The sequence below is a fragment of the Stomoxys calcitrans genome, chromosome 1, assembly GCF_963082655.1.
Source record: "Stomoxys calcitrans chromosome 1, idStoCalc2.1, whole genome shotgun sequence".
NCBI lineage: Eukaryota > Metazoa > Arthropoda > Insecta > Diptera > Muscidae > Stomoxys > Stomoxys calcitrans.
This window is the reverse complement of record NC_081552.1, coordinates 160491120-160546329: the sequence shown is the minus strand read 5'-3', so window position 1 is coordinate 160546329 and position 55210 is coordinate 160491120. Positions and strand designations below refer to the sequence as shown.

At 38.1% G+C, this 55210-nt stretch overlaps 2 protein-coding genes across 2 annotated transcripts in view; both read left to right on the top strand.

Annotated features, from left to right (window-relative positions):
* The window catches only part of LOC106092220 (carbonic anhydrase-like), an 18501-nt gene extending 5109 nt beyond the window's left edge, over positions 1 to 13392 (top strand). Inside the window, exons 2-3 of the mRNA XM_013259010.2 lie at positions 12751 to 12984; positions 13051 to 13392. Coding sequence (XP_013114464.2) covers positions 12751 to 12984; positions 13051 to 13296 — 480 coding nt within the window. The 3' untranslated portion in view covers positions 13297 to 13392. The remainder of the gene's footprint in view (positions 1 to 12750; positions 12985 to 13050) is intronic.
* A 14007-nt stretch (positions 13393 to 27399) lies between these two features.
* Positions 27400 to 54808, top strand: LOC106092219 (dynein axonemal intermediate chain 4). The gene is made up of 4 exons (XM_013259009.2): positions 27400 to 27582; positions 27646 to 29042; positions 54162 to 54377; positions 54610 to 54808. Exons 1-4 carry the CDS (start codon positions 27400 to 27402, stop codon positions 54806 to 54808), a joined length of 1995 nt encoding a protein of 664 aa, XP_013114463.2.
* The last annotated feature ends 402 nt before the right edge of the window (positions 54809 to 55210 follow it).

Below are 55210 nucleotides of genomic sequence, written 5' to 3'. Positions count from 1 at the left end.
TGAGAACGGAAAGAAATAACTCTTTCAAAACTAAATGGTCACCTCAGCATTTCGAAAAATTGTTCGGGCTGCCAATTCTTCATTTGTAGTTTGGATTGGTCACAAAAAACGAATATAGATATTTATTCTCTTTGAATTTTGAATATAAAAGTATCTTAAAAAACTGAAAATAAATTCTGTCCGAATTTTGTTACAAAAATTTCCAAAATACTCATTTCGGCTAAAGATGTCTTAAAATCGGTGCTTTTTAGTAAATATGTTGTGAAGACAAATATATTGTTGCAGGTGTATAGGCGACATATGAAGTAAAACAAGTAAAATCGTATTATATTACAACTCCACTTCCATATTCATACCTATATCCAAATATAAGCTGGTCTGCATCATATTTGATTCAGGTGCCGAGAATTTTTATACAAGTCATAGTTTCAGCTAAATCGGGCAATACATCCGTTTTTATGGGATAAGGTTAGGTTAGGTAAAGTTGAAAGAGGGCGCGGATATTAATCCGGCCCATGCCACTATGGGCATAGTACACCTAAGCTAGTCATCGGCTTGTTGTGCGCTATATGGGATTAAGACCTTAAATTGGATGAACGGTCTATATGGAAGTTATATATATAGGGTCCGATCTGGACAATAATCAGGTCGGATGATTGGAGCCTGAAAACAATTCACTGTTTCTAATTTCAGCGAAATCGGATAATAAATGCGGCTTTTACGGATTTTAGACCCAAAGTCGGCAGATCAGTCTATATGGCAGCTTAATCGAAATATGGTCCGATGTGAGCCATTTCCGATTCAAGCAACGCACAGTTCTACATTTCAGCGAAATAGGGCAATAAATGAGGCTTTTAGAGGTTAAACACCCTATATCAGCAGATAGGTCTTTATGACAGCCTAAAGGAACTCATTTCAATGAAATCGGATAATCGGATCGGATCGGATTGAGCTTAAAACCATTAATCGGCAAATCGGTCTATATGGCAGCTATATCCAAATATGATCATATTTGACCAGTTCCAGAACTTTTCCTGCGTATTGAAGAATTACGTATCTGTACGACATTTTAGATCGATATTTAAATTTTTATACCCTCCACCATAGGATGGGGGGTATACTAATTTCGTCATTCTGTTTGTAACTACTCGAAATATTCGTCTGAGACCCCATAAAGTATATATTCTTGATCGTCGCGAAATTTTATGTCGATCTAGCCATGTCCGTCCGTCCGTCCGGCTGTCTGTCGAAAGCACGCTAACTTCCGAAGGAGTACAGCTTGCCGCTTGAAATTTTGCACAAATACTTCTTATTAGTGTAGGTCGGTTGGTATTGTAAATGGGCCATATCGGTCCATGTTTTTATATAGCTGCCATATAAACCGATCTTGGGTCTTGACTTCTTGAGCCTCTAGAGTGCGCAATTCTTATCCGATTTGAATGAAATTTGCACGACGTATTTTGTTATGATATCCAACAATTGTGCTAAGTATGGTTCAAATCGGTTCATAATCTGGTATAGCTGTCATGTAAACCAATCTTGGGTCTTGACTTCTTGAGCCTCTAGAAGGCGCAATTATCGTCCGATTTAACTAAAATTTTGCACGTAGTGTTTTGGTATTACTTTCAACAACTGTGCTAAGTATGATTCAAATCGGTTCATAATCTGGTATAGCTGTCATATAAACCGATCTAGGATCTTGACTTCTTGAGCCAATTGAGGGCGCAATTCTCATCCGATTTGGCTGAAATTTTGCATGAGGTGTTTTGTTATGACTTCCAATAACTGTGCTAGGTATGGTGTAAATCGAAACAGAACCTGATATAGCTGCCATATAAACCGATCTGGGATCTTGACTTCTTGAACCTCTAGAGGGCGCAATTCTCATCCGATTTGGCTGAAATTTTGTACAAGGGCTTCTCTCATGACCTTCAACATACGTGTCTTGATACAGCTTCCATATAAACCTATCTCCCGATTTTGCTTCTTGAGCCCCTACAAGGCGCAATTCTTATCCGAATGAACTGAAATATTACACAATGACTTCTACAATGTCAATCAGCATTCAATTATGGTCCGAATCGGACTATAACTTGATATAGCTCCAATAGGATAACAGTTCTTATTCAATATTCTATGTTTGTCTAAAAAGAGATACCGCGCATAGAACTCGACAAATGCGACCAATGGTGGAGGGTATATAAGATTCGGCCCGGCCGAACTTAGCACGCTCTTACTTGTTAAGTCTTCTTTTTCAACCACGATTGCATTTTTTGACTGCTGTCAATTGGGCTTCAAACCAAAGTCATTAAAAGAGCAATATGTGCATGTAGATGGAGTGTTAGTAAAGGGATTGTACTGTACGTTGTTCACTTGGGAGTTTCATCGCAGTTACCATCTTTGTAAAGTTCATAACGAAGAAATTATTTTTATATTGAAAAATAAACAAAATGAATACAAACCTTAGAAATTCGTATATGATGTTTTCAAGTATTGATCCACCTGAAGGGATGTATTTGGGAAGTTGTGTTACTGTTGGCCAATATTAAGATGACTAATTAGTGATTCCAACACTTCTTGTTGGAAAATACTTTAGCAGCAAAATTGCCATAGCTGTGAGTACTACAGAGGATGGGACATTGAGGTCCGATCTGTGTGGTGTTCATTGATGTCACGAGAAGCTTAGTTGCGAGCTACCGGCGCGCCCACAGGTTACGGATAGTGGAATGCTCCATATGGAGTAGCTGCAACGGCAACCGCGGACAATCAGCGGTATCGAAGGGAGAGTGTCAGCGAGAGACCGGGCGGCACCGGCTAATAAGAATGCGAGCTTGCGATGGCTTTGCTAAGCTCACAAGCAGACCGAGAAAGCGGTCCGGTGCACGACGAAGGAGACGGAGGAGTATGTACAGGCAGCGTAATCGGGCAAAAGTGCAGGATGCTGGAAGGGGTAGAACTGACATTCCAAACATTTCTACGGAAGCTGGAAAAAAAATCAGATCTCCCGAAGAGCATAACACTGATAAAATACTGAAGACGAAAAAGAGCTCCCCGCTTTCAAGTACATTGGGAAAACCAAGCCAGCCATCCCGCAATGGACACTCCAGACGAAGTAAGCGCGAGATGAGACTAATGGAGGACTGTGACTTCCAAAAGGAGGCCACAGCCATAACGGAAGGGGAAGATGGTCGCTGAGAATGGTCAGGAGCTGCCCTCTTACGCTAGAGTGGCAAGGAAGCACAACAGGGATTAGCTGACTTATGCAGTGCAGTCATCAATATCGGCTGTACATCCGGTAGGATTCCACCAGATCATCGGTCCCAAGTGGAGGATCTGGTTAACGATCGGATTTTCGAACATGTGTTGAACTCTGTAGAGGGTCCACACATACAAATGATGAGCTGCGAGTATAGAGGGGACATATTTATGCTGCGTTCTGCGTCGGCGGAATGTATTGATACCGTCAAACAGCAAAGCTCGACCTGGCGGTAAAGATAGATATCCCCCAGTATACAAAGGCGACGGTCTTCATCAAGGGACGGGGCAGTAAATTTGCGACAAAAACGCATGTTGGAATTCTTGGGCAAGCAAAACCAAGGTTTGGTCGGAGAGAAGTGGGAGGTCTTCCACAGGGAGGAGAAGGAGAAAGGAACTCTCCTTGTGGTTGGCATTGATCAAGTTTCCGTGACAAGTTTGGCTAAGACTAAAGGCATGGCGTACTACGGGAGCAAAGCTGTCTTTTTCAAGATTGGGAAGGCTAGGATAGGCAGAAATTCTCATATTGAGACATCAGGCCGTGCAGTGGCAGGTGACTCAATACCGCCCAACGAACAGGGGACTAGTGGCGAGACAATTACGGCCTCTCTCAATATTGGAAAGACTAGGATAAGCAAAGATCCTAAAACCAAAATATCAGGCAGTGCAGTTGCAAGAGTCCCAAAACAGCCCAACAAACAGGGACCCGATGACGGACCCATCACCGACTTCAAGATTCGGAAGACTAGGATAGGTAAAGATCCTAATATTGAAATATTAGGCAGCGCAACGACTCAATGCAGCCTTACGGACAGGGAGCCGACGATAGTACCATCACCTACTCTCAAAAGTCCCACTTACTTAAGAATTAGAAAACTAAGATAGGCAAAGACCCAAGTATTGAAACATCAGGCAGTACAGGGAATGAAAACTCAATACAGCTTAACGGACAGGGACCCGACGATGTAACCATTACCCACATTATAAAGAGTCGGAAGACTAGTATAGGCAAAGAACTTAATGCGATTACATCAGGCAGTGCAGTGACAGGAAAGTCAATCTATCTTCTATTATAAAAAATGCAATTTTTTGCGCTTTGTTTGTTTATTTGTTTGTTTGTTTATTAGTTTGTGTGTCTATTCCGTATAGACTCAAAAACGGCTGAACCGAATTTCATGAAATTTTCACAGATGGTAGAGTTTGGGCCCCCGGTGAAAATAGGGTACTACATTTTTTGATATTTGAAGGTGGAGAGGACGGATCGTCCCCCTTCTGGGGTACCCCACCCTCAAAAACACCACCCAACAGGACACTTTTGCTGCTTTGGGCAATATGGGTATCAAATGAGAGTTATTTAAGAGTAGAGTACGTACTTGAATTAAAATCTCACCTTTAAAGTCGGGGGTTCCCCACCCCGAAAAACACCATTTAACAGGATTTTTTAACCGCTTTTGGCAATATGAGTATCAAATAAAAGTATTTAAAAGTAGAGTACAAATCTGACGTAAAAATTTATTCCTTGGTGTCTAAGGGGCCTCCCCACCTCCCAAAACACCCCAGCAGGACATCTGAACAGATTGGGACAATATTGATATCAAATAGAAGACATTTAAAAGTATATAGTAAAGCATATAGTAAAGCTAAAACAAAAATTTGTTCCTTGGTTTTTGAGGCACATCCACCCCTCAACAGGGCATATTTACCGATTGGGACAATATGGGTATCAAATGAAAGGTGTTTGGAAGTTGAGTACACATCTGTTATAAGAATTTGGTCCAAGGTGTCTACGGGGCCTCTCCAACCCCAGAAACACCCAAAACGGGCATGAATGTCCAACGTTACAAAATGGGTATAAAATGAAACTTCTTTGAGCGTTGACTACGAATCTGATTACCCACCCACTAAATACCCTTCAATAGGAAGTGTAGTTCGATTGAGATGATATGGGAATTGAACGAATGGTCTATGACATTAGAGTTCGAATCATATGTTGATATAAGGATTCAAGTATCTAGGTTACGTCCTGCCGGTCAGCCGGACATGTAGATCTCGGCATTAAAGGATCCAAATAAATTGTCTTTTGGGTCTTAGCGTCGGGGGGACTGACGCTCTCCTCCCAACAAAAACAGCACCAAACTGGCATCTAGGACGACCGAGAATATATTGTATTCAAATGAAAGGACGTGTCAGAGGGCAATCGCCGCCCCCCCCCCCCATCCTACCCATAAAAAGGATTTAAAAACCAGTAAGGAAAGGCAAAAGTCGGGCGGAGCCGACTATATAATACCCTACACCACCGTGCCTGCGTACTACTTTTAATGCAAGCAACCTATGTTGAAATATATTCAGTTTTAATTTTGCATGCCTATTGATATATGGAATAGAACATTGTAAGATTTTCTTACGATATAACCTAAATTGTGGTGACGAGAACGTTAAAATCAATGTCATGTGAATTATATGTATAGGAGCTACATATATATAAATCCGGACGGACTTTGATAAAATTTAGTACACGAACTAAAACGTCAAATCAAACACCTCACACTAAATTTTATAAAGATCAAACCTGGCTGGAGCGCGCAATTCTCATCCGATTTGGCTGAAATTTTGTACAACGGCTTCTCTCATGCGTCTTGTAGGGGCTCAAGACACAATTCTTATCCGAATGAACTCAAATATTACGCAATGACTTCTACAATGTTCAGCATTCATTTATGGTCCGAATCGGACTATAATTTGATATAGCTCCAATAGCATAACAGTTCTTATTCAATATTCTTTGTTTGTCTAAAAAGAGATACCGCTCATCGGGAGGTTTATATGGGAGCTGTATCAAGCTATTGATCGATTCAGACCATATAAGACACGTATGTTGAAGGTCATGAGAGAAGCCGTTGTACAAAATGTCAGCCAAATCGGATGAGAATTGCGCCCTCTAGAGGTTCAAGAAGTCAAGATCCCAGATCGGTTTATATGGCAGCTATATCAGGTTCTGTATCGATTTACGCCATACCTAGCACAGTTATTGGAAGTCATAACAAAACACCTCATGCTAAATTTCAGCCAAATCGGATGAGAATTGCGCCCTCTAGAGGTTCAAGAAGTCAAGACCCAAGATCGGTTTTAATGGCAGCTATATCAAAACATGGACTTATTTAAACCATACTTAGCGTTGTTGTTGGAAGTGCTACCAAAAAACACTACGTGCATAATTTCAGTTAAATCAGACGAGAATTGCGCCCTCTAGAGGCTCAAAAAGTCATGACCCAATATAGGTTTATATGGCAGCTATATCAAAACATGGATCGATTTAAATCATACTTGGCGTTGTTGTTGGAAGTGCTACCAAAACACTACGTACAAAATTTCAATAAAATCGGATAAGAATTGCGCCCTCTAGAGGCTCAAGAAGTCAAGACCCAAGATCGGATATGGCAGCTATATCAAAACATAGACCGATTTGGCCCATTTACAATACCAAACGACCTACACTAATAAAAAGTATATGTGCAAAATTTTGAGAGGCTAACTTTACTCCTTCGAAAGTTAGCGTGCTTTCGACAGACAGACGGACTGACGGACGAACATGGCTAGATCGACGAGACCCGTATCCCTAAATATCTTGATCGCCGCCTTCAAAATGCTTGACAATATGCGTCTCAAACAAAATCGTACTGTAGCACAATGCTGATATCATTTCAGGGCCCGTCCATCTAAACTTCCCTCGAACCGCCAATGTTCGCCTACTACTAAGCGGCTCAAATGATAGGCATTTGACAGTAGAAGCGAATTTGGTATGCAATTTTGAGGACAAGTGTTTGGGCGTAGTGTCACCCCATAAACTCCCCCTGAACCAATTGCAATTGCGGCTCAAGTAATAGGAATTTAAGAGTAGAGCTCGATGCTGATATTTTTTCAGGGCTAAGTGCGTGGGTGGCGGTCCCACCCTACATTCCCCTTAAAGTGGACATATTTGTGGATTATGGCAAAGAGGGGCTCAAATCTGATATGTTTTATGGCCAAGTGTTTCAGGGCCGACTCATCTCAAAAACCCCTGAACTACACATATATACAGACTAAAGCAATATGTAGCTCAAATATGGTTTTTGGGAGTAGAGTATGAATCTGATATCCACTTTCCACTTTCGAAGTAAATGGTTTGGCTACTCCAACCCACGACCAAAGCCAAAAGAATTATGTAGATCTAACATCCAAACTTTAATGGACGGACTCTCCCCTCACCCTAAATTTAAAAACGCCAGATCTCGAAATGGGTGCACCGATTTGCGCGAAATTTACTTTGTTTAAGTTTGGGATGTTATTGTGGCCGCCCCAGCTCTAAAGCCCGCCAAATGGAAATATAGACTAATAATGACAATATAAGGCTAAAAGTTATTTAAGACTAGATCGCGACTAGATCATATTTGTATTGTAGCCGTTGAGTGGAGCGGATGTGGTTTTATTTCGGTCCTCAAAGAAAAAAATATATATCGCTATCTCGTAATAGGTACTACCAACTACGAAAAAGTTTTAAAGCATTTTGGAGTAGGCTAGAAATGGACTCCAAAGACTCAACATCTGCGGTGGTGGCGTCAGAACGTAGCGTGTTGTCTTCCCCTACTATTTGCTGCGGGTGCCTTGGCACCTGTAGTCGAGAGTAATGCTTCAAGCGCACAACTAGTCGTCAGACTAATTAATGAGGAAGAGACGGATAAACCAGAGGGATGCACAGTTCGACCTCAGCCTTTAAGTAAAGTTGGTGTTTCTGACTCGGATTCAGACAGCGACGGTGTCAACGAAACAGTCATCGCGGCTGAATCGAGAGATGAGGGCATCGGGATGACGGCAGAAGTGAGCGATGGCTTTGCTAAGCTAACAAGCAGACCTAGAAAGCGATCCGGTTTAGACGAAGGAGACAGAGGAGTATGTACCGGCGGCGCAATCGGGCGAAAATGCAGGATCCTGGAAGGGATAGAACTGACGTTCCAAGCACTTCTACGGAAGGTGGAAAGTATTCAAGTAATCTGGGAAAACCAAGCAAGCCATCCCGCAATGGAGACTCCAGACAGTGTCCTGCAGAGGTAGACAAAGTCGAAAGAGGAACAAAGGAATCGCGCACGACCCCTGATTCCTCATGGAGGACTGTGACTTCCAAACTGAGGCCACAGCCATCACGGAAGGGGAAGATGGTCGCTGAGAATGGTAAGGAACCGCCCTCTTACGCCAGAGTGCCGAGGAAGCACAACAGAGATGAGCTGACTTATGCAGTCATCAATATCGGCTGTGCATCCCGTAGGATTCCTCCAGATCATCGGTCCCAAGCAGAGGATCTGGTTAACGATCGGATTTCGAACATGTGTGGAACTCTGTAGAGGGTCCACCCATACAAATGTTGAGCTGCGAGTATAGAGGGGACATCTTTACGCTGCGTTTTGCGTCGGCGGAATGTATTGACACCGTCAATTGAGACATCAGGCCGTGCAGTGGCAGGTGACTTAATACCGCCCAACGAACAGGAGGCCAATAACGGGACAATCACGTCATCTCTCAATATTGGAAATACTAGGATAAGCAAAGATCCTAATACTAAAATATCAGGCAGTGCAGTGGCGAGAGACCCAACGCAGTCTAACAAACAGGAACCCGACGACGGACCCATCACCGACTTCAAGATTCGGAATACTGAGATAGGTAAAGATTCTAATATTGAAACATTAGGCAGCGCAGCGATAGGAGTCTCACCTACTCCCAAAACGAGCATTTACTTAGGATTTGGAAGGCTAAACTAGGCAAAGATCCTAGTATTGAAACATCAGGCAGTACAGGAATGGAAACCCAATGCAACTTAACGAACAGGGACCCGACGATGGAGCCATTACCGACTTTATAAAGAGTCGGAAGACAAGACTAGGCAATGAACCTAAAACGATGACATCAGTCAGTGCAGTGACAGGAAATTCAATGCAGTCTAAAGAACAGGGAGCAGATGTTGAGATCATCACCTACTCCCAAGATGCCCATTTACTGGAAGACCAATGATTGAGGTAATCCAGATAAACCTCCACCGGAGCGAGAATGCTACACACGCTCTGATGGAGAAAATCAGCTTGGGCAAGATTCATATTGCCTTAATTCAGGAGCCATGAACGATCAGGAACAAAGTTTCTGGACTGAACCATATCAACTACAAGTTATTCTATGCTAATACTGGTACTTGGCCGAGGACCTGTGTTATTTGTCATAAAAATTTTAAATATATATTTCCCCAGTGTTGTCAACGTCGAAAGCAACAGTGGGGAGACCGGGAGACGGTGGAGCATACCATCACTTTATCTGCCTTTCGACTCTCCGACACCGCTACCCACGTCGGAGCTGTAACGGCTGGTGAGGAAACTAAAACAGAAAGGAAACGAGGTACTAATAGGGTGCGATGCGAACTTTCACCACATTTCGTGGGGTAGTACCAACACTAATAATCGGGGCCAAGTTAGAGTTCTTGAATACTAACGACCTAATAACACTTAATATTGGTAACACCGCTACCTTTGTTAATAAAACCAGGAAAAAAGTATTATATGTGACGATATGTTCCGAAAATCTAATCGATGAGGTTCAGGATTGGATTGTCTCCATGAAACACTCTTTCTCTGACCATCGCCACATTAGGTTTAGAATAGCACGGCTAGGGCCGAATCCGATAAGCTTCCGGAATAAGTTGAAAACCAACTGGTCACAATTCGGAAGTCTACTCAGAAGAAGACTTGGGCAAGATAATTTAGATTGTCCTTGCATAGAAGACATTGACGAAAATTTCAACAGGATTACGACTGCACTGGTGGGTTCCGTCGAAGATAATTGTCCTCTTCGGGAAAGGAAATCAGCCCAAGAAAACCCCTGGAAGGCCGGGGAGATTCGCAATATTGGGAAAGAGGTCCGCAGACTTTTTAACAAAGCACGTCGAAAAAACGCGGAAGTTTATTGGGATGTGTATTACACACGGCTCAATGAATACAATAAGATTACCAGAGCGGCTAAACGTGCCTCCTGGAAGCTTTTCTGCGAACAGGCCGATAGCGTTAATGACGCCGCCAAGATAAACACGTTTCTCTCAAAAACCCATGTATAAACTGAAACTTTAGTAGACGACATGGGCAGAGAAAACGGAGGACATGTTGAGGCTTTTGATAAAAACCCATTTTCCACATGATATGTCCGGACTCACGGAGGCACCGGAATCTTGGAATAATGACATTGATTGAAGGTTTATAATTACGGAATTTATGGTGAAGGAATCCTTGAGGAGCTTGAAACCATTTAAGTCACCCGTACCTGATGGAATATTTCCGGCGTTATTACAGTAAGAGGCAGACTATCTGGCGCGTCATCTGGCCAAAATTTTCACAGCGTGCCTAGAGCTTGTATATACTCTGAAAGCTTGGCAGGAGGCAAGGGTGGTGTTTATACCCAAGCCCGGCAAGGCAAGTGGAACGTATTGTGGACACCATGATAAAGAATAGGACATCCAGCGAACTGCTCAAAGACTAACAGCATGCCTATGTCAAGGGAAGGTCGGTGGAGACTGCCCTGCACGAGGTTGTGCATAAAATAGGAGAATCCTTCGATGCCAAAACGTACATCCCGGCGGTATGCATTGGCATCGAGGGTTATCCAGTGGGATAAATATAAGGGAGAAAGTGGCACAAGGCACGCCACAGGGGGGCATTTTATTTCCACTCCTATGGGTGACCACTATAAATGACTTATTACGGATGCTGACTGAGGAGGGATTTGAACCCGTCTGCTATGCAGACGACGTTATAATACTTCTTAGGGGTAAGGATTCGAACGATCTATGCAGAAGGGCCGAAAGGGTGTTGCATATGGCATATGACTCGACTAGACCCAGAGGTCTCAATGTTAACCCAAAGAAGTCTAAAATATGCCTGTTCACGAGGAAGATGAAGGTGGGCCAATTTAACGCACCACGTTTCCTCAATAAGACGATTTCGATATCTGACAAGGTCAAATACTTAGGTGTGATCTTGGACAAAAAACTGATTTGGAAGTGTCACATTCAGGAGCGTACTGAGAAGGCTCACAGATGTTGGGCACTATGTAGACGGGCCGTAGGATAGTCCAATGGCTCTACAGGAGCGTGATTAGACCAATACTTACTTACGCCATTGGATACCTGAGATGAACCTTGAAGTCGAGTGCGAGGCACTGCTGCCATCGGCACAGTGTTGGACTGAAGGAACCCTAGAACTGCCATCTGGAAGATCATGTTACACGATGAATCAACGCTAGAGGACAGAGTGGGCCTGGGGTCTACATTGATAATCAGGTAAAGATTCGGGCGATCACGGAATGCGTGAAGTGGTGTGGTGCTAACACGAGGACGTCAAGTGTGAACATCTTTACCGACAGTAAAATTGTCATAAGGGCAAAAACATCCAGGACGGTGAGATCATAGCGGAGTAAGGGGGAATGAAAGGGTAGACGATTTAGCGGTGAAGGCCAGAGGACTGCCGACAATTAACCTAAAGCCTTTCGGGTCGACACAGTCCGAGTTAAGGGAGTGGGCGACGAATGCGCATGCAACATTGTGAAACAGGGAAAGGTCGGTAGGACGGCGAAAATCGTATGAAGGGATCCAGATCGTGAGAAGACGACGCTATTACTGAAAGGAGGTCAGTATAGCTATTGGTATCATAACGGGACACATAGGACTACGAGCTCACTTATGTAAAATCGGTGCGGCAAGTGATAGCAATTGCAGGGCTTGCGGGGAAGATGAAAGACGTTGGAACATTTCCTTTGTCGTTGCCCGGCTTTCGCGTCTAACAGATACCGGCACTTAGTTGGAAACACAATATCAAGCATGAACCAACTTAGCACGGAACTCCTGTGGCGGCTGGAAATAATTTACTTTGAAATTTACAATTTTTTTAATTATTTTAACAACTTAGCTTTGATTTTATTTGTTTTTCATATTTTACTTTGATTTTGTAATTTTCATTCTTTTTAACAAGTCAGCCTTGATTTTGTCACTTTTCTTATTTTGAACAAGGTAGCCTTGAAATTTCTTGTTCTGGATGACAAACGAAAATTTTTAAATATCAAGAGTTGGAAATTGTCTTTCAAACAATAAAAACCTTATCACTTTTTTTGAAAAAACATAGTGGCATGGGGCGGATTAATATCGGCACCCTCTTTTCAACCTAACCTGAAATGTGAATCAGTGAGGTGTTTTAAGCCTCCCGTTTTTACTTGTTTTTGTTATGGTTTTAATTATATCGAAAAAAAACTTTCAGTATAGGTTTAGATGAACTATTGGTCGACCCGTTGGTGCGTTGGTGGTGGGTTCTATTCCCCGCTATAGGCTTGGTACTGTTGCATCAAAATAAAGTCAAAATAGTCCAGTTGAACTCTGCAGAAAAATAAATATATGTATATATATAAAATATAAATATTTTGTGTTTGTTCTTCCAGGCCACTGAGATTAAGTACAAATCCTATTTCTACGAATTCTTAAAAAATGTTAAAAACCCAAAGGAGAAATTTGAATTGCATAAATCGGAGAATCTCCCGTTGTCTATGATAATGTCGACATACCTCGAATATCACACTTATGTAGGTAAGAGTACGATAGCCCAACCGGGATCATGTGGTGGTGATGTTATATGGCTGGATTTTATTGAACCCTTGACAATAATGCCAGAAGAGGTAATTATTTCCAAATAAGTGCGTTTCTCGATTACATTACATTTTCTTGAATTTTTTCATGAACAGGTTCAATACTTTCGTGATCTCTTGTCAAGTGATGGTATTCCTATGATGAACACGATTATAAACACCAATCTACCGAATTCATCAGTATATCTGGCCATCGATAGTTACAATTATGCATCAAATGGCGGGACTGCCGAAAATTTCGAAGGTTTTGGAGTATCAATTGATTCTGCGAAGTCATCAATACAAAAGAAATATTTTTTTATTATTTTTATAGAATGTATTATTCTGCAATTCGTATTTTAAAGTTGTGCCGTAAACGGATCATAAAATAAAATTTGCAATTAGCTTTTGTCATTTTTATACCCTCGACAATAGGACGGGGGTATAATAATTTCGTCATTCTGTTTGTAACTCTTCGAAATATTCGTCTAAGACCCCATGAAGTATATATATATTCTTGATCGTCATGACATTTTAAGTCGATCACGCCATGTCCGTCTGTCAAAAGCACTCTAACTTTCGAACGACTAAAGCTAGCCCCTTGAAATTTTGGAAAAAAAACTTCTTACTAGTGTAGGTCGGTTGGGATTTTAAATGGGCCATATCGGTCCATAACCTGATATAGCTGCCATATAAACCGATCTTTTATCTTGACTTCTAGAGCCACTAGAAGGCGTATTTCCTTTCCGATTTTGATGAAATTCTGCATGACGTGTTTTGTTATTCGGTCTATACCTTGATACAGCAGCCATATAATCCGATCTGCGATCTTGATTCCCTGAGCCTTTAGAGGGCGTAATTCTTATTCGATTTGGCTGAAATTTTGTACAACGGGCTGCTGACCTTTAACATACGTGTCAAATATGGTCTGAATCGGTATATAGCCTGATACACCACCCATATAAATCGGTCTTCCTATTTTACTTTTTGAGTCCCTAAGAGACGTAATTCTTATTCGAATAGGCTGAAATTTTACACAATGACTTCTTGATTTTCTGTAATCAGTTGTTGGCCTAAAAAGAGATACCGGAAAAGAACTCGACAAATGCGATCCATGGGGGAGGGTTTATAAGATTCGGCTCGGCCGAACTTAGCACGCTCGAAATATATGTTTAAATTAGGCACCAGAGACCGCCGTAGAGCAGAGGTTAGCATGTCCACCTATGACGCTGAACGCCTGGGTTCGAATTCTGGCGAGACCATCAGAAAAAATTTTCAACGGTGGTTTTTCCCTCCTAATGTTGCCAACATTTATGAGGTACTATGCCATGTAAAAACTTCCCTCTAAAGAGGAGTCGCACTGCGGCACGCCGTTCGGGCTCGGCTATAAAAAGGAGGTCCCTTATCATTGAGCTTAAACTAGAATCGGACTGCACTCATTGATATGTGAGAAGTTTGCTCCTGTACCTTAGTGGAATGTTCATGGGCAAAATTTGTATTCAACAGAGGAGTGAGTTGAAAAGTGAACAGCGGTTTAACATTTAAAATATGTAGTATTCTTTGAATGTTTTCATTAATGGTCTTCTTAGGTAAACGTGTCACCATAGATATATTTTTTTACTCCGAGTACATGTTTTGTGCGCTCAAGAAGTTCAATCGATAGATCGGTTTATATGGGACTAATATCTAATTATAATCCGATCCATATAATCTGATCCACACTCAATGTTGAGGAAAAAAAAAATTATGCAACTCAACTTTCTTAATTAATTTCGATGAAATCGGGTATATATATGCGCCATTAAAGAGATCAAGAATCTCAATGAGGAAATCGGTCTATTTGGCAGATATTTAGCAAAATCGTCATATCTGAAAAACGCTTTTATGGAAGACTTATCCAAATGTGATCTGTTATGGACCATATTCGGCATGACTGTTGGTAGGACTCATACAAATCATTATTCCACATTTTGCCTAGTCGTGGCAGAAATACTCCTTTACGGTTTCATGACCAAGATCGGTCCATAGGGCTATATCAAGATAAATTCTGAAGAAACCCATATTCAAACTTAACTTGCTTATAAACAAAAACATATGGGCAATTCCCCGTTAAATTTAGAAAAATCTAAATAAATCTATACCTAATGGTAGCCTAAGAAGTAAAAGCAATTATTTCAAAAAAGTATTAAACTCGTTCTAAGAGTCCCAAAAATGGTCGCTTTTCCATGTAAGTAATATCGGCTGAACATCGACCTTATAATAGGTTGGATTGACATAATTGTTTCTCAAAAATGGTGGAATCCTTTTAATGCATGTATCGATTATTACAAAATAATGATGTTAAGCTTTGAAAATATGTGCTTGCATTAAGTTGAGTTTTTCGATACTAGCCAGTGCAAGCTCCTTGAGGTTCAAGTATGAAACGCCCGTTACGAAAAATGAACGAAAAGTTTTTTTTTTTTTAAATCTGATGAGCTATAAAATCGGAACGCATAGAGATATTGCCATGATTTTTCCACAGTTTACAGACTAAATGATGCTTTCAAGAAAACCCAGTTAGGAAAGGCAAAGGTAGGGCGGCGCCGACTTTAGAATACCTACCCTATAAATACAAAGTGGGAGCTATATTTAATTCTGAACCAATTTTGATGGACCTTGGCGGATGTTTTCAGATGGGTTATTAAACAACCCGTATCAAATTTCGAGCAAAGCAAATATGTTCAAAATGTAATAATTACGGTGGACAAATGACAACATTATTGCAAACTACCCAAAATCTGACGAACATATATATGGGAGCTACATCTAAATCTGAATAGATTTTGACCAAACTTCTTAGATATTGTGGTAGGCATCGAGGAAAGCGTTGTGCACAATATTGGCAAGATAAGTCAATAAATGAGCTTGCAGTGAAAATCGGGCGATATACATAAATGCAGCTATATCTAAATCAGAACCAAATTCTATGAAATTCACCACTGGTGAATTTCCTAGGAATTGGTCATAAGAAAATCCTTCCTGCCAAATTTCGAGAGAATCGGTTACCAAGTGAGCACTTTATTGCAATATTTCTCAAAATCGGACGAACATATATATCGGAGCTATATCTAAATCTGACCAGATTTTGACCAAACCTATAGATATTGTGGTAGTCACCGAGGAAAGCGTTGTAGAAAATTTTGGCAAGATTGGTTAATTAATGCGCTTGCGGTGGCTCGAGGAATGAAAATCGGGCGATATACATATATGGCAGCTATATCTAAATCTGAACCGATGAAATTCACCTATAATGTCAAGAGAGCCGGTAATGTCAAGAGAGAAAATCCTTTTCGCCAAATTGTGAGATAATCGGTTAACAAGTGACCATTTTATTGCATAATTATTGCAAATCGGACGAACATCTATATCGGAGCTATACCTAATCTGAACCGATTTCTATGAAGTTCGCTTGCAATATCAAGATTCATAACAAAATCCTTCCTGCCAAATTTCAGGGGAATCGGTTAACAAGTGACCATTTTATTGCAGTATTACTGAAAATCGGACGAACATATATATGGGAGCTATATCACAACCTGAATCGATTATTCCAATTTCAATAGGCTTCGTCTCTAGGCCTTTAAATATGTCTCAACCAAATTTGAAGACGATCGGATGAAAATTGCGACCTGTAGTTTTTACACAAATTAACATGGACAAACAGACGGACATAGCTAAATCGAATCAGAAAGTGATTCTGAGTCGATTTATATACTTATCAATGGGTCTATCTCTCTTCCTTTTGGGTGTTACAAACAAATGCACTAAGTTATCACGGTGGTGGTGTAGGGTATAAAAAATAATAAATGTACCAATATGTTATAGAAAGCGTTCCAACTGGCCAAAATAAGGTACAAAACTCGCTAAAATGAGCCTTTTAAATAAGCTAGCTGTTTCTCGCACTTTTATAGCTAGGATGTAGAAATCCTTTGCAGTTTGTTAGTAGACATGTGGGGCTACTTGAAAGCGTTGGAATTGGTGCTGTGCGATTTAAGAAATTTGAGGGAAAAAAAACTTTTGTCTGCAAATTGCGACCGCCTTACAATATATATTAGTTGATCAAGTCGGGACTTCTGCAGCATTAATCGCATTTACATTTAGTTCTATTTAAAATATATAAAAGAAAAAAGGAAATTATGTTATGTTATGCAAAATTTTGTTTTTCGGATATTTTAGATTCTGAAGCGAATAACATTTAATAAAAAGGGGCAATTTGCAAAAATTTTTTTCAGGGTTCCCAAATTTTGCATACTTATTGGAAAACACCTCAACGTTGATTGTGTGTTTCGTGGACATATCTCTATCCGTTTAAAAGTTCTAGAATTATTTCCAAGATTTTTAGATTTGGCAACAGTGTGCGTCGGTCCGTCTGTACATGTATTCTTGTCATAAAATTTTGTATAAGTCGCATTTTTGGTCCAAGGACGAACGCTATTGACTTTGAAAAAAAAATCAGATTTAGGTATAGTTCCTATATATAGTTTTCTTCCGATATGCACTTTTACTCTTTTTAAATCCGATCGTTTTTTAAGGCTCTAGAAGTCACAATTTTAAACAGGTCGTTACAAAATTAGCTATGAAGTGCTTTTTGACGTCCCAATATGTGTGCGTTAGCGCTTTAAGTCTTCAGTATCTTTAATTTTGGTCCGATCTTTAAAAATCTTTGCATGAGGTATTCTATTTGACTTGCCATTATGTGTGTGATTTCATAAAAATCGGATCATATTTAGATGTAGCTCCCATATATATGTATCTTTTATCCTATATGGCCTTTTAAGGCGGTAGAAGCTACAGTTTTGGTCCGATATTTGCAAAATTTAGCATGAGGTGTTTTGTTTGACATTCGCTGATATTTGTTTTTAAAACTGCTGTAGCCAGAATTTCGGTTCCATTGCCAAAACATCTTGCTGCTCTATTCAATTTTTCACTAAATTAAAGTCTGACAAGATTTAGACATAGGTTCTATTTATTAAAAGTAGTAGATAGACTCGGTGGTATGGGGTATTATATAGTCGGCAGTGTCCACCTCTAGCCTTTCCTTATTGGTTTTGAATAACATTATGCCATACTAACTATAACAAGTACAAGCGGGCTAAGTTCGGGCCGAATCTTGGGAACACACCAAAATTCTGCCAAACCAGCAAAAAAGAAAAACAAGGGTAATCGAGAATCCAGTTTATATGGGAGCTATATGAGGTTAAAGACTGATTTGGACCGTACTTGGCACAGTTGTTGGAAGTCGTAACAGAAAATCGCATGCAAAATTTCAAGAAGTCAAATCGGAAGATCGGTTTATTTGGGAGCTGTATCAGGTTATAGACCGATGAAGAAATGTACTTTCGAAAAAACTACTAACATTGCAAAAATGTAGTTAGTTGTTAACTTGCCAAAGGGCAAGTTAACTGGTGAATTTCATAGCTATCGGTTCAGATTTAGATATAGCTCTAACATGTAAATTATGATTTTGTCTATAGAAAAAACTTAAATTAAATTTTTTCTAAGCACAAAATGTTAGTAAAACTTTCTAAAATGACAAAATTTCATATATCTAATATTTTTTTTCATATATCTAAATTTCATATATCTAATATTTTAAAATTTTAATAAGGCCAGGACCACCACAAAATTAGTTTTATTAAGTTTAAAATTCTAATGAAATTTTTTTGTAACAAATTTTTATGAAATTTTTTCTAAAGACAAAATTTCAGCGTGATATTTTTAAAGATAAAACGTTATCACAGTTTCTCCTAAAGACTAAATTGTTATAATTCAGCGTAACATTCTCATCAGCCCGGGCCCCAAAATTTCATTTCAAATTCAATTTTTCCCAAAGACAGAATTTTAATAAACATAAATAAATATAAATAAATATATAAATTACATTTTAATGATTTTCTTTCTAAAGACTATATTTCAGTCATAAATTTTCTAAAGACAAACTTTTGCCCCGCCCATCTCGAAATTATTTTTTGTTTATTATGCTTTTCTGTTCCAAATGGATACAAAAGCAAAATAAACAATCACAATATAAAATATAAAATTTTAAATGAATTTTTTTCTATGTAAAGATAAAACATGAAAGAAATTATTTCTAAAGGCAAAATGTTGCTCAGGCCCAGGCATCCTCGAAATTATTTTTTCTAAAAGAAAGATTTCGATAAATTTCCTTTGCGTAGTAATTTTTTGTGTTTTAATTTCTTTAAAGAAAATTTTAAAAAAAATGTGTAAACATTTTTAAAAATGTAAAAAAAATTCTTTTTATTTCCTAAGCCACAATGTATTTATAACAAAAAAAATCATGCTTTTAATATTTTATCACCATTTAGCGAAGAAAAATGGATTTAATTACATTGAGATAAAATAGCACCTGCTGACTTATCGCCACAAATTTATTTTTTAAATATAGAAACTATCAAATGTAACAAGGCACTAAAATGGATTCCAGATATCTCACTCCTAAGAATTTTGAGAAAAATTTTTGTTGGATAGGTTTGGATGTAACAAATTGCCAAATAGCCTATTTCCTCCAAAACATGACCTTATATCACTGTATAAATTATTTTTAACTAGTAGCCAATTCCAATTTAATTAAGATACCTCTTTCCTAGCTCGAGCTGGAATTATTCTAAGACAGCTCCATTGTAAGATATTTTTCTACCCTTTCGTGTTTAATGGGTTAATGAAATTTTCTTTAAAGACCAAATCACCCAGATAAATATTTTAAATTATTATTTCAAATGAAACCATTTCTTTTTTTCCTTGGAATTTCAAAATACAGAATTTAAGGCAATTGATACGTTGCTCATATAGAGTTAGTATCGAAATCTATCGGTCATTAGCAAGCAGCATTGATTCTAGAAGAGATTTATTGGTTCTGTAGGCTTTGACCGCAGAGTTGGACACAGTGAAATATTTTTTAAAAAATTTTCAAATTTATATTTTAAAGTATTGATTTTTTTCAAAAAAAATCTTTTTACAATGAAAAGATTACAATGAATGGAACATAATACCCACCTTAAGTAAGGAAATGTGTTAAAATAATATAAGACGGCAGACTTTTATCTATGAGAACAAGTTTTATATTGCACCTACGGTTGTTGCTATTATTTGATTATTTTTTTCATTTACAGAGTAAAAATTAGTGGACAAAGAAAGAAAAAAGTTTGCAACTGCAATAACGTGAAAATCTCTACGTATTTATTATTTCTGATTTCTAGTTATATCACCTTTTCTTATTTTCTTATATTATTTCCAATAAATTATAAAAACTTTAGGACTTATCAAGATTAGATGCAAATTATAGTCATACACGGCAATAGTTGGATCCAATTTTTACCGGACATCTTTTCTTTAAAAATAGGATTTTCGATCGATTTTAATCAAGTTCCAAGGAGAACAGCTGGAAACAGCCGGCCAGTTTGACGGTATAAAAATGTCAGTTCTGTGGTGTGTACATTCTCAGCAAACAACACAATTTTTTTGCACATTCTTCTTGTTTGAGTTTCTCTTTCTTTCATTTAACTGGCACACGTACGCAAACGAGACCAAGTTTCTGTGGTTCTGTTGAGAACAATGCCAATTTTGAAATGACATCTTGATGACGAGGTGGCGGATTGCATCATAAGATTTGTGGTTGTTAAAGAAATGAGACCACTATTAATTGTTTCGCCATGGGAGGAGAAATAAGCAGCATCATTTAAGCAGAACCTAGATGGCTCGTCGTAAAAATTTATTTATGGAAATTAAGGAAAAAAAGTCATTTAAAACCAATTGACTACAACAACCAATAACCTGTTGAAATCACAAAACTAATTTGAGATAAAATTAAAATGTGCGCAAAAGTAAAAATATCATCAAAATAATGAAGCTGTTTCGCCAAAACTATCACTTTAAAACTATGAGATCCGCAAAGACAAGCACACTTGAAGGTTTTGAAAGATTAGTATCGGCCTGAAAATAGTGTGTTAGCAAGCCGTAAAAAATTCAGCTCCGACTTTAACCACGTCACGGCCTATGGACCGAATTCTGCACCCAGTAGCGACGAAAATTTTCAGATTTTGGGTTATTTTCAATAATGTTGTCATTTGTCAACCGTAGTTATTACAGTTTGAACATATTTGCTCGAAATGTGATACAATTGTTTAATAAGCCACCTGAAAACATCCACTGAAGTCCATCCAATTAGTTCACTTTGTACTTATAGTACTCCCACTTTGTACTTATAGACTAGGTGTAGGGTATTATACAGTCGGCACAGTCCGACTTTTGCCTTTCCTTACTGGTTTTGAATATGGAGGAAATTTGCCTAGCACTCTTGGAGATATCGTTTAAAAGCTCTCCGCAGTTTAACTCGGAATGCGTCGACCCGAAAGGCTTCGGGTTAACCAAGTATGTTGACGACAGTCCTCTGGTCTTCACCAACAAATCGTCTGCTCTTTCATTTCCCCTCACCCCGGCATCGAAACGATGCGGAAGAAGACGTTAATCCCTTTCTTACAATCCCAGACTGTTCGCGACCTCGTCATCCTGGTTGTTATTGCTCTGATGACCAGTTTAATGTGGACACTACACCACCTCACGCATTGCGTGATCTCCCGGATCTCTAGCTGCAGGATTGTATTATGGTCAGGCGAATGTATTGGAGAAATACAGGGCAGACATCACTGCCATACAGGAAGTGCGAAGGCTCGGGAAGGGCTCCACAACAATACCGAGAGGTAACGCCCTATATTATAGCTCCTATGAAAAGAGGCATGAATTTAATTTGTGGAGACTGAAACACCTTGTCTCCAGGTTTACTAAGGTGGATGAAAGGCTAGCCACAATTCGCACCACTTTTCACTTCTACAACCTTCTAAAACCATAACTATTGATCAACTGAACTGATTTGTTTGATTTAGGACTCTGAAGAAATCTCGGCATAGAAAAAGTATGATGAAGCTACCATATAAGGGTACATTTCCAAAATAGTGATTTTTACGACTAGTTTAGTGAAGACTAGATTGAATTTAGAGTTTATAGAATCCGAATTGAGAAATTAATGGAATGGAAAAAAAAATTACTTTTATGTTGCCGGTCACAAAAAATCGGAGCGAATAAAGGTATTTTCATGATTTTTTTTGTAGAAGAAGTGATACCAAATAAAAGTTTTTTACACATGTGTGCAATAAAAAGTGAGATAATATTTGGTTTTTAACAGTAAATATTGCACTACTTGAAAATAGACTTTTTTAGTATTTTGGTTGCCACGATCTCATTTATGGCTAGGATATGGCAAGATATACCTTAAATTGCTGCTGGGAACATTTCAAGCCTAAACCAGTAAGGAAAGGCAAAAGTCGAGCGGTGCCGACTGTCTAATACCCTATAAGTACAATGTGGGACTTATATCTAATTCTGTACCAATTTTCATGCACCTCGGCGGATGTTTTCAGATGGGTTATTACACAATCCGTATGAAATGTCGAGAAAATATGTTCAAACTGTAATAACGACGGTTGATAAATGACAACATTATTGCAAATTACCCAAAATCTGACGAACATATAAAGTGGCGAGCACATGTGGATACATAATTGTGAAATACAATTTTAAATCGCTGAATACTCCATAAAAATTAATCAAATGCTACGAATTTTTTTATTTAGTTTATTTATTAGCTTAAAAATAAAAAAAAAACAAATTTCTTCAATGTAATAACATAAATTTTAATATTCCAGTAAAATAATGAAAAACTCAATGTATCCACTTTTGCACGTTTTAAATATCTGTGGTTTGTGAAGGCTTGTTAGTATTTTGTCCACAGTCCTTTGGCTTTAATAACGCTTCTTACTCTTTTTGGCATGCTTTCAACCAAGCTCTCAATATGGCGTTTCGGAATACTCGCCCACTCTGTTTGAACCCGGGACCATAGTTCATTTAAACTTTGCGGGGGATTGTCATATAATGCTAGCTCTTTCTTTAGCAAAGCCCACAAATTTTCGATTGGGTTTAGATCGGGTCTTTGAGCTGGCCATTTCATCGTTTTAAGCTTTTGGGTTGAAAGCCAATCTTTGACTATCTTAGCCGTATGCTTCGGATCTCCATCCTGTTGGAATATGATTTCTTCCTCTGGATACGCACATTGATCTATAAAATCGGGTATATTGTTCTCTAAAATACGGAGATAATCCTCCAGTGGTCCGAGATGCCATCAAGTGAAACAGCCCCAAACCATAAGGCTCCATGTTTCATTGTTTCTTTGACCTAGTGTTTTTAGAAGGTCTCATATGGACGGTGCCAGTAATATTCTTTACCATCCGACTGAAAACGATTTATTTTTGTTTCATCTGACCGTATTACTCGTTTCCAGTCTTCCACGCTCCAATTTTTATGCTCCTTGCTAAATTTAAGACGAGCTTTTACATTTTTGTCAGATAATGCTGGTTTTTTTTGCTTAATAGCCGATGTCAGGCCAATTTTTCGAAGAGCTCTCCGTGCTGTCCATTCACTTACGGGTTTGTTTATTGCGGCGGCAGCCTGCTTTGGGGTTTTTGCCTGTTTATTAGTCAATAAACGTTCCATGGCTCTTGCATCTCTCTCCGTGAGTAAACTTGGACGCGACTTTTTTACATCAGGCGCATTAACATTTCGTCTTTTTCGCACTTGAAGCACTGTCCGGTGGCAAATTCCTAAATTTCTTGCTATTGCACGCACTGACTCACCATTTTTTGTCATTTCGACAATTTGATTTTCCGTGGCAACCGATATTTTTCTCATTTTTCACGATTGGTATATTTTTAAATAAAAATCCACAAGTCTATGTTTAACCTTGGCAAAAATTATTTGTTTTATTGACCGCACAATAACTCAAATAACGGTTAATAATCCACATGCTTTCGACTCATTTTCCAGTGTTACCAGATTAGAAAAATTAAAACGTGCAAAAGTGGATACATTGACTTTTTCAATATTCTACGTTGTTGTTAAAACTTATGTTGTTGTTTTGAAGAGATTGGATTTGTTTTTAAGTAGTGTGCTTATAAATATACTAAATAAAAAAATCGTAGCATATGGTTTACTTTTATGAAGTATAGTGTGCCGCAAAATTGTATTTGACAATTGTATATCCACATGTGCTCGCCACTGTATATGGGAGCTATATCTAAATCTGAACCAAACTTCTTAGATATTGTGTTAGTCGTCGAGGAAAGCGTTGTACAAAGTTTTGGCAAGATTGGTCAATAAATGCGCCTGCAGTGGTTCTAGAAGTGAAAATCGGGCGTTATATTGGGTTGCCCAAAAAGTAATTGCGGATTTTTCATATAGTCGGCGTGGACAAATTTTTTCACAGCTTGTGACTCTGCAATTGCATTCTTTCTTCTGTCAGTTATTAGCTGTTACTTTTAGCGTGCTTTAGAAAAAAAGTATATTTGATTAAAGTTCATTCTAAGTTTTATTAAAAATGCATTTACTTTCTTTTAAAAAATCCGCAATTACTTTTTGGGCAACCCAATACATATATGGCAGCTATATCCAAATCTGGACCGACTTCTATAAAATTCACCTGTAATAAGAGTCAAGAGAAAATACTTTCTGCCAAATTTCGAGAGAATCGGTTAACAAACAAGCACTTTGTTGCATTTTTTCTCAAAATCGGATGAATATATATATGAGAGGTGTATCTAAACCTGAACCGATTTCGAGCAAACTCATCAAATATGGTCGTCGAGGAAAGCGTTGTACATAATTTTGGGAAGATTGGTCAATAAATGCGCTTGCAGAGGCTCTATAAGTGAAAACGGGCGATATACATATATGGCAGCTACATCTAAATCTGAACCGATTTCACCAGTAGTATCGATAATAAAAGAAAAATTCATCCTGTCAAATTTCGCTAGAATCGGTTAACAAATCACCAAAATATTGCAATATTAGTCCAATTCAGACGAACATATATATAGGAGCTATATATAAATCCGAACCGATTTTTTCCAATTTCAATAGGATTTGTCTCTAGGCCGAAAGACATGCTTGTACAAATTTTAAGGCGATCGCACGTAAATTGCTGCGTGTACTTTGTATACCATACCGAACATGGCTAAATCGAATTAGTAGGGTATTAGTTTATGGGTCTATGTAGGTAAGTTTATGTAGGGCATAAAAAGTGAAAAAATCCCAGTGGAACTTATTTGCGGAGGAGTGAAATTTACTAAAACAAGTAAATGCGTGCTAAGTTCGGCCGGACAGTATTTTATATACCCTCCACCATGTACTGCATTTGTATAGTTCTCTTCCCGGTATCTCTTTTTATGAAAACAAAGGATAAAAGGAAAGAGTTGCTATGGTATTGGAGCTATATCAAGTTATGGTTCGATTCGGATCATAATTGAATTGAATGTTGGAGGCCACAGTAAAAGCCATTGTGTTAAATTTCAGCCAATTCGAATAAGAATTGGGCTCTTTGGTGGCTCAAGAGTGAAATCAGGAGAACGGTTTATATGTGAGCTGTATCAAGCTATAGACCGATTTGGACCATATTTGGCAAGTATATTGAAAGTCATGGGAGAATCTGTTGTACAAAATTTCAGCCAAATCGTATAATAATTTCGGCCTCTAGATGCTCAAAAAGTCAAGATCCCAGATCAGTTTATATGGCAGCTATATCAGGTTATGAACCTATTTGAACCATATTTGGCACAGTTGTTAGAAGTCGAAGCAAAATACTTCATGCTATATGTTATTTTATAAATTTGATAAGAATTGCGCACTATAGTGGCTCAAGAAGTTAAGAACCAAGATCGGTTTATATGACCGAAGTAGAATAGCGTTCCAAGCGCTTCGATCTTCTGCGTTGCTTCTAAAACCTATGACACCATGTTTCGATGGTGTCTCCTACCACCTGATGTTTCCATCGGGCTCTTGGTCGTCCCGCTTTGATTGTACCACCGTGATCGCCTTCAATTGGCTTCTTTGCTGGGGTAATCCATTTTTGGATTATTAAGACACCATTATGTGCAACATTAAAAAAGGATTATTAAGATAGCTATACTCTTTTTTATTCTTAAAATTTTTGAAATTTGAATTTCCTTTTTCAGGACTTTTGTAGAGGAGGACATAGGCTTTCAGGAAAATGCTACTGTAGGTCCATATCTTTAACACAGAGTATCAAAATTTACCACTTTTCACTTCCACAACCTTCTGGGGGCCATTACTTTTGATCTGCTGAACCGATTTGCATGATTTAGGAATCTACAATAGAGAAATACCTTGACAAGAAAACATGTATAATATACCATGTTATCGTGTACCATTAACGATTAATTTTAAATTTTGACTTGGTTTTCTTCAATAACACCGTCAATTTTTGAGCCATAAACTTCACATTTCACACAAATCATTCCAGTATATGTATGTACAAAATAAAATAGAATCATGTCAATGTCTGATACTCAATCAATAAAAAAAATATTTCGAAAAATTACAAAATATTTTTTAGTAAAAAATTTGCAAAGTATTTCAAAAAGACACCCTCATTTCCTTTAAGTTTTCGCAAACTTTGGCCAATAATCCATCCATCAAACTATTATCATTGCCTTCCATTTTCATAAATTGGAAGTATTAAGAAAAGTTATCTTAGGACCAATATAGCCAATTTTTATACCCTCCACGATAGGATGAGGGTATACTAATTTCGTCATTCCGTTTGTAACTCCCCGAAATACTCGTCTAAGACCCCATAATCCCATGATCGTCACGACATTTTAAGTCGATCTAGCCATGTCCGTCCGTCTGTCCGTTCGTCTGTCTGTCGAAAGCACGGTAACTTTCGAAAGAGTTAAGCTAGCCGCTTGACATTTTGCACTAATACTTCTTTTTAGTGTAGGTCGGTTGGGATTGTAAATGGGCCATATCGGCCCATGTTTTCATATAGCTGCCATATAAACTAATCATGGATCTTGATCTCTTGAGCCACCAGAGTGGGCAATTCTTATCCGATTTAGCTGAAAATTTGCATAAAGTGTTTTGTTATGATTTCCAACAACAATTCTAAGTATGGTTCAAAGCGATCCATAACCTGATATAGCTGTCATATATACCTATATATATTTGGGATCTTGACTTTTTGAGCCTCTAGAAGACCCAATTCTAATCCACACGTAGCGTTTTATTATGGCTTCCAACAACTGTGCTAAGTGTGGTTCAAATCGGTTCATTAATGGGGCAAATAATCTGTCAGTCAATTTACGCAAGTAAGGAGCATATGCATTAAAATATACATAACCATGTGTACGCGATATTATTCTGGAATATCGACTCAAAGATCGTTGCTTGGATACCAACGTTGAGGAAACCACGCAACGTATTTCGTTATGCTAATAATAATAATAACTGATATAGGCGGTAGCTCATTTTAATGTACCGGTGTCAGTGCAACGTTTGTATAAAATGTCTCTTAATCCCGAAGACTATTTAAAAGATAAGTTTGAAAAACTAAATATTAAAATAAATAAACACGAAACATTAGAAAGCCAAGAATCGGTGAAAACTGAGGAACTTGATAATTTAGTGGTACCAACACAAAAAGGACTTGGTTCTATAAGAACAACTTTGGATGATATTGAAAATGGGGTAGGAAATCAAACTTTTATTAAGGCTTAGTGGCAAGACAAAAGGACGACAATTCTCTTTCAGGTTAAGCAGAGCCAACTCAATGTGGAAATGCATAAAGTGTCCGGATGTCACCTGCGTAGTGCAACTCGAAAGCCAATTCAACGAATAAATCCTTTTATCAAAATAACTCTGAAAAAAACCTCAGACATTGTTTTGTATGAACAACGTAGTACAACGGTGCTTAAGGACACCGAAGAAGGCCGCCAGGTAGAGGAAGACAATGAGCGCTATACATATTTGACTGAAGGCCAGGGACGAAAACGTACTTATTTTCTTAAAGAGACACAGACGCCAGTGGTGCTCACCAAAACGCGGGCAGTTAACACCGATTCGATTGCCAAGGACAATATTGGCTCGTACGTATCGAATTTTGAAATGTTCGATACGTACAAGGATTTGGAGCAAACTACTCAAAGTGTAGATGTGGACGGGCAGAAGAAAATGCAGGTGACCACCTATAAGGTAGGCGGCGTAGATCAGTTTGTGGATATCAATAAGAAACCGGAGTTTAGCTTGGCCCTTATGTTAACAATGCGTATTTTGGCGGGAAATAATTTCGAGACACCGCAAAGAAGATTTCGTAATATGACACTGCCGGATCCTTTAGCTTTGGAGGTTCGTTACAGCTATCGCGTCGATTTGTTGTGGACGTTTAGTACCATTTTGCAAGATGGCGATAGCAAAGCCATATCCGATCTCAGTTGGTGTCCAAGTCATGGCGATATATTGGCTGTGAGTTATGGGACATTTGGATCGATAAGTTCTATCATACCTCAACGGGGTTGCGTTTGTGTTTGGAATATAAAAAATCCCGTTAATCCCGAAAGAATATATAATTTCAAAGCCCCGGTACAGTCGGTGGAATTTTCACCATTTGCTCCGCAGTTATTGGCCATTGGTCTATACGATGGCTCCGTCCATGTCTATGATATCAGTAACATACAACAACCACAAATTGCAATGTCTGAGCGTTTGATTTCGCCCTGTAGCGAACCGGTGTCTTGTTTGAAATGGATACCTCATAGCGTTAGTGAAACTAAACTCTACGACATTGAACCATTTTTGGCTTTGGCTCGTGATGGTTCCGTCACTCGTTATACTTTGATTAATAGTCCCCATCTTTTGGGATTTCCATTAATGCAACTGGATCGTGTCGATGGCAATGCGGAAGGTTTGCTGTTTGAAATCAAGCCAAGTGTTTTGGAGGCTAATCGGCATCCCCAAGCAGTGCATATGTGCATTGACGCCCAACAAAAGGATGTTTATTTTGTATTAACGGATGAAGGATGCGTGCACAAGTGTTCGACCAATTACCCAAATCAGCAGTTGCAGGTTCTGCAATTGCACGAGGCTGGTATCAACTATATGGAATTTTCACCATGGTCACCAAAATTGTATCTTACATGCGGCAATGATTGGTAAGTATTCGTGCAATCAATTGATGTGATGACAACTCCAAAAGGGTAGAGTATATTTCGAAGTAACTTAATAATTTGCAATGGCCCAAAAGTCGTAAGGATGCTTTTTAGTGAGATCTCCCGATGTGACCACTCCGCCGTTCAATCCCATGGTAGCCAGTTCTATATACCGGATAGACCGCCGGCCAAGGGCTGTCACCTGAATGTACGAGATTTGTCCTTTTTTCATCGTGGAGATGCACATCCCGGAGTGACAGCTCTGTACGCTTCTGCTCCGTGCCAGGATTGAAGAGAACCCCGTTAGCCAGTATAACCGGTACATTGAGTGGGTGGATTTCCGTTCCTGTTCAAGCTTGACGTCATTTCGGGACTACAGTCATATTGACTGCTTTGCAAGGTGTTGTGCTAATTTAATCAGCAGTGGATCGTCGCAAGGGTCGTTTTTGTTGTAGTAGCCTTGACGTCATTTCGGGACTACAGTCATATTGACTGCTTTGCAAGGTGTTGTGCTAATTTAATCAGCAGTGGATCGTCGCAAGGGTCGTTTTTGTTGTAGTAGCCAAGATGTCGTGGCTCCAATGTGTTATGTAAGGATCGCAAACGGAATGGAGCCGGGGAATTGGCCTTCTTGATACACCATTCCGTGCAGTATAGACCAATTTCGACTGAGCCTGACGCTTGTGTTCTCTACATGGGATGTATGCTTATAACAGTCATATCAGACACTATTGAGACGGTAAGCAGTTGTCACCAAGTTTATACTCCCAGTATCAGAAGCCTGTTGCCCGGCCCTAAAAGGCCTAAACAGAATCAGCGCGTTGAGAACCGAAGAAAAATGCAACTCCGCAAACTAATATCAAAAAATCAACTCGCAAAAGTTCAACAATTGTTAACTTTGACGACTAAAAGCTCTAAAAGCGGTAATGAGCCATTTCAAAAAATAGTATGAGAGGCATGTAAAAACTTCTCCCAAAGAGGTGACGCACTGCGGGACGGCTTTCGGAGCCGGACATCTTTTCCATCAAAACCGGATTTTCTATCGATTTTAATAAAGTTCGAAGAAGAAATTACCGACATCATTTAAGCAGAATGTATATGGTTCTTAGTATATGGTAAAAATTTATTTTTTGAAATATGTAACAATTATAGTTGTTTAATGTTTTCAGTTTGTTTGCGTACAATTTTATGGAAATAAAAGTAATTTAAAACATAAAGACCGACACAAACGATAACCTGTTGAAATCATAAAACAAGTTGGAGAGCAAAATTGAGCGCAAATCAAAGTACTAAAGCTATAAAACTAAGACATACGTAATTTAAAGATGGCATATTTACTATGGGATTGCCCAAAAAGTAATTACGGATTTTTTAAAAGAAAGTAAATGCATTTTTAATAAAACTTAGAATGAACTTTAATCAAATATATAATTGCCATTTTGTTCGATAACTTTTTGCCATCTTCCTGGCAAATTTAGTATTCCACGCTCATAGAACTTCTGGCCTTTATCTGCAAAAAACTGAACAAAGTGCGATTTTATAGCCTCATCATTGCCGAAAGTTTTACCATTTAAGAAGTTCTGCAAAGATCGAAATAAATGGTAGTCTGATGGTGCAAGGTCAGAGCTATATGGTGGATGCATCAAAAGTTCCCAGCCAAGCTCACTCAGTTTTTGGCGAGTGACCAAAGATGTGTGCGGTCTAGCGTTGTCCTGGTGGAATATGACATCTTTACGATTGACCAATTCTGGTCGCTTCTCCTTGATGGCTGTATTCAATTTGTCCAATTGTTGACAGTAAACATCCGAATTAATCGTTTGGTTCCTTGGAAGCAGCTCAAAATATACCACACCCTTCCAATCCCACCAAACAGACAGTATAACCTTCTTTTGGTGGATATCAGCCTTTGAAGTGGTTTGAGCTGGTTCACCATGCTTGGACCATGATCGTTTTCGACTAACGCTGTTGTAAACAATCCATTTTTCATCTCCAGTTATGATTCATTTTAAAAACGGATCGAATTCATTGCGTTTAAGGTGCATATCACAAGCGTTGATTCGGTTTGTTAAATGAATTTCTTTCAATACATGTGGTACCCATATTAAAATTGACGCCAAACAAACAAATGTAAACAAGATTTCGCGCACTTTTTTTCTAAAGCAAGCTAAAAGTAACAGCTGATAACTGACAGAAGAAAGAATGCAATTACAGAGTCACAAGCCGTTGAAAAAATTTGTCAACGCCGACTATATTACTACTATATTACCGACAATTACTTTTTGGGCAACCCAATATCTTTAAATTAAATTTCCTATTTACTAACGGATATGATCATCCCTTTCTAATTTTGATCGCTGATTGATTCTATTTACCTTGATAGATGACTGTCCAACTATTATTTTTTGATTTTTTTATACCCACCACCGAAGGATGGGGGTATATTCATTTTGTCATTCCGTTTGCAACACATCGAAATATCCATTTCCGACCTTATAAAGTATATATATTCTTGATTAGCGTAAAAATCTAAGACGATCTAGACATGTCCGTCCGTCTGTCTGTTGAAATCACGCTACAGTCTTTAAAAATAGAGATATTGAGCTGAAATTTAGCACAGGTTCTTTTTTTGTCCATAAGCACGTTAAGTTCGAAGATGGGCAATATCGGACTATATCTTCATATAGCCTCCATATAGACCGGTCCGCCCATTTAGGGTCTTAGGTCCATAAAAGCCACATTTATTATCCGATTTTGATGAAATTTGGGACAGTGAGTTGTGTTAGGCCCCTGGACACCCTTCGTCAATTTGGACCAGATCGATCCAGATTTGGATATAGCTGCCAAATAGACCGATCCTCCGATTTAGGGTCTTAGACCCATAAAAGCCACATTTATTATCCGATTTTGCTGAAATTCGGGACAGTGAGTTTCGTTAGGCCTCTCAACATCCTACGTCAATATGGACCAGATCGGTTCAGATTTGGATATAGCTGCCATATAGACCGATCCTCCGATTTAGGGTCTTAGGCCCATAAAGGCCACATTAATTATCCGATTTTGCTGAAATTTGGGACAGTGAGTTGTGATAGGCCCTTCGACACCCTTTGTCAATTTGGCTCAGATCGTTCCAGATTTGGATATAGCTGCCATATAGACCGATCCTCCGATTTAGGGTCTTAGGTCCATAAAAGCCACATTTATTATCAGATATTGATGAAATTTGGGACAGTGAGTTGTGTTAGGCCCCTGGACATCCTTCGTCAATTTGGACCAGATCGGTCCAGATTTGGATATAGCTGCCATATAGACCGATCCTCCGATTTAGGGTCTTAGACCCATAAAAGCCACATTTATTATCCGATTTTGCTGAAATTCGGGACAGTGAGTTGCGTTAGGCCCCTCAACATCCTATGTCAATATGGACCAGATCGGTTCAGATTTGGATATAGCTGCCATATAGACCGATCCTCCGATTTAGGGTCTTAGGCCCATAAAAGCCACATTTATAATCCGATTTTACTGAAATTTGGGACAGTGAGTTATGTTAGGCCCCTTGACATCCTTCGTCAATTTGGACCAGATCGGTCCAGATTTGGATATAGCTGCCATATAGACCGATCCTCCGATTGAGGGTCTTAGACCCATAAAAGCCACATTTATTATCCGATTTTGCTGAAATTCGGGACAGTGAGTTGCGTTAGGCCCCTCAACATCCTTCGTCAATTTGGTTCAGATCGGTTCAGATTTGGATCTAGCTGCCATATAGACCGATCCTCCGATTTAGGGTCTTAGGCCCATAAAAGCCACATTTAATATCCGATTTTCCTGGAATTTGGGACAGTAAATTGTGTTAGGCCCTTTGATATCGCTCATTAATTTGGTGCCGATCGGTCCAGTTTTGGATATAGCTGCCATATAGACCGATCTCTCGATTTCAGGTTTTGGGCCCATTAAATGCTCATTTATTGTCCGACGTCGCCGAAATTTGGGACAGTGAGTTAAGTTAAGGCCCTCGACATAATCCTGCATAATGGCACAGATCGGTTGAAATTTGGATATAGACCAATCTCTCTATTTAAGGTTTTGTGCCCATAAAAGATGCATTTATTGTCCGGCGTCGCCGAAATTCAGGGCAGTGAGTTAGGTTAAGCCCTTCGACTTCCTTCTGCAATATGGCCCAGATCAGTCCAGATTTGAATATAGCTGTCATATAGACCGATCTCTCGATATAAGGTTTTGGGTTTATAAAAGACGCATTTATTGTCCAATTTCGCCGAAATTTGGGACAGTGAGTTGAGTTAGGCCCTTCGAAATTTTTCTTAAACTTGGGCTAAATCGGTTTAGATTTGGATATAGCTGCCATATAGACCGACATCTCGATTTAAAGTTTTGGCCCCATTAAAGGCGCATTTCTAATCCGATTGAACTGAAATTTGACACAGTGACTAATGTTAGGCTTTTCGAAATCCGTGTCGTATGTAGCTCAAATCGTTTTATTTTTAGATAAAGCTACTAAAAAACCAATTTTGTGTTATACACAATTGAACAATGACTTGTACTTATAAGTATTTGGTCAAAATTGGAACATATTTTGATATAACTGTTATGGGACAAAACGTATACAATTTTCACCGGATTTTAATGAAAAGTGGTTTACGTATATTCCCGAGGTGGTGGGTATCCAAAGTTCGGCCCGGCCGAATTTAACGCCTATTTACTTGTTTAACTTAGCATCATAACTTAAAAAAAAAGTAAACTTTTAAAGCCGCTTTTGTTTGTATGCCTATTTTGCATCTTTATCTACGGTTCACTGTTGTCTTGTCCAAAGGTAAATTTTCTAACTCTCAACAATACTTTGATCCTCATATTAAAATTTTGTCTTTGAAAACAAGACTCAAAATTAAGGATTCCTTAACCTACCATTTAAAATAAAAACTCCTTAATATGAAGGAAATTATCTTTACCAAAGGTAATGTTTTCTTAAAAATTTGAAAAATTTATCATCTTTAAATTAGGTTTGCTAATCCTTGGCTCGAATCTTTAAAGTTACTACAAAACTTTTTTCAGTGTAGGTACAACTAGGGAATATATGATGGGTGACAAATTAATTTTTCTAAAATTCGATAAAACACGATAGAGAAAATCGAACCAGGAGTTGAATAAAACGTACTAATAGTGCCGCAATTGATGATATTTGGTAGTTTATTTACGGATTGAGATAGAACTCTGAAATTTGGGCTACAGGAACACCTTGGCAGCATATGGTGGGCGGCTAGAATATTTTTTTATATTCGTACATTTATGTACAAAAAGGTTAACTTTTTACGAGTAGAGCTAGTTACACTTTGGCAGACTAGAAGATTTTTTTGAAAATTCGTTCCTTTAGGTACTAAGACGAACAAAATGCTACTTTATTTACGGATTGAGTTAGAACTCTAAAATTTGGGAAACAGGTACACCTAGACAATATATATTTGATTGTGTAGGTTGGTGTGGAAGGAAACATAGGCTATATAATTTTTTGATATCGGACGGGGTTGAACCCATCCCTCTTACCCCAAAAGTACTAAAGAAAAATAAAAGTGGACCGATCGGGATAATATGGGACTCAAATGAAAGGTATTTAGGAGTAGAGAAAGAATTTTATATTAAAAATTGGGTCCAAGTAATTGGGGGCCGCCCCAACCTTAAAACCCCCTACAATAGGTTTTTTGGGCGATCATGACAATATGGGACTCAAATGAAAGGTCTTCGGGAGTAGATTGCAAATATGGTCAGTAAAGAGAAATAGGCTTTATAGTTTGTTGATTTCGGAAGGGCCCTCCCCCTTTACTCAAAAACACCACCCAAAATCAAAAGTGGACCGATCGGGCATCAAATGAAAGGTATTGGAAAATAGAATTCGAATATGGTATTAAAATTTGGATCTAAGTACTCATCGGGCCTCCCCAACCCTAAAATTCCCCCTAACAATATGAGCCTCAAATGAAAGGTATTTGGGAGTAGATTACGAATATAACATTAAAATTGGAGTTTAAGTCTGGGTGGAGCTTTTCTTTCCAAAAATAAGTCAAATAGGTTAATTGACCCATTATGACAATATGGGACTCAAATTAAAGACCAAGTGTCTCTCTAAACCGGAAATATTTACTGATACGATAATATAGGACCCAAAAGAAAGGTATTTGGGAGTGGAGTAAACATTTACCCCGGAACCGAGAAGGGGCATACTTCTCACACATCAATGAAAGCTTTTCGATTCAAGTTTAAACTCAATTATAAGGGACTTTTTATAGCCGAGTCCGAATGTGGTGCAGCAGTGCGACATGTCGTTGGGGAGAATTTTTTACATGACTCATGGCAAATTTCGACAGCATTAAGAGGGGATCACCACCGCTTTAAGGCGGTTCAGCGTTATAGGCGGACATAGGCTACAGTGGCACGAATGATATTAGAGAGTTAAAGAAGGCGGAGCGGAGCGGGCCCGTTTCGGCTAGTGTATTATATAAAGCATGGGTTGGTAAATTTGGTTGGTTGATAAATACAATGAGTTTAATAAGTTTTAATACGATTCAAATACAACATACCAACGCACGGCCAAAGACGAAACACGTCCCATAGTGGTTGATGTGTGTTGCTATCTTTGGCTTTCCTTTTCCATCTGCATCTCCGATCATTGAGCTCGTCTCGAAACAGAAACAAACAAAAATTGTAAAACTTAATGATCTTGCCCTAACAGGCAAAAAACTTGAAAAATTCAGGATTCGAACCTGGGCACACGGAGCAACAGCCAGAGACATTGCCGTTGTCTTAGTGTTCGAAGCCATCAATACAACTTCCAACAGAGCCACAAAATCATGTGTAGTACGGAAGAAGTGTAATTTGTCACAGAAAGAATGTCTATCATTACACAAAAACACATGCATTAGGAAAAGTACAGCTAATAGACAGGGTTGTCGAGTGAGGTTAATGTGGTAATTGTATCATAAATGCGTTTTTGCTATTAAAACGATTCAAATACAACATACCAACGCACGGCCCTTGAAGCCATCACACCTAATATGGTTGAAAAGTCTTCTTAACAAAGTGGTTGTGGTAGTGGTTGGTGTGTGTTGCTATCTTTGGCTTTCCTTTTCCATTTGCATCTCCGATCATTGAGCTCGTCTCGAAAGAGAAACAAACAAAAAAGTTTTCATTTAAATAGAACAATAATATTTAAAAAATATTTAACAATTTACATTGCATATAATATTTAACAATTACAATTGCTGATACAATATTTAAATAAAAAAAGGTTAATAAAAATTTTTAAAAAATCAGAAAAAGAAACGTTAAAGTAAATTTAACAATTTAATCAAAGTTACTGATAAAATAAATTAATAAATAGTTATAAAGAGACAAAACCAATAATTAATTAAAACGATTATAAATCGAAGTTTTGAACTGTCGTTCATTACTTATAATTTGAATACTATTGGGAAGATTATTCCAGAGACGTATAGCATTAACAAAGAACTGTTGTTCAGATACACGACATTGATGACGTATTTGTATTACATGTTTACCTCTTGTAGAATTGGCAAAACGCAATACAGATATGACACAATACAGATATGAAAGTCAGATATGACGGTTCATTGGAATACATAATCTTGTGGATCATTTGCAACGAGCGTATCTTAAGAAATGAGTTAAATGAGACACCATATACTTGTCTGGCAAAGTGAGATATCCGGTCTCTTCTACGCAAACCAAAAATGTATCTAACGACATCGTTAAAGGCTACGTGCAATTTATTCTTTTGAGTTACATCACAACCGTAAAAAAACTCGCAAGAGTATAATAGTTCCGGCAGAATAAATGTCCAAGCCAAAAGCATTCTTATTGACAAAGGGGTATACTGTCGACTCATATTTAAGTGTCGTAAAACGCCATAGGTCCTGCCCACTGTCTTACTAACATAATTCTTCCATGAAAGTCTATCATTAAACTCCAACCCAAGGTTTCCAGCAATTCAATATTTGGCGGCATTGTCACCCGATTCCTACCAATCACAAGGCATTTTGATTTTGTTGGATTTAAATGTTGGCGTTTGCCCATGTGTTTATCCTATCCAAGTCACTATTAAGGCGAAGTACGCCATCGATCAGCCTCTCCGGCGAAGAGCTCATACACAACTGTACGTCGTCGGCATACATATGAATACCACAGTTCCGCAACTGTCCAGCAAGGTCATTGCTATATAAGGAAAAAAGGAGTGTGCCCAATACAGACCCCTGTGGAACACCTCTTGAGGCTAGAATATAACTAGAACACCTGCTATCAACACATACCGATTGGCTTCTATTCGAAAGATAGGAAATATAGGATCAGTTGTTTTTTCAGAAAATTTACATAAATGTTTCAGTTTAAGGCAAAGTATATTGGGATCAACGGAATCAGATGCCTTCGAATGATCTAAAAGACCAAGAAAGATAACTTTATCGCTGTCAATATCACTCCTTACAACTTGAACTACTTTCAAAAGTGCAGTAGTGCAACTGTGCTTTGGCCGGAAACAAGATTGAAAATCTGTTAGCAGCGAATTATTCGCAAAATATCCTGATATTTTCCGGTTGATTAGAGTCTCAAATACCTTAGAGATGTATGGAAGTATTGCTATAGGCCTAAATTCCTGGTTATTCTTTGGTATTGGCACTATACTCCTTAAAATAACATTGTTAAAAAGATGGAACATATACAGAAGAATAAATGGTAGATTTATCCTAAAAAATTTCGGGTCAATACCATCAGAACCAATGGCATTTGACTTTATCGATTCTACAGTGCTAACGATATCGCTTTGTTCAAAACGCTCATGATAAAAACGTGGGTCTGGTGAGGTGTTGTCGTACGTTTGGCTCAGGAAAAGATATGTTCAAGAAACTCCTACTTATCTCATCTAAATCAACATGACTACCAATTGAATTAGCCTACTAGAAGAGCTCTTTGCAATCCGTACCTTTATTTACTAAAACGAAGAAAAGAGTTCTTTCTTCACGGATTCTGCTGAAGCTCTAAAAATAAGAACACCATTACACATTGCGGTATATATCGGTGACTAGAAGATTTTTTTGTATTTCGGTCATATAAGTACCGAACTGTACAAAATGGTTCTTTGTTTACAGACTGAAAAGTGGGGTAACAGATACACTTTGACAGTATATATTTCGCGTCAAGAAATTTTTTGATATCCGTAAATTTAGTCACTTTAAGTACAAAATGGTACTTTTTCACCGATTTATCTATAGCTCTCAAAACTGGGATATATTGGGTTGCCCAAAAAGTAATTGCGGATTTTTCATACAGTCGGCGTTGACAAATTTTTTCAACGGCTTGTGACTCTGTAATTGCATTCTTTCTTCTGTCAGTTATCAGCTGTTACTTTTAGCTTGCTTTAGAAAAAAAGTGTAAAAAAAGTATATTTGATTAAAGTTCATTCTAAGTTTTATTAAAGACGCATTTACTTTCTTTTAAAAAATCGGCAATTACTTTTTGGGCAACCCAATAGTTACACCTTTATTTTCTTTACAGATTGAGCAAAAACCGTCGAAATTGGGCATTAAAACATTTGGAAAATAATATAAAAGTGGTAAACAAGTGTTGTTCGTGGTACTATTTGTTACGTTCTTTACGGAAGTAGACATACTTCTAAAATTTCCTACTCAGATGTGAATAGATTTCTTAATTTCATAAACTGTGTGACAACATGGGCCTTCGGAAGTTCAGCACTAAAATGGAGGTAGTACATAAGCGAGGGTAGCGAAGCTGATCGGAGGTATGCAAGTATCGAATGTTGCATTTTCCGTTACATCTCTATGGTAATGGTGATCCATTTGTTGAGTATACTTTAGTTTAGGAACCATATCATGCTCCATAATGATGTATATCGTTTTAAGTATACGGTCAAGTTATTTGTTTGGAGGACGTCGTATATATTTAACAGTCAAAGTCAAACAAGAAACTTGATCCTCAGCATATTTTAAAGTCCGGATGGAGGCAACATAATGGGTATGGAGTGCTTTTTCATGGTATGCTCATAGAAAATGGAAAGGTATGGACTTCAAGGTATGAAAACTCAAAATGTTCATAAAATATCTCAAAAGTTTTCCGTTCCATGTCGCCCAGTTTTCTTACGCACTCACATATGAACGAGCATCCCTACCCCATGTCACAAAAAATGCAAATTTTGTCCATGAACATTCCACTAAGGAACAGGGGCAAACTTCTCTCAGATCAATGAGTGCAGTCCGATTCAAGTTTAAGCTCAATGATAAGGGGCCTTCTTTTTATAGCCGAGTCCGAACTGCGTGCGGCAGTGCGACACCTCTTTGGAGAGAAGTTTTACATGGCATTGTTACAAGACTATCTACAACCAGTAAGGAAGGGCAAAAGTCGGGAGGTGCCGACTGTATAATACACTACACCTACCTATAAGTACGATGTAGGGCTATATCCAATTCTAAACCAGTTTTGATGGACCTCGGCGGATGTTTTCAGATGGGTTATTAAACAATCCGTATCACATTTCGAGCATATGTTCAATCTTTAATAACTACGGTTGACAAATGACAACATTATTGCAAATTAGCTAAAATCTGACGAACATAAATATGGGAGCTATATCTAAATCTGAACCGATTTAGAGAACTTCTCAGATATTGTAGTAGTCGTCGAGGAAGCGTTGTGCAAAATGTTGGCAAGATTGGTCAATAAATGAGCTTGCAGTGGCTCTTGGAGTGAAAATCGGGCGATTTACATATATAACAGCTATATCTAAATCTAAGTCGATTTCTATGAAATTCACCATAAATATCGAGAGTCAAAAAAAAAAAACATCCGTCCCGCATTACTTCTGCAAATCGGACGAACATATATATTGAAGCTTTATGCAAATCTGAACCGATTTCAAGCAAACATCTCAGATATTGTGGTGGTCATCGCGGAAGGCGTTGTACAAAATTTTGGGAAAATTGGTCAATAAATGCGCTTGCAATGGCTCTAGGAGTGAGAATCAGGCTATATGTATATATGAGAGCTATATCTAAATCTGAACCGACCTCTATGAAATTCACCAATAATGTCGAGAGTCATAAGAAAATTCTTTCTGCCAAATTTCGAGAGAATCGGTTAACAAATTACCTTTGTATTACATTACTACTGCAAATCGGACGAACATATATATGGGAGCTTCAAATTTTAATGGGCTTCGTCTCTAGGCCGAAAAACATGCCTGTACCAAATTTGAAGATGATCAGATGAAAATTGCGACTTGTAGTTTGTACACAAATGAACATGGGCAGATGGACGGACAGACAGACAGACGGGCATAGCTAAATCGAATCAGAAAGTGATTTTGAGTCGATCGGTATACTTATCAATGTGTCTATCTCTCTTCCTTTTGGGTGTAACAAACAAATGCACTAGGTTATAATACGCTGTACCACAGAAGTGGTGTAGGGTATAAAAAGCTACTCGGGTGAATGATTACTCGCTAAGCACCGAGAAGTGGACATGCATTTTGACGGCAATCTTCTTGAGAACAGAATTGCAGAAGGGCACCAGAGTGTGCTAGATGAGTTCAACCTGTGGGCATCAATAGTGATGATTGTTGCCTATTCAACAAGCGATAATACCGGCAAAAATACAGGCGTTGTATTGTAGTTCGGCTGCAGCAAATGTTCGATGAGAATGGTCAACCCACATCCAACTTCATCAGTTGCCAGCACCATGTGTTGGGTTGTGGTCTTCGCGTTATCATGGACGATGAGCTCCATGGGTCGGCTAATCACCAAGCACAGTGTAATTCTTTGGGCAGGATTTGAAGAGCAATAAAGATCTATTTACGTTAATTTCGTACCCATTTATACCCAAAAGCTGTATATTAATAATTTTGCAGATATATTGGGTATAAAAACATTTTCCAAACATTTTTTGACGATTTCATATTCTTTGTATATAAACCCGATCTTCTGATCTCATAAAATCGGATTTTTGTTATATATAGCCGTTATATAAACCGATTTCCAGACTTAAAATTTTGAGGCAGTAATTTGGTAATTTTTCATCCGATTTCGATGAAATTTGGCACAGTGAGTTCAAGTAGACCCCTACCCTTTTCTGTGAAGTGTGGTGCAGAACGGACTATATTTGGATATAGCTGCGCTATAGAACGACCAGCCGATTTCCCGATACAGGGTATTGAAGCCATAAAATATCCATTTATTACCCGAATTCGATGAAGTGTGGCACAGTGTGTTCTGGTTGACCTGTCAAATGTGGTCCAGATTGGACCATATTTGGATAAAGCTGCCATATAGACCGATCTCCCGATATAGTGTAATGAGGCTATAAAAGGAGCATTTCTCATCTTATTTCGATGAAATTTGGCACAGCTTTTTTGTTGGATATCGTTCAGATCGGACCATATTTGGGTATAGCTGCCATATAGACAGATCTCCCGATATAGTGTAATGAGACTATAAAAGGGGCATTTTTCATCTTATTTCGATGAGCACAGCGAGTTCTGGTACCCTTCTAAACTTTTTTGTTGGATATCGTCCAGATCGGACCATATTTGGATATAGCTGCCATATAAACCAATCTCCCGATATAGAGTATTAAGCCCATAAAAGGAGCATTTTTGATCCGATTTGGATGAAATTTGAAATAGTGAGTTTTGATAGACCTCTACCTTTGCGTCGAATATCATCCCGATCGGACCATATTTGGATATAGCTGCCATATAGACCGATCTCCCGATATAGAGTATTGAGCCCATAAAAGAAGGATTTTTTTATCCGATTTGTATGAAATTTTAAACAGTGCGTTTTTATAGGCCTCTACACCTGTTTATTGAATATCGTCCAGTTCGGACCATATTTGGATATAGCTGCCATATAGACCGATCTCCCTTTTTTTTGATAATTTCCTATAGCTCTTAAAAAAATCAACCTTTATATATGTTAGAACTATATCTAGATCTGAACCGATATCTATGAAATTCACCAAAATATCGAGAGTAAAAATAAAATCCTTCTTGCCAGATTGCGATAGAATCGGTAAACAAATAACTACATTATTGCAATATTAGTCCAAATCCCAAATTTGGGAGCTATATCCAAATCTAAACTGATTATCTCTAATTTCAATATGCTTCGCTTCAATATATGTTTCAATAGGTCGAAAAACATACCTGTACCAAATTAAAGACGATCGGACGAAAATTGCGACCTGTAATTTGTACAAAAATTAATATGGACTGACGGACATAGCTAAATCGAATCAGAAAGTGATTATGAGTCGATCGGTATGCCTATCAATGGGCCTATCTCTCTTCCTTTTGGGTGTTATAAACAAATGCACTAAGTTATATTACCCTGTGCGCGTTTCAGAACCGAGTCAGAAACACCACCTTTACTTAAAGGCTGGAGACGATGATTTATCCGTCGCTTCCTCATTAATTAGTCTGACGACTAGTTGTGCGCTTGAAGCATTTCTTTCGACTACAGGTGCCAAGGCACCCACACCTATAGGAGGGGAGGACAACACGCTACGGTCTGACGCCACCATCGTAGATGTTGAGTCTTTGGAGTCCATTTCTAGCCTACTCCAAAAGGCTTTAACATTTTTTTCGTAATAGGTAGTAGCTATTCCGAGGTAAGGATATATATATTTTTTTCTTTGAGGAGCAAAATAAAAACACGTCCGCTTCACTTAATGGCTACAATACAAATTTTGTCTTTAGAAAAATATATTAGAGGGGCCCGGGTCTGAGCAAAATTTTGTCTCTAGAGAATATTTTATTGAAATTGTCCCTTTTGAATATATTTTATTGAAATTTTGCTTTTGAAAAAAGACCTCGAGCTTTAATTTGAAAATAGTAAAATTAAATACAACAGTCTAGTATAAAAATATCAACATTTTAATTTTTATTTTAAAAAGCTTTAAAAATTATTTTTTTTTTGTTGAAACATTTTTTCTACTTTTTTCGGAGTCGGAGTTGAAATAATTTTCTCGACTCCAATTCCGGGCAAAATTGGTCGACTCCAGGCCTCTAACTGTAGTGAAATGTCAGATTCTAACGATTCTCTACACGCAAAAAAATAATTCGTTTGATATGAAAGAAATTTTCGCCAAGCAAACTTACGATACGATACAAATACATGTTTTTCGCCGTACATTCTTGCAAGAATTTGTAATAAATATAAAGTTTTCATTCACTGACAATACCTTTCATTCTTGACATATAGAATATGTTATTTGGGGTTTCAATTAGATTTTCTTTATTTATAAATTAATTTGACGTCGTGCTTATTGAAACGGATGCCAAGTTCAATTTTATATTGTAACATAATTCAAATTAAAGTTTTTACGAATTATAAGCAAATCTCAGTTGGTAATACAAACTCTTTCAGAGTATATTTGAATTTATTTCGATGTTATGATACACAGTTATATTAAAAAGCCTTCCATTTTCGCACAGCTCCATTATGGTTTTGTATTATGATCTGTTGTATTTGTTATGCTCTATGCCTTAGCATTTTTGTACCGAAAGTTTAAAAATTGTCACTTTCCGAGTTTGCTCGTCGGAGCTGTTCAAAACAAATAAAAAGCAAAAATGTTGTGTGTGAGAATGTGTCTATACTAGCGATGAGCACACAATTGCAATTATTTGCTAGTCTATGGGTCTGCTTGGGATTATTCTTATTATAATGAGCAATAGAGTGTGTATTTTCGCCAACCATTGGTCTATATGTTTAAATACTCGCCCTTTCTTTCTAGTAGGAGAGTCACAAGAGAATAATTTTTGGTCCAGCACACGAATAATCGTTTGCGGCTGTGGAAACACTTTTGCAATTAAAGAATTTATGGTTTTACAACAAAAGGAAGATTCGTTTATAGTAGACGAATTTTCTAAGGAGTAAAGATAAAAAAGTTATCTTTACTCATAGAAAAAAGTTTGCTGAAACTAGCAAACACTGAATATTCGTAGTTAATTTTGCTGCTATTGTAGCTGTAGTTCTGCTATTATAGCAGTAGTACTGCGATTTCAGAGTATCAGGCTCACTGCTGAAAAGTCTGTTGTTTGCTGGAAATGACTACTGCTTAATTATGAAGGGGATGTTAAAAGAAAAAATATTACACATATGTATGTAAATATGTGTCTCAGTGGATGTTTATAATCATTACTGAATGTATACTTTCCATAACCATTTTTCTTTAAATTAAGATACAAATGGCCATGCCAGTCATGTTCACATTAGTAGAGCAATAACGAAAAATGCGAGCTACCTCAGCCACATTTCTAAATGTATATCAATGGATGGATCAGGTAGCTTCTTTACAGTAATATTTCACAAATTGAAATCATATCCTCCAATAAAATTTATAAAATTTCTAAAAAAATGCCTATCAATCAAGACAAGTAACAGGCAACCATAAATAGTAGCATACAAAATTTTTTTTCAGCAGACTTGTGTACTCAAGACAGCAGATTTTTTTAAGTTGAAAAATCAGTAAGTAATATTTGCTAATACACAGCCCTCTGTTTGCTGAAATAGCAGTAATGTCTGCTTTCCCATTTTCAGCAGACAAAAACTGCTGTTTTAACAAAAATTTTTGCTACTTTGAATAACAAATTTGGTTGATTATACGTTGAATAAGCAAACATTACACGGTTACATTAAAAGCAAAACTTCGTGATAAATGCATTTTCTTTGTAGTAAAAATTGCCCAAAGGTTTTTTTTTGCTTGTAGTTGTTTCTACTGCCCAATGCAAATAAAACCTTACTATTATTTATTCTCATTATACCTGATATTTTGAAATTAATTGTCATAAAACAGGAAAAACAGGATATTTGTTAAGAAAAACCTTACTATTTCCATATTTATATGTAATAAAATAAGGCGTTATCATACGACCAATTTGTATGCAAATGGTATTAATACGCATAAGAATTTTCCTTATAATTATATTATAATTATATTACGTTAGGTTAGGTTAGGTTGAAAAGAGGGTGCAGATATTAATCCGCCCCATGCCACTATGGACATACACATAAGCCAGTAATCGGCTTGTTGTGCGCTCTAAAACCTATAAAGTAACCTCTAAAAAGAAAATTTTAAGTTAGGAATTCCGTGCTACTTGCAAAATCCTTAATTGTTTTCCATGCCACGCCCCTAAGTTGGTTCATGTCTGGTATTGTGTCCCCACCAAAGTGCCGGTATCTGTTAGACGCGAAAGACGGGCAATGGCAAAAGAAATGTTCCAACGACTCGTCAACGTCTCTCCGCATGCCCTACACATCCTATCACTTGCCGCACCGATTTTACATAAGTGAGCTCGTAGTCCTATGTGTCCCGTTTGATACCAATAGCTATACTGACCTCCTTCTTGTTTCCTTTTAGTAATAGCCTCGTCTTCTCACGACCCCCCCATAGGATTTTCGCCGACCTACCGACCGTTTCGCTGTTCCACAACCAAGTTTATAGACGGCAGTCCTCTGTTCTTCACCGCCAAATCGTCTGCCCTTTCATTTCCCCTTACTCCGTTATGACCCGGCACCCAAACGATGCACATTTTGCCATCCTCAGAGAAGGAGGATGGCAAAATCCGCATCCGCATCCCTCTTAAACTCCAAGACTGTTCGTGACCTTACCGTCCTGGTTGTTATTGCCCAATTTTACTGTCTGTAAAGATGTTCACACTCGACGTCCTCGCGTTAGCACCACACCACTTCACGCATTCCGTGATAGCCCGGATCTCCGCCTGCAGGACCGCATTATAGTCAGGCATTCTAAAACATACCTAAGTCCAAGGGTTCTCCCCCAGGCCCACTCTGTCCTCTAGCTTTGATCCATCCGTGTAACATGATCTTCCATATGGCAATACTAGGGTTCCGTCAATCCAAGAATGTGCCGATGGCAGCAGTGCCTCGCACTCGACTTCAAGGTTAATCTCAGGTATCCGATCGGAAACCTCTTCCATTCCTTCCAGGTTTCCTATCTTCGATGGTATGAGCTGCTCCCATCCTAAATCCATTCTCTCATCGTCTCATAGCCTCAGTGGCTGCCTCACACTTAATCAGTAAGTCAATGAGTCGGATATCTAGAATAGTCTCCAGTGCCCTAGTGGATGTGGTCCTCATCGTTCCGCCTATGCCAAGACAACATGTTCTCTGAACCTGTATGGTCCTTATGTTGCACTTTTTCTCCATAGCACTTCACCAAACTACTGAGGTGTAAGTTAGTATTGGTCTAATCACGCTCCTATAGAGCCAGTGGACTATCCTAGGATTCAGGGCCCATTTCGAGCCTACGGCCCGTCTACATAGCGCCCAACATCTGTGAGCCTTTTCAGTACGCTCCTTCAGTTTCCTGTCCAAGATCACACCTAAGTATTTGACCTTGTTAGATATTGAAATCGTGTTATTGAGGAAACGTGGTGCGTTAAATTGGCCCACCTTCGTCTTCCTCGTGAACAGCCATATTTCAGCCTTATCTGGGTTACCATTGAGACCTCTAGGTTTAGCCCAGTCATATGCCATATGCAAGACCTTTTAGGCCCTTCTGCATAGATCGTTCGGATCCTTACCCCTTAGAAGTATTATAACGTCGTCTGCATAGCAAACGGGTTCAAATCCCTCCTCAGTCAGCATCCGTAATAAGTCATTTATGGTGGTCACCCTAGGAGTGGCAATAAAATGCCCCCCTGTGGCGAGCCTTGTGCCACTTTCATCCCTTATATTTATCCCATGGGACACCCAATTTATCCGCCTGTTCCTTAGCGTATGGGTTATCCAGTCTCTAAGAACCGGGTCCACCCGGTAATGGTCTAAGGATTGGATCAGTGTGTCGGTCCGCACATTGTTAAAAGCCCCCCTCGATGTCAATGCATACCGCCAGGATCTACGTTTTGGCATCGAAGGATTCTCCTATTTTATGCATAACCTCGTGCAGTGCAGTCTCCACCGACCTTCCCTTGACATAGGCATGCTGTTTGTATTTGAGCAGTTCGCTGGTTGTCCTATTCTTTATCATGGTGTCCACAATCCGTTCCATGGTTTTGAGTAGAAAGGACGTAAGGCTTATGGGTCTGTAGGCCTTTGGTGTCGCATAACTTGCCTTGCCGGGCTTGGGTATAAACACAACCCTTTCCTCCTGCCAGGCTTCCGGAGTATATGCTAGTCCTAGGCACGCTGTGATGAGGTGGCCAGATGAGGCGCCAGATAGTCTGCCTCCTTCTGTAGTGACGCTGGAAATATTTCATCAGGTACGGGTGACTTAAATGGTTTCAAGCTCCTCAAGGATACCTTCACCATAAATTCCGTAATTATAAACCTTCGATCAACGTCATTATTCCAAGATTCCGGTGCCTCCGTGAGTCCCTTCCTGTCCTGTGGAAAATGGGTTTTCATAAAAAACTCAACATGCCCTCCGTTGTCTCTGCTCTCACTCCCATGTCGTCTACTAAAGTTTAGGTTTGGACATGGGTTTTGAGAGAAACTTTTTTATATTGGCGGCATTATTAACACTATCGACCTGTTAGCAGAAAAGCTTCCAGGAGGCACGTTTTACCGCTCTGGTAATCTTATTGTAGTCCTTGAGCCGTGTGTAATACAAATCCCAATAAACTTCCGCTTTTTTACGACGTGCTCTGTTAAAACGTCTGTGGACCTCTTTCCCAATATTGCGAATCTCCCCGGTCATCCAGGGTTTTTCTTGGGCTGATTTCCTTTCCCGAAGAGGAAAATTATCTTCGAAGCACCCCACCAGTGCAGTCGTAGTCTTGTTGACATTTTCGTCAATGTCTTCTATGCTTGGACAATCTAAATTATATTGCCCAAGTCTTCTTCTGAGTAGCTTTCCCAATTTCGTTCCGTTGGTTTTCAACTTATTCTTGAAACTTATCGGATTCGACGCTAGCCGTGCTATTCTAAACCTAATGTGGCGATGGTCAGAGAAAGAGTGTTCCATGGAGACCCCCCAATCCTGAACCTCATCGATTAGATTTTCCAAACATATCGTCACATCTAATACCTCCTCACTGATTGTATTAACAAAGATAGCGGTGTTACTAATATTAAGTGCTATTAGGTCGTTAGTATTCAAGAACTCGGCCAGGGCTTGCGCCCGCTCATTAGTGTTGGTACTACCCCACGAAATGTGGTAAGAGTTCGCATCGCATCTTATTAGTGCCTCATTTCCTGTCTGTTTTGCTTTCCTCACCAGCCGTTGCAGCTCCGACGTGGGTGGCGGTGTCGGAGAGTCGAAAGGCAGATAAAGTGATGGTATGCTGCACCGTCTCCCTGTCTCCCCACTGTTGCATCCAACGTTGACAACACTGGGGAAAATATATGATTTAAATTTGTATGACAAATGACGCAGGTCCTCGGCCGAGTACCAGTGTTAGCATAGAATAATTGGTAGTTGATATGGTTCAGTCCAGAAACTTTGCTACGGGTCGTCCATGGCTCCTGAATTAAGGCAATATGAATCTTGCCCTAGCTGATTTTCTCCATGAGAGCGTGTGTAGCATTTTCGCTCCGGTGAAGGTTTACCTGGATTACCTCAATCATTGGTCCTCCAGTAAATGGGCATCTTGGGAGTGGGTGATGATCTCATCGTCTGCTCCATATTCTTTAGACTGCATTGAATTTCCTGTCACTGCACTGCCTTATGTCATAATTAAATTAAAATATGCTGAAATTATATTAAAATATGGTGAAATTGAGTTCAGATATCCCAACTTCTTGAAAATTTCAACTCGATTTTATTATACTCGCATATACCTAGAATAAGGAATTGTATATACCAAACGGGACAAAAAAATCTTAAGCGCCCAATCATGATAAATTTTACTCCCATTTAGGTCAATTTTCATTCATTTGGGGTTCACTTTTTTTTGAGTGTATATAATTCGCCAATTTACACCTATAAGGGCGTAGTTACTAAAATGTTCAACCGAATTGGTATGAAGTGTTGTATTACCCATCTGAATTTTATCACAACCGGTTCACTAAATTTTTCAACTTTCAGTCACTACATCCCAATAATTCAACTTCGCCTAAATCTGAACCGATTTGGTATGAAATCTGAATCCCATCTGAATTTTATCACAACCGGTTTAGATTTGAATAGGCCTCACTAAATTTTTAACCGATTTTGATGGAATTTTCCAAAGGCTTTCAGATGGGTAATAAAACATTCCATAAAATTGCGTTCCACCCGACTTTTGCTCTACCTTACATGTTTATTTTATTTCTTGTAAACATAGCTCTGAACCTTATTTTATAAGAATATTCAAAGGAAACCGCATTTTTGGTAGGATCATTCCTAGCAAAGATTTTTATATGGAAAAACTGATTTTGCAAACAAATGTATGTATATCATTGAATATCTTCATAAGCAGTAACTTTTTTACATACGTTCAGAAAAATGGTGCGCATAAAATAAGGAAAACAAGTAAGAGGCCGAATCTTATATACTCTCCACAATGGATCGCATTTGTCGAGTTCTATGTGCGGCATCTCTTTTTAGGCAAACAAAGAATATTGAATAAGAAGTGTTATGCTATTGGAGCTATATCAAGTTATAGTCCGATTCGGGCGATAAATGAATGCTGAACATTGTAGAAGTCATAACACCACACCGGATTAATTGCGCGCTCTATTGGCTCAAGAAGTCAAGATCCCAGTACGGTTTATATGACAGCTCTACCAGATTTTGAACCGATTTGAATCATACTTAGCGCAGTTATTGCAAGTGATGTGCTAAGTTCGGCCCGGCCGAATCTTATATACTCTCCACAATGGATCGCATTTGTCGAGTTCTATGCGCGGCATCTCTTTTTAGGCAAACAAAGAATATTGAATAAGAAGTGTTATGCTATTGGAGCTATATCAAGTTATAGTCCGATTCGGGCGATAAATGAATGCTGAACATTGTAGAAGTCATAACACCACACCGGATTAATTGCGCGCTCTATTGGCTCAAGAAGTCAAGATCCCAGTACGGTTTATATGACAGCTCTACCAGATTTTGAACCGATTTGAATCATACTTAGCGCAGTTATTGGAAGTGATACCAAAACACAACGTGCAAGAGGCTCAAGAAGTCAAGACCCAAGATTGGTTTATGTGGCAGCTATATCAAAACATGGACCGATTTTGCCCATTTAAAATTCCAACCGACCTACACTTATAAAAAGTATTCGGGCAAAATTTCAAGCGGCTAGCTTTACTCCTTTGAAAGTTAGCGTGCTTTCGACAGACAGACGGACGGACGGACATGGCTAGATCGACTTAAAATGACATGACGATCAAGAATATATATATTTTATGGGGTCTCAGGCGCATATTTCGAGGTGTTACAAACAGAATGACAAAATTATCCTATGGTGGAGGGTATAAAAACTTAGTTGAAATTAGTTGCCAATTTTAATCTAATTTGGTTGAATTTTGATCAAAAAAAAAAAAAAAGAAAAATTGCACGATTTTAGTATGTTTTATTCATCTGTTTAAAGTGGCAAATAGTTCATAGACATGGGTTTGGAAAGTCATTTTACTTTACCAAGTTTCTTCGTTCGTTCAAAATAGTTTACGAATTTCCCAAATTTGAGTAGTATTGTAAAAATTTAATTCAAATATAAGTTTTAAACTTAGGTTGACAAGTTTTTTAACGGAGATGATTAAATCCATTAATTTCTCACTAATAGAAGCCTAGCCTTAATGCAATTATAAAGGTGCATTTTAAACAAGTTGTTTGTCAGTTGGAGGCCACCGTAGCGCAGAGGATAGCATGTCCGCATATGACGCTGAACGCCTGGGTTCGAATCCCAGCGAGACCATCAGAAAAAAAAATTTTTTCAACGGTGGTTTTCCCCTCCTAATGCTGGCAACATTTGTGAGGTACTTAGCCATGTAAAACTTCTCTCCAAAGAGGTGGGATGTTTATGGGCAAAATTTGCAATTTGTTTGTCAGTCGTGTAATCTCACTCATAATACAAGCACGTTTGTGACTTCACTTTGTGTAGGATAATAGATACATGTTAGGAACACAAAATAAAATGCTCTTAGAAACTTTAAATGTTTATGACTGCTATAAATTCTTATTTAAAAAGCAGGCAAATAAAGAATAATGGAAAATAATTGTTATGCTATTGGAGATATATCAAGTTATAGTCCCATTTGAACCATAAGTAAATTGAATGTTGAAGACCATAGTAGAAGTCATTGGGTAATATTTCAGTCCATTTGGATAAGAATTACACGTTGTAGGGGCTCAAGGTAAGGCTTTAGATCGATTAAGACTATATTAGACAGGTATGTTGAAGGCCATGGGAGAAGCCGTTGTACAAAATTTCAGCAAAATCGGATAAGAATTGCGCCCGCTAGAGGGTTTAGAAGTCAAGATCCCAGATCGGTTTACATGGCAGCTATATTGCAGTTGTTGGAATTCATAACAAAATACTTCATGCAAAATTTCAGCCAAATCGGATGAGAATTGCGCCCTCTAGTGGCTCAAGAAGTCAAGATCCAAGATCGATTTATATGGCAGCTATATCAGGCTATGAACTGATTTAAGCCATATTTGGGGCAGTTGTTGGAAGTCATAACAAACAACTTCATGCAAAATTACAGCCTAATCGGATGAGAATTGCTCGCTTTGTGGGTCAAGGAGTCAAGACCCAAGATCGGTTTATATGGCAGCTATATCAGGTTATGCATCGATTTCAACCATACTCATCACAGTTGTTGGTGATATGTGATACCATAAGTGATACCAAAACAGCACGTGCAAAATCTCAGCCAAATCGGATAAAAATTGCGCCATATAGATGCTCAAGCAGTCAAGCCCCAAGATCGGTTTATATGGCAGCTATATCAAAACATAGACCGATTTGGCCCATTTACAATCCCAACCAACGTACACTAATAAGATATGTTTGCGTAAAATTTCAAGCGGCTAGCTAGATCGACTTAAAATATCATGACGATCAAGAATATATATACTTTATGGGGTCTTAGACGCATATTTCGAGGTGTTACAAACGGAATGACGAAATTAGTATACCCCCCATCCTATGGTGGAGGGTATAAAAATATGCATACACCATTGAACATCATGTGCCATCCAGAGCAAAATGCATTTCACGTATGACGAAACGGCCTTGTGTGTGCGCTAATACACTAACAACACTGGCAACAGCTGAAAAATACGCAACCAACCCGAATACCGTGTTGAACACAAGCTACGCTCAGTGCGATGTACGTATACCGCGAACAAAGTCGTGGGCGCTAACGAAAAACGTGATATGAAACTAATAATTAGTATTTAATAAAATATCAGTTTCTACTATTGAATAAAAAATGTAAACAATTATAAAACAATCACCATTTTGTTAGTGCAAAAGCTGCACGAACATGAAAAATGATATTGCTGGGGCAAACAAACATGCCTGGTGAAAATATTTTTATACAAGGTAAATTTGGAGAGAAATTAATTTCTTCTCTTGTTTCTGTGTATATAACATTTTCTTTTTTCTACTCTGAATAAAATTATAGGAAAAAATTTAATATGCGTCAACTGCAGCGATTTTGCAGAAATTGGTTATCGTCACAAATCCTTAGGAGACAACATTCAGCATTAGACTAGTCCTGACATTTTGGTAAGCATTAGAATTAAAAAAAAAAAAACAAACATATATTCTGTCAATTTATTTGACAGAATATATGTTTTGTCATTCCGTTTGCAACACATCGATATATCCATTTCCGACCCTATATAAATATATATATAAGGAGCATTTATAATTTCGATTTCGCTGAAATTTGATACAGTGACTTGTGTTAAACTTTTCGACATCCGTGTCCTATATGACCCTATATAAATATATATATAAGGAGCATTTATAATTTCGATTTCGCTGAAATTTGATGCAGTGACATGTGTTAAACTTTTCGACATCCGTGTCCTATATGATTCAGATCGGTCTATATTTGGATATAGCTGCCAAAAAGACCAATATTTTGTTCAACAAAATTTAATAGTGACTTGTATTTATTAGACCACTCAATGTCCGTACTGAATTTATTGCAAATCGGAGCATTTTTCGATATTGCTGCTATGTGGGCATACATTATTCATTTTTCACCGGATTATGACGAAAGGTGGTTTACATATATACCCGAGGTGGTGGGTATCCAAAGATCGGCCCGGCCGAACTTAACGCCTTTTTACATGTTTTTTTTTTACTAACTTTGTTGCAGGATCTTTTTAAATTGAGATGCAAACTACTTTTTTGCAGCTATGGAATATATTAACGCAGATGTTTTTACAAAGGATTTATATTAATAACGACATCCTGACGCACACCTCTTTTGGTAAGTATTAGACTAAAAATAAAACCATGTATCTATACCTAACAATAAAATTTCTTTTCAACAGTTTTTCTCTGAATCAATAAAATATTGTGGATATGGCGTAACGTAACTTCTATGAAATTTAATATGGTGCTTACCACTTTGCTGATTATATACAATTGGGAATTTCTCCAAAGCCACTAAGAACTTAAATGTGGATGTTTTTATTTGAATTGTTAATATATATTAAATATACATTCGCAAAGTGTATATATGAAAAATATTAATAAAAAACAAGACTAGTGTTAAATAAATAAATAAATGAATAAAAAACAAAATTTTATTATGAAAATGTATGTTGTCTTTACAATTAAAACAATAATTTTGTACAGATGTATTAACACACAGGAAAATTTCCAACATTTTATTACATCAATTATTTTGAGTTCAGTTAAAAAGGTAGTACACACTGGTTGATCATATGTACCGAATAAAGAAAATTTATTTCCATTTAGCCAACGTTGAACCATCACGAAGTTCATATAAAGTAATTATTTTTTAGATATACATTAACTAAAAACCAAAAAAATTGTCTTAGCGCTATATGAAGTACAACTTGATTCGAAAGTAGCTTATTTTAACTGAACCATGGGTTCACTTTTTTAAGTGTATGTGACCATTATGACATGGGTTTAATTGGTTTTTTTCTCCTCTTCAGGTGCATACGAATTTGGTTGATGGGTATATTTAAGCCGTTAATAACCCTTAAATATCACATGAGTCCTATCTATTCGGCCTGCTGGAGCACAGTGCATTCTTCAATTATTGTGGCACTACATCGAGATGCTGTTGACATTTGGGACTTGAAACGAAGTATTTTGCAGCCAGCATCTTCTACGAGGATTGACCAGACCGCCTTCTATACCACCTTAAAGTAACTACTTTAGTCGTTGTCGAATGAATTCAAACCAGTTATTCTAGGGCAATACTTAACCGTTACAATTATATAAGTCATAAAATTATTTATGACTCACAAATATATATGATCAAATTATATATGATTAGCAAGACTAATTTTGGTTTTGGTGCAAACATAATTGTAGTGGTTAGAGTATCTTTATATATTTACATAAACTACAGTTATTGATGTAACTGATGTTTTTTAGGCTAACACATTGTGGTCGGTCCGTGGCTGTTGGTAATGATAAAGGCAGCGTTGAAGTATTGACTCTTGAGGAAATGCCTTTTCCACCACATTTTCAGTACGAGCATTTGGAGAAAACTATTTATGAGATTTTAGCAAATAATAAAGATTTACTGAGAGATGTCAAAAGTTTAGGACACTTTGGTTATCTAAAGAAATAAAATATCAGATAAATAAAAAAAGAACTAAAACAAACGGATGTTAAAAGATTTTGCTATACTATGGTATTAGACATGAGTAGGAGAAGTAAAAATCCAAATATGTCCATTAACATTCAATTTAGGAACAAGGGCAAAACTTCTAACATATCAATGAGTGCTGTCCGATTCCAGTTTAAGCTCTATAGCCAAGTCCAAAAGGCGTGCCGCAGAGCGACACCTCAGTGAGGAGAAGTTTTAACATGGCATAGAATCTCAAAAATGCCTCCAGCATTAGGAGGGTATAACCACCGCTGAAAATGTTTGAATGATATTCTCTCTAGGATTTGAACCCAGGCGTTCATCGTCATAAGCGGACATGCTAACCTCTGTGCTATAAAAAAAAGTGGAAAGAGACTATTAGTC

Bases quoted from the DNA above. Each gene is read 5' to 3' on its own strand.
- LOC106092219 (XM_013259009.2), top strand. From the start codon at position 27,400: ATGTCTCTTAATCCCGAAGACTATTTAAAAGATAAGTTTGAAAAACTA. The intron at 27,583-27,645 runs GTAGGAAATCAA...ATTCTCTTTCAG, and splicing joins TGGATGATATTGAAAATGGG to GTTAAGCAGAGCCAACTCAA. The intron at 54,378-54,609 runs GTAACTACTTTA...GATGTTTTTTAG, and splicing joins GCCTTCTATACCACCTTAAA to GCTAACACATTGTGGTCGGT.